Source organism: Gossypium raimondii, chromosome 13, assembly GCF_025698545.1.
Source record: "Gossypium raimondii isolate GPD5lz chromosome 13, ASM2569854v1, whole genome shotgun sequence".
Classification (NCBI taxonomy): Eukaryota; Viridiplantae; Streptophyta; class Magnoliopsida; order Malvales; family Malvaceae; genus Gossypium; species Gossypium raimondii.
Window position 1 is genome coordinate 13,159,300 of NC_068577.1, and position 72,089 is coordinate 13,231,388.

Genomic DNA, 72,089 nt, shown 5'->3' on the forward strand with positions numbered 1-72,089 from the left:
AGCCCCAATGTTTAGGACTAAACAGATCCCAATCAAATCTATATGTGACACATACAAAACATAATTAAACCAACCTTCAATCAACCATACAGGATTTGGCCAAAACAAGAAGTAAACTGGAATTTCAGATATGAGTTTCTAAGATCACTTACTCTTCTACCAATCAAAAAAAAGATGCAAACAACCTCAAAACTCACTGGAGATTTGAGGAGTTCAGATTTGGACCTTTGACAAAGAAAAATTCACAAAATTAGTACACTATATATTCGGTCATAGTCATCGAAATATCTAGCCATCACAGTGAAAAAGAAAAGAACAACAAAATCAGGCCAGATCTAAACCACTTTCACTTCTCGATTTCTAGATTTGAAATAATGAATCAACAGAAAATGGATGAATACTTTAGTCGGCTAAGACAGGATGCTGATTTTGGAACAAAAATAAAATAAAAGTGTGCAAAATTGGTATGAAAATGGCAAAAAAATCGGTAGCAAAAATTCAGCCAAAGAGATAGGAGAAGAGATTAGTAGAAAATAGAAAAACAAGAAGAGAAGATGAACAATAGCGCAGCGTAAAGGAGGAAGGAAAAGAAAAAAATAGAGAAAAAAGGAGAAACAGTAGAAGGAGACGACAATGAGGGAAACAAAATGAAAAAAACTAACAAAGGAGAAAATAACATTTATACCTAGGTTACTAGGTAGGGACAACACACTAAGATTTTTGGGCAAAAGTATAAAATTTTTATGGGAGATGGGAATCAAACTCGGGTCTCAAGAATAACTCACTAAGTCTTAACCATCTAGCCAATAACTCAATCTCGTTTAAAATCTTACAACATTTATTTTTAAAATAGGACGTGTCACTTACTAGGTTTTGGAGCAAAATTGTACAAAATAAAAATGATGTGAGGGAATAGATTCGGACTTGGATTTCACGAACAAATTCACTATCACTTAACCATTAGACCAGTAACTCATTTAATTATCAAACGTATAAAGATAACCTTAAAAATCAGGGCATAACCACTCTCGATTCACAAACTTGATTCTACTAACCCGATTTTTGAGATGTGACATCTAACACTATTTAATAGGGCAATTTCATAATTTCATAGTACCATACATACAATATTCATAGTTTCTAATATTTTATACCGACCATACATATATAATTTTCTCAATATCATTTATAATATTTAATCAACATGAACGCATAATTCCACCTACTTCTCATCAAAATGCGATAGTAGTTAAGCTTATCTCAATAGCTTTATAATTCATATTTCACCTTATATATACTTCAATTACTATCATCATGATCTTATAGGTTATGTTGAACCTTATACCAATTTTATTCATGAATAAAGACACTTGTTATTTCAAAATTATTATTTAATTTATTAACTTATCTTGACATCAATATAATTCATATCATAGCTTTATATCAAATCATATAGCCAAGCATTGCAGTTTAGCTTTCAATCTCCATTACATAAACTTAGCTTGTTCTTTAATCAACCTTAAAGGTCACGACTTGATATTTACACTACCATTTGTATTACAATCACAACATGAAACAAACATACTTTGAAATTTATAGCCATCATTAATTTAAAATATATAATCACCAATTAAAAACAAGGAATAAGACATTTCAAGTTAAAGTAAATTGGTTTCGCTATCTAACGTTCGATATTGCCTTCAACCCTTGACAATACGGTTTTTCTTCTTCTTCGTTCGATAATTCAACTATAAAGATGATATTAGTTCACATTCGATAAAGGTATAACCAACAACCAGCATAATTTTACACTTTTATAATTAAATCCTTTTTTAACCTTAACGTGTGAAATGCTTATATCTCATTATTTACTCGATTAAATCAAAATCTGAATTTATAGAGTTATCTCTCGTATTTTTTTGGCTTTTCTTATCCCAGTTAAACTCTATTTTTAGTTTCTAACTTAAACTCAGATTAGTGTAGGTTATTTTAATATTATTTGACCTACAAATTTAGTCTATAAATAAACCCTTTTTCCACCCTAGAATTATAACCCATTTCACATTCAAGTATTAACTTTTCCAAGCTTTCTGAGAATTTTGTGTTTACATTTTGAGGGTTATGTCGAGTTTCTGGGTTTAGATTTATCTTTATCTTTGTACTCTTCGTTTTTGTCATTTGAATGAAATTATCTTTGCCTGTGGTTTTTTATTTTCTTCAGAGGGGTTTTTTCACGTAAAATATTTGTGTTAATATAATCTTTTCGTTTGGGTGATATAATGTTTTTGGTTTGGATGAGGTACTCAAATGTTAATATGATAAAGTAAATGTATATGGTAAAAGGATATATTGAATGCCAATTAAGGCTTGGATATGTAAAACGGTCCCGTTTGAGCTATGTGAATTCTTAGGATACAAATGACATGTCATTAGGGATTATACGGTTTTGGGTGTTGGTCTTAAATGTCTTACCGATGGTTGAAGTCCTGCATTTGTTGCAGATTTAAGGCCTAAATGTATATGTTTGCTAGGTTTATAATGAATTTTAGGTAATTAATATTAAATGACATTATTGATCTGTATTGATTTTAATTATTCTATTTTATACGATAATGCTCCGTAATCCTAATCTGACAACGGATACGGGTTAGAGGTTTTACATTTAGTGGTATGAGAGCTACGATTTAGTTGATTCTCAGACTAAACATAACTAGTAAGGAGTACAAAATACATGTCATTATATAACCTGTGATAGTGTGATATCTTCTGACTTAAATTGAATCATGTTTTATATATATAGATAAAAGATGTCATCCAACCGAGCTGATTCGATGAGGTTGAAAGTAATGCTCAAGCCTTTGTTCAAGGAGTAACTAGTAGTGACCCCATAGCTGAGGGCCAGGAAAGTGAGGCGAAAGAATCCTTTTTCCATATGATGTTTGAGTGGTTTTCTGTATTTGTTACAATGAAACCTATGGTTGAACGACCTCCACCCCCTCCCATACCCCAATATGTTCTCTCTATTCCTCAAGGTTTAGAATAGATATGAGTGAGTAGACTTTTAGTAGAAAAAAATTGTAAGTATGGGGCAAAAGATGATCTAGAAAAATTTGAGTTTTGGTTAGAGAATATTATCAGAGTTTTTGATGAACTGTCTTCTGCTGATAATTTGAAATGTGCAATATCGTTGCTAAAAGATTCAACGTATCAGTGGTGGAATACTTTAATAACGGTGGTACCAAAATATCGTGTGAATTGGGATTTCTTTCAAACTGAATTTAAAAAGAAATACATCAGTCAGAGGTATCTTGAAAAGAAAAGGAAATAATTTTTAGTGTTGAAGCAAGGTCGTCGATCGGTAGCAGAATATGAAAGAGAATTTTGTAACTCAGCAAGTATGCTCGAGAATGTATACCAACAGAAGTTGTTATGTGCACTCAGTTTGAAGATGGTTTAAACGAAGACATCAAATTGTTAGTAGGGATTCTAGAATTGAAAGAATTTATGGTATTGGTAGATCGAGTGCATAAGGCTGAAGAACTTAGTAAAGCTAAAAGAAAGGCAAATTTTGAGGCTCGTGACACAGGTAAACGATCAATAGGAAAATCATTTTCATCTCTATTGAAGAAATTGAAAGAATTTCATAATTGTACATTAACTTCAATTGGAATTTTGGGAAAGGATCTAGGGAAGCAACATTCAAGTTTGAGACCCTAGTTTACTTTTGTAGCAAGTGTGGGGAGTGTTCGTAATAATAAACCTGAATATTAACAGTGTAATAGATGACATTTCAGAGAGTGTAGATTGAGAGATGGATCGTGCTTCAAATGTGGTTCATATGATCGTTTTCTTCGAAATTACCCTAAAAGGTCTAATAGAGACAAAGCTCAGAATACACGGTTGAGTAACACGACTTCAAGAGGGAGGCCAGCCAGAAATAGTGGTAATGCGAAAAATAGTCGAAGTGGAATGGAAGATTCTACAGTTAGATCTGGGGCTCGGGCACCAGCTAGGGCCTATGCAATTGAAGCTTGTGAAGACGCTTTGACACCTGATGTGATTATCGATACATTTTTTATCTTTGATACTAATGTTAATGCTTTGATTGACTCGGGGTCAACACACTCCTATATATGCACAACTTTATTATTGGATAAGAAAATACCTTTTGAGTCGACTGAATTTGTGATCAAATTAACGAATCCTTTAGGTCAGCATGTGTTAGTTGATAAAGTTTGTAGAAACTGTCCTCTGATAATTTGGATTACAACTTTCTGGTGGATTTGATGTTATTACCATTTGATGAATTTGATGTGATTTTTGGCATTGACTGGTTGACTTTTCATGATGCAGTTGTGAATTGACGAAAGCAAATTTTGTTGAAATGTCAGAATGGTGAAATAGTCTGAGTTGAATCAGATAAATGTGACAATTCAGTTAATATCATTTCAACTATGTCAACTCAGAAATATGTCAAGAAAGGTTGTGAAGCATATCTAGCTTATATACTTGATTTTGGGGCTTTAGAATTGAAATTAGAGTTAGTTCTAACTATTTATGAATTCTCGGATGTGTTTCAAGAAGAATTACCAGGGTTACTACCAGTCAGAGAGGTTGAGTTTGCTATTGAGTTAGTACCAGAAATTTCTCTAATATCGATAGCTTCGTATAAAATGGCATCTACAGAATTGAAAGAGTTGAAAGCACAGTTGTAGGAATTGATAGACAAAGGATTTATGCAGCCTAGTTTTTCTCCCCAAGGTACTCCTATATTGTTTGTTAAGAAAAAAGACGGGTCAATGCAGCTATGTATTGATTATCAATAGCTTAATAAGGCCACAATCAAAAACAAATATCCATTGACGTGTATTGATTATCAACAGCTTAATAAGGTGCAACAATGTTCTCAAAGATTGATATCCGTTCTGGATATTATTAGCTACGGGTTAAAGATTCTAATGTGCCAAAGACAGCTTTTATGACTAGGTATGGACATTATGAATTTTTAGCTATGCCATTTGGTTTAACCAATTCAGCTGTTGTGTTTATGGATTTGATGAACATAATATTTTGGCTGTATTTAGATAGATTTGTGGTTGTATTCATTGATGATATCCTGATCTATTCCCGAGACAAAATTGAGCATGCACAACAGTTAAGAGTAATATTGCAAACATTGCATGAGAAACAGTTATTTGCTAAATTTAGAAAATTAGAATTCTGGCTGCAAGAAGTTAGATTTTAGGACATGTTGTATCGGTGGGTGGTATTAGAGTGGATCCGAGTAGAATATCAACAATTATAAATTGGAGGCCTCCGAGAAATGTTTCAGAGATTAGAAGTTTCTTGGGTTCACCCGAATATTATCAGAGATTTGTTATAGGGTTTTTGGTGATTTCTGCAATGTTGATGAAGCTACTCTAGAAAGATGTTAAGTTTGAATGGTCTAAATAATGTCAGTAAAGTTTTGATCAGTTGAAAGTATTGTTGACTAAAGCTGCTCTGTTGATTCAGCCAGAGCCCGACAAGGAATTTGTGGTCTACAGTGATGCTTCACTCAATGGTTTAGGTTGCGTTTTGATACAAGAAGGCAAAGTGGTAGCTTATGCTTCCTGTTAATTGAAACCGCACAAGAAAAAATTACTTGACTCATGATTTAGAACTTGTAGCTATTGTGTTTGCTTCAAAGATCTGGAAGCACTATTTGTTCAGAGAAAAATGTCACATATTCACGGATCACAAAAGCTTGAAGTATTTGATGTCACAAAAAGAATTAATTTTGAGACAACGTAGATGGCTGGAGCTACTAAAAAGATTACGATTGGATCATTGATTATCATTCAGGAAAAGCTAATGTGGTTGCTGATGCTTTAACTAGAAAATATTTACTGGCTTTGCGAGATTTGAATACTCGTTTGAGGTTGATTGATGATGGTTTCATTGTAGCGGAATTAAAAGCTAAAATGACATTTCTGTAATAGATTTGTGAAGCTCAGAAAAGTGATTCTTAGTTGATTGCTAAATGAGAAAAGATTGAAAAGACATCTGATTCAGAATTCCATGTTAGTTCTGATGGTAATTTATATTTCTGAAATAGAATTTGTGTTCTAAGAAATTCTGATATTATACGGAAAATTTTACAAGAAGCTCACAATAGTAATTATTCGATACACCTTGGTAGTAACAAAATGTACGGTGATTTGAAACAAATGTATTGGTGGCTAGGTATGAAATGTGAAATTTTAGAGCTTGTATCAAAATGTTTGATTTTTTAGCAAGTTAAAGCCAAGCATCAAGTACCTTCTGGACTGTTATAGCCTGTTATGATATCAGAATGGAAATGGGAACAGGTTACAATGGATTTCATGTCAAGGTTACCCTTGTCTCCATGGAAGAAATATGTTATTTGGGTTATTGTGGATCATTTGGCTAAATCTGCACATTTCATTTTAGTACTTACGGATTATTCACTTGAGAAGTTGGCAGAACTATACGTTTCTGAGATTGTTAAACTACATAGTGTGTCAGTGTCTATTATTTAAGATAAAGATCCATGATTTACTTCTAAATTTTGAAGCAAATTAAATGAAGCTCTGGGTACTCGACTACATTTTAGTACAACATTCCATCCACAGGCTAATGGTTAGTCTGAGCGAGTGATACAGATACTTGAGGACATGCTCCGTTTTTTCATTTTAGAGTTTGAGGGTAGCTGGGGGAAATTTCTTCCGTTGGTTGAGTTTGCATATAATAATAGTTATCAAGCGAGTATTAAAATGGCGCCGTATTAAGCTTTGTATGGCCGAAAATGTATAACGCCATTATACTAGACTTAATTAAGTGAGAAAAGCTTTTTGACGTCAATTTGATCTGTGAAACTGAAGATAAAGTCAAAGTAATTCGTGATTGTTTGAAAGATGCTTTTGATCGTCAAAAATCATATACGAATTTGAAAAGAAAAGATATTGAATTTCAAATTGACGATAGAGTGTTCTTAAAAATATTACCTTGGAGAAAAGTTCTTCATTTTGGCCAAAAAGGAAAGCTTAGCCCACGATTCATCGAGTTATATGATAACATTGAGAGAATTTGGTCGATAGCTTACCATTTAGCTTTACCATCTGAGTTAGAGAAAATACAAAACGTGTTTCATGTATCAATCTTACGGAGGTATCGATCTAACCCTTCACACATGATATCTCTTATTGATGTTGAAATTCAGCCAGATATGTCATACAGTGAAGAATCGATTAGAATTGTAGCCCAGAAAGTTAAAAAATTAAGGAATAAACGTATAGCTTTGGTTAAATTTCTCTAGCAATGTCATGGGGTCGATGAAGCTACTTGGGAACCAGAAGAAGCTATGAAAGTGCAATACCCGAACCTATTTTCTGGTAAGATTTTCGGGGATGAAAATTCCTTTAGGAGGGAAAGTTGTAACAACCCATTTGTAGTAGTGTGGAAACAGTGGTTTCGGGACCACGATTCTGATGAGAGAATAAATATTTTATTATTTATTTAAATTCTATGGGGTTATATTAGAGTTGTATTGAAGTTTCGTTAAGAAATTTTGAAGTTTAAATGGTGAATTAGGTAAAAAGGACTAAGTTGAAAAAGGTACAAAAGTTAGATTCTACTAGTTAAAAGGATTAAATGGTTATTGAAAGGAAGATTAATAGACTTAGATGGTATTTATACCTTATGAAAAGTTAATGGACAATTAAGGGTTTATTTTTTCATTTTATAAACAAATAAACTAAAGGTAAACTGGTAATTAAATAAACAAATCTTAAACTAAACTAAGCAAATAGTGTCATCTTCCTAAAATTCTTCTCTTTCACCAAAATTGAAGAAATAAAACACCATTTTCATGGCTTTAAGGTTCGTCCAACATAGAAGCATTGCATGGTATGCATTTGAGCCCCGTTTTTATTAATTTTTATGTTTTGAAGTTCAATTTTAGCTTAAACCACTTAGCCCGGGGGTTAATTTGCATAATTGTTAGAGGTTGAGGGACTTTCCATAGTTGATTTTGAATATGTTTCGATGTTAGTTGATAGATTATTAATGTTGATGGTCAAAAGAACATGTTTTGCTGAGTGATTTTTTATGAATTTAGGATTAATGATTAATTTGTTGAAAATGTAAAATTCATTGGTTTTAATGTGAGTTGGTAATTATGGGCTATTCAATACCCCTAGGAGAACTGGTTAATATGGGTTTAGGTTAAAATGGTTAAATTTCAAGTTCGAGCTTAAGGAATAATTTGTGAAAAAGTTAAAATAGGAGGGGTAATTTTGTAATTGCATGATAATATGAATCATAGATTGAATTAAATACATGAGGTTATTTGAAGTACTTAATTGAATGAAATTATCTATTTAGATTAAGATAACAACAATTGGAGTTAAACCGGGGAAAGGCGAAAGCTTTGGATTAGTCTCCAACTCTACTTTTGGACTATAATTATCAATGTAAGTTCATATGAATTATAATCTTACTAAACATAGTTTGATTGATTATTTGTTATATTATGTTAGTTATAAATTGACTTAAAATATATATATATCGATAGTTTGAGAAATTGACGGATAAATGATCTCGTTTAAACCTTAAGAATTCTTAGGATACAAATGACATGTCATTAGGGATTATATGGTTTCAGGTGTTGGTATTGAATGTCTTACCGATGATTGAAGTCCTGCATTTGTTGCAGATTCTCCATAGCTCGTGTGAGCAGCATTGTGTAGCTAACATTCCGACCCACAGCTCGTGTGAGAACTATTGAAAAGGAAAGGTTGTGATTATATAGAAAGACACACTATGTGTGGGCATTCCTGAGTATCCAATGTAATTTTAGACGGTTCAATGGGTAAGTAAAGGTAAATGGCAAGGCATGTATTCAAATGGATAATTGTTCATAAAATTATGAAAGGTAAATTGATGAATGCAAATGAATTGAAGGGAACTAAATGATTATGTGATGAATGATACGTTCATGAAGAATCATTTGTGAAATGGTTGATTTTCTATATGTATTATGCATGAGCTTCCTAATTTTTTAGTTTGGTGGTGCTTATAGGATTGTACTAAGCTTATGAGGATGGTAAAGATGTTATGCATATTTTATAAATTGAGCTTAAGAATCGTAAGTTTTTGCTTGAGTTTATACGAGCTTACTAAGCATTAGTTCCTTACGTAGTTATTTTACTTTGTTTCATAGATTATCAGAAGCTCGATCGGTTGGAAGCTTGTTGGAGTTCTATCACACTATCCAGCAACCATTTAGGTGGTTTTTGAGTTATTTTGGCCAAGGTTATAAATGGCATGTATAGGACTTTATATAATGGTAGTTGTTGAATGAGTTAATGGTCAATTTGGTATGTATATGTCTTTGGTGTATATATTTTGTTTGTTGGACATATAGTGCTTGGCGAGCTTTTGTCATTTGGGTTACTTTTAAGTACTTTGTAATATATGGTCCTTTTGGTATGTTTTATGGTATGTGAATGGTTTGACAATTGATGTCATTAGGTAGCTAAATTGGTTATGATTTGTGCTTGAAATGTGGCATTATAGCCTTGTTTTGATTGAAGTTGTTTTGGTATAAATGTAGTGCATTTGAATGGCATATTGGTTAGGAGAAATAGGTTGATTGAATTGGTATGTTTATATGTGTTTGAAGTGTCTTTAAGTTTATTGAATGTATGCATAAATGGAGTAGATGATTGGGGAAGTTTTGGACTTAAAATGGCTTGTTTGTAGGGTCAAATTGTGAAACATATAGCCTAGGACACGGGCTATCACACGGCCTAACTACACGGCTGTATGGCACTTATTATTTCAAGTCGGTGGCTTACACGGTCTAGCACACGGCCTGCAACACGACCGTATGACACGGCCTGGTACACGATCTGCGACATGACCGGTTGATCCAACTCAGTAAGTTACACAATTTAAGACACGACTAAGACATGGACATGTGTCCCATCATTCGAATGCCACACGGTCTAGGCTATGTCACACGGCCGTGTGGCTCCTATTTTCAAAATTTTCAACTTTTTCCCAAATTTTTTGAATTGTTTTAAATTAGTTTCAAATTGATTCCAAACTATTTTTAGGGCCTCAAAGGCTCGATTTAAGGCCTAAATGTATATGTTAGCTGTAACACCCCAAACCCGGCCTAAACGTTATGGCCGAATCTAGCGATGCCACATGGAAAGGGATTTGAAGACAAGATTGTCGAGTTTAAAAACCGTTACAGTAAGTTAGCTTTTATTTAATTCGAAAAAGAAAACTAGTTGATTTGCTTTAAAACTTGTCTCTTAGCAGAAGCTTTTGTAACCAATTAATTTAGGGGAAATCGTTCCTATTTACGAAAAACCTTAGTTTTTAGAAAAAAAACGTGTTTTATGGAGTTGTAGTTTTAAAAAAAAATCCCTAAAAAAATAGTATAAAGTCCCAAATTTAAAGTCAACCAGTCCATAGTCCAGAAGATACATCAAAAACCCAAAATAAGTAACAAATTCTAGGCATTAATGGAAAACAATGTAAAATTTACATGTGGCCACTGTTGAGACCTCCGCTGCACCAACCCGTCAAGTCTGGGGATTACCTGTACAGATTAAACAGAGAAAGGGTGAGTTTTCGCAAACTCAGTGTGTAATCCCCACAGAAAACATACATACAAATAATCAAAAGAATTCAGTTAGATACAGTCTGGAGCCCGTGCCCATCGCAGAATCAATTTGGGCCTTAACCCATTCAGATACAGTCTTGGAAATACATTAGCACCTTGGCCCATATCAGATACAAAATGCAGATACACTAAATCAGAATCCTACCTACTAGCCTTTACACACCATCTCCGTCCAACTCTACACACCATGTGAGGATTAAATCAACCCACCCATCCCTACACACCATGTTGTACCAAAATGCAACACATAATCAGAAGGTTGCAGCTGAGCTGCCAGATAACAGGCTTAACAGCCTTTCAGACACTTCCTCCAAATATCATCAACTCACCCCGATGCAATGCAACATACAAAATATGTCATGCCATTATGCAATTAATAGTACATACATTTAGATATCATAAGCCATGCTCGGTATAAAAATCAAACAGACAGATCACACATATAGGGGTCTAAGTAAAGCTTACCGACCCTAAAGTAAATCCACAGTCGACTTGAGCGACCCGTGCAACCTTACAGAAATTTTCACAAAAATGGGCTTACATGCCCATGTGGTCCACTCAGCCCAAATTGTCCTTTGCCATGTGATCCATTTTTGATGTAACCCGTGCTAGTTAATTATTCATATATGTTTTCACTATTTACTTATATGTTCCTTCAAAGCTATCTACTTGCGTCACTGTTACTAAATTATTTATATCTTGAGCTGCAGAATTCTGAATTAAGATCCGCTTTATTTCTTTGAAAATAGACTCAAAATAATTTCTACCATAAAATTTTCAGAATTTTTAGTTTATCCAATAAGTACATTAAAATCTTCAAACTTACCCCTATTCTGCGATCTGACAGCTTCGCCCCTTCTTTGCTAAAAATTAATTATCTCTTAGTACAAAATTTGGATGATGTTTCCATTTATTTCTATTGAAAATTAACTCATTAATAATTTAAAAATGTAAATTTTAACCCCTAATTATTTTTCTCCAATTTTTGATGATTTTCCAAAGTCAGAACAGGGAAACCCAAATTCAATCTACCCTTGTCTCACAAAGTTAGTTATATCTCACGATTTACAATTCCATTACTTACACCATTTCTTCTATGAGAAACTAGGCTCAATAAGCTTTAATTCCATATTTTTTTATTCTCTAATTCGATTTCTACAATTTATGGCGATGTTTCAAATTTAGCCTACTGCTACTGTCCAAACAGCAAGCAATTTTGGCTTTTCTCTGAATCCTGTTTTTTTTTTGCATTTCAGGTACACACCTGGTTTTGTTTGATGCTAAAACAGTACCCGAGCACTCCAAAGCCTATAATCAAGACACTCAACATCAATTTAATGGATTTACAAACGAATTGACAACTAAGAACGAACAGAAACCCAACTTACCACCAAAGATAACCCTCGATTTTGACTATTGTTAAGATGAGAATACTGAATTCACCTGTCCGAGCCTCCCCCTATGCCCAAATCACAGAGAAAAACTATTACCACTTTAGCCGTTAAGAGATTCATGATAGAAACGAAGAGAAATACTTATTGAAACTAAGCGAGCACTAACCGCGTGCGAAAACGAAGGAAAATAAATTGATTAGGGAAAAATCAAGAAGAATAAAAGAAGAGAAAGATGGAAAAACTCAAAAAATTTTGGCAAGAGGAGAGGGAGAAGAATAGACAGCAGAATTTTTTTTGGAAAAGAGAGTCAAAATTCGGTTATGAGAAAAAATTAAATAAAATCCTGATAAACCCTAAAATCCCTTAATCTTCACCCCTAATTCCCACTACACATCCACTACTCAGAATCCCCCTATTACACAACTCTATCCCGAAATCTGAGCAAAAATAATAATACCCTTACCTACATAGGGACTCAAACACAAAACCTCCACCATAAAAACACACCATTTAACCACCAGACTAGCAGCCCATTCTAATGTAATTTATCCAACAATCAAATAAAAGCCTACTAAACAAGAGTAAGGCCTAATTCATTCAAAATACCAAAATTTGCCCAAGCGAAGGCTTGAACTTGAGACCTCCCAAACACTCCCAGAACACATAACCACTAAAGTTGACAGATATTTATGTCATATTTTCACAATAATGAAATTAGAAATTTAAGGATGTTACATTAGCTAGGTTTATAATGAATTTTAGGTAATTAATACTAAATAACATTATAGATCTGTATTGATGTTAATTGTTCTATTTTGTATGATAATGCTCTATAACCCTAATCTGACAACGGATACGAGTTAGGGTTGCTATATTTTCTGGCTTCATATTCATACTTTTATTTACATCGCTGGTTTAACTTAGCAAAAGATAACACCACGAGCAGTTATACAGGTTGTCAACTACCTTTGGCGAACTTATAGATACCACACCACTATGGAGGGTCCTTACCCTGATCCCTTTATTTCATATTTAACTCAATATCGGCTTACCAAAGCATACCAAAATTCAGCACCTTAGCCCGTGCGTAAATTTTCTTTAGAGGAAGAGCCATTTGCTAATAACCCCATATATGGCCCTTGAATATGAGGTCTGCCTGATAGTTAAGTACCTTTTTTTCCTTATGGACTCGTATTGGTAGGAAGGTCCCATAGGACTTTCCCTCTTCAAATTATTCGACACTTCTATAAACAGATGGTCCCCGATGAACTACCTCTTCCTTAGATTGTATAAAACGATTTCCCTTTTATAAGAAAAATCCTTAGTGGATTTCATAAAGCCAGATGACCCTATCACTCATCCTCCTCATTTGTTGGACCTTGGTGGACTTTCCACTTTTCTAGCGACCCCTTTATCGATGAACACTTAGAATTTAAACCTAAAAATTCGCTCTATTACTTCATAGTTGGCGATGGTTTATACATCAACCCTGGCAAGCTCTTATTGGTGGATACTTACTTACAAATAATGTGAAGGAAATGCCCCTTCCTTTCACATATGCCCTCGTTTATGATGCTTCTACCAGTTTTTCTTACTCTTGTATTTTGGCGAATCCTCTTATTATTATATTAGTTACATTTTCAAACGCGCCATGACCATCATGCTAGATTGCTCAACATGCGAGTCATACAGTGACTTCCCTTTTTATGCCTTGACAGGCTTCTCGGTTCACTATCTTGGTGGACTCTGTCATTGCCATAAGGTGTACATGTTTACCACTAGATCGTGCCATGGCCAACCATAGACTTTTGATTCCGAATAATCAGTAAACCCATTTTGAGGTGTCACCCTGTAGGACTAGTATTCCATTTACACGGTGTCGCCCCAAAGGACCTATATACTGTTTACTCAGTGTCGCCCTAAAAGACCAGTAGACAACCATTCCTTGATGTCACCGAACTCCTTCAAATCCCCTTTCAATCCGTCTATTCCTTTATTATGCCAATTTCCTATCTTCACTAACCCATCAAAGTAACGCCCTCCATACTCTGTATTTTATAAACAGACTTTCTACACATAATAATTCACATATTACTATAACATATGGTACGCCATATATCAATACGACAATACAAACCACATCTTGCATTCAAAGAACATACTCGCAATCATTCATATATTTCCATAGCATTATGCATGCATAGCTTACTCATTCATCATAATCATATACACCTATGAAATTCAGACTGAACTCACAATAGATACACAAGCAGAACATTCCAGAACAACAACAAACAAGCACTCAAAATGGACTACAGAATCTCACCTGCTATCCTTCATCCTCGCCAGCTTAGCTTGTCTGAATGCTAAAGCCTCCTTCGTCCCGACAGCTAATCATGACAACCAAATATATCAGTTAAATCGAAGGCATTCAAGTTTTAAATCCCCGAATCTAGTTTCATGCAAAATTTTTTGAAGATTTCATAAACCACTTAACTTTTCTTTCCTCAATTTCACGATTACATTAAGATTAAGAAACTTACTAGTTCACCGGATTTACTACATTCTAGACTTAAACCACACGATCACTACCCCATGCAAGACTCTCCTTAATTTTCTCTTCTTTGGACTAATCGAATAAGACAATACAAATAAGAAGAAAATATAAACAGAATTGAAAATAATTTCCTCTACTAAATATGGCTTCTCTCATATAAATAACCTTTCTCGTACGATCACTAAAACCCTAATTAAGTCATCCATAAATAATCATGTTGTCTCCCACCAAGGAACCAGTTGATTCCAACTTAATCGGACCAGGATCAAATCCTAAATATTTGCTATTTAGTCACCTAATTTTCTAGATTTCTCAATAGAGTTTGTCAATCCCCCAATTTCCTTCAATTTACTCCCAATTTTCCCCTAAATTTTGAACTTTATTGGAAATTGAGTGTGACAATTTAAACCAACTAATTCTATTGGGAACCCTTGTTCTTCTGTTAATTACACCCACATCCGCTCGTTAACATTCCTAAAGGATTTAGCTACTCATGAATCTTGGGACCATTTTTCTAAGAATTAATTTAATCATTCAAAAACATAACTTAAACTAAAATGAAAGGAAAATCGATATTTATTCGTTTGATAAACTGGATGTGCTCGGTTCCGTGAATTCCTTTAATAACTATAGAGATATCGATGTTGACAGGTAACAAGTGAAAGAAAAACATTAAAATACTTAATAACCAAGTCTTTCACTCAAATCAAATCCAAGTCGTAACAAGAAATAAAAACTGTTTTAAAAATAAAATTAAAACCTAATTAAAACCTAAGTCTAAAACTAAAATCTAAACTCTACCCTAACAACTTGCCTCCTTAGCTTAGCATAAGCTTTGCTATTTATAAGCAAAATTAGTTGCTCACTTAGGTCAATTATGAGCCTTAATTAAGTTAAATATGGATTGTACAGATGAAAATACCCTTAATTAATTTTTACCCTCCATTAAACATGTGTCGCGACATAGGCTTATGTGTCTCGTGATGTACAACTTCGAATACTAAATCTGGAACTTGTCCGGTTGTGTTGTGATCCCAGAAGCTCATGTTGCGACTCAGATTTCATTCTTATGCTTTTAGGTCTAAAAATAGGTGTCATGCACATTCTATTAACTCATTAAAACTACCTTAAGGCCCATATTGGCCCAAGAGGTTAATTAACGCAAAATTATGCATAAAAACACTTATTTTGCAATAAATTAAATCTAAGTTATTGAAACTGAAAATGCTATAAAATAACCTAAAGTGACCTAAAAACAAGCTTGCGAAGTGCCGAAAAGTACCTAATTTGCCACTACAAATTGTGGCAGGTCAGGCCTCTAGTAGGAAGTAGTTGCCTTCCTTCAACACCAACAAGTTGTTTTTATTTTCCTCCGATAAGACGTGGCATACGGCTTATGCCTTGGGGAAAAATCTCTTGATGTTTATTGATACTTACACCTTTTTCAGCACAATTAGAAGTCCACTCTTGGTACTAGTAGTTGTACTTCCTCTCAGAATAAGTTTAGGCTTCTTTTGTAGTAGAAGGTAGAGGATGACTTAATGTTCATGAACAATTACCTCTTTTCTATCCATAACATCTAACAAATCTTTATGTAACCAAACTCCTTTAACTTCCCTCACTAAAGCTCACCATCTCACTTAAGTTTGCAAACTAGAAATTATTCAGTATCAAAAATTGATTCATAATATACAAAATACAAAACTATAACTAATTTGATACTCCTAAATCCACAAACACAATAGTATAATTTTTAGTTGTATTAACCTTCATCTTTTTTCTAACTAAAGGCATTTATTCTTCCTCATCCCTAAAAAGACCAAGACCTATTAAAACAATCACTAGAGATATTCTCGCAGCATTAATTGTCTTACCTTTTTCAATAGTACCACCCTCAACATGTTCATCAACAGATTCAACGGCCTCAGTAGATTTCACCAAAAATAACCTCATACATTTTATGTTTATGAGAAGGTCTTTGGCACCTAATTTCTTTTAATGCATCAAGAATTGTTCCACCTAAGTCTTATATATTGTTCTTTGTCAATATTTCATCGATCTTCAGATTTCTCTCTTTCAACTAATAATTAAGTTGCACTATTAAAGTTTGATCTTCCAAATGAGGCTTCCTATTACATTACTTTAACAAGGAAACCATCCACTTAGTTTGAAAATGAAAACTTTGCTTCAATTTACTTTCTAAGAAAATATATTTTTTCTCGTACAAGTGCATGTTACTCTTTTTACCCTTCAAGAAATGATCCTCTTGATTATGAGGTGTAAAATAAGAAAACCCCTTGCAACCCTTAGTATTTAGAAACATCAATTTGTGCAAATTCCTAAAATAGCCAGGCAAGGGAAGTTCTCAATTTTCAACAATCTAAGAAAAATGCCATTAAGACCTTTATAACGTACTAAGCCAATTGCCTAGAAGCAATAAAGTCCACCTTAAAAACATGCATTGGCAAGTAAAACCCCCTACTATCATTGCATACATCACTTCAATGATGATAACATTTTAAGACCAAAATTCATACTAATAATTTGGCACTAGAACAACCCTCTCCCACAATACTTAGTCATTTCATCACGATTAGTGAATCTTGCCTTTAACCTCACTCTCAACCCTCCTAACTGATTGTTCGGGTACACTTTTTTTATAGAACATATATTTCTCACTTTTCAGCACAAAATAACCACAAGCATAATAGTGTAAAGTTGTAATAAATTAATATTATTTTTACAACGAAATACTTATTCATGCATTCCAATGATCATTTCTATAGAGATTGACTAATTAACTGTGAACTAGTTATACGGCTTACTAGTTAGACGATTACCAACTTATCCAATTTAAGTATTATTAATGCATTCAATATCAGTTTTATAAAAAATTTTAACCAAAAGTGTTTACTAAGTAATCTAACCTACAAACCTTCTTTACTGTTTAAACAAATGCAATTAACAAATCGATGGTCAATTGTTTAGCTAGTTACTAATTGAGCTAACACACATGCTTAGATTATCTTGATTGTCATTCCTAAATGAAACCTCCTCTTAGTATCATTCACATCTAAGAAATTCCACTTAGGAACTCCTATCAATCTTACTATTTGACACAATTAAATCGAGGTCTACATGGTAGAGTCTCCTCTTGGTCTCTTCTACCTAAATGTTCAACTAGGGTGCCAATTCTAGTCTATAAAGCTACTCAAATCAATCAAACAATCATCAAAATATGCATCTCAACTGCAATAAATAACTCGAATTACAATTTGTGGAGTTATGCCTCGTATTTTTTTGGCTTTTTTTCTCCCAATTAAACTCTATTTTTTAGTTTCCCACTTAAAATTTGATTAGGGTAGGTTAATTTATTATTTTCCCACTTAAACTCTGATTAGTGTAGGTTATTGTAATATTATTTGATCTACAAATTTAACCTATAAATATGATTTTTTTTCCACCTAAAAAAAATTTAACCTTATTAAAAATTTAACCTTATTGAAAAAAAGTTTTCCCTAATTTTTTTTCAAAAGCCCAAGCTTTCATTTGTAGACACCTAATGAAGTGTCTTCAACAAGACTATGGAAAAGCACAAATATGCACTCGCGAATCAGCAAAAAACACGTCAAAAGTGGCAAATGCAACTTCGTATTAGTAATCCATCTGCAAATAAACATGTGTCTCACCCAAATTAATTAGAGAAACCTTCTATCCTTCTTATCCCTTAGAATTGCTTTTCTCGACTCTCAATACCATTAAGTGAACTCCGTAATTATGTATTAATGGTGAGTTTGGATGGGCTTTGGGTTGCGGTGCAGTGTGTTTAATTTACTTTTTACACTAATCACAAATAAACACACCGCCCATCCAAATTCACCCTAAAAAATACAGGTCTTAAAACCTTTTATTTTACTTTTAAATTAGTTGTACTTGAATGATCTTCCTCCCTATATCTATATCACCCTTTTTTAACAGTTAAAAGTAATTTAAAAAAATGGAGAAAGTAAGGTTGGGTTTATTGATGTGTTAGATTGGTATTAACCTGAATTCTAATGATGAGAAATCCTTAGATATCACATCCAAAATTTCGACCAAGTGTATGTGCAAGTATTTGACATTCGTGATAACTCCTGTCATGATGGGTAAGAAGTCTTTGGCACGTAACTCATCCAAACATCGCGTTTACAGTCATAAAAATCTTTGCTACGTTGGTCCCATGAAAAGTTCTGTTTTTTACTAGCTGTCGGCTTCTTTAAAACCAGGCTTTTTTTGTCACATTATATATAGTGTTGGTTTATTTAATATATCAAAATATATTATACCAAGTCATATTAATCTTACATTTTTAATTTCTATTGATTTTTATTTATGGTTGGGAATGAATAGGTTGGGGTGATTCACCCAACTTGGTAGGCTTATATTTGTATTGATTGATTATGGATATAATTTTTATTTTAATCTGGATCAATTATAAACATATAAGAAGTAAAAAATTAAAAGTTGAACCGGATATACTAAATTTAAATTTATAGAAGAAGAAAAACATTGAGATGAGATTGCGACCTCGACCAACCAATAGAATGGTTCAAATCCAAGAGTAGGAGTTTGTGTCATTTTGGCAAATTGAAAGAAAATGACAAGGGTTTTAATGAACATGGGTAGGGAACCCTAGCAATGATTCCAACAGGACCCAATTGCAAAGAACGGTGGTCGCCTTGAAAAGGAATGGCAAACATCAAATAAGGACCGACAATGAAGGATTCGGGTTGTGTCATGTAGCAATGTGCAATTGTCTAGGGTCATACCAACAGACCACATGAAACAATGGTCCCAAGAAATAGACCACAGTAAAATTTTTCAAAGGCTTGGGCCGGGTTTTATTTTATTTTTTATTTTCTCGTGTTAAAAGTATGGAGATGCGAGGGTTATCCCCACACCACATGGGATACAAGTTGGGGTTCATAAAGTGGGTAACGTCATGCATCAACACCATGGATGTGAACCCTTGGCTGCAACTCTTGCAACAGATAACACGGGGTAGCCGTTTTCTTTGTATTTTTTTTTCTCTATACAAAAGTGAGTTGTTGAGGAATGTGGGGTATTTGAATATAGATTAAAAAGGGTGGTCATAGTTCATGGATTAGAGGTGGTGGCAACGTTTTCTGAGAAGCCAAGTTGGGGCAATTTGGCTGACGAGGGATGATTGTATTTTATCACTCATAGCAGTTGGGGATCATTTCTTGTTGAGTTTGGGATTCATCCCTCACCCTATCTATACAAAAAAGAAATTATATTATAACATGATAAATCGTATCAATTATATCTAGAAAAAAGTAAGATGAAAAACGGAATCACATATACAAACTTTTTGAATATCATTTTCTAGAGATAATTGTATAAACATGTTGAATCGTCAACGTCAACGGTTCACGTTTTAATTATTTCTATATATGGTAAAATATTACTCAAAAATGATAATTATTTGATAAATTGATACATACAAAATTGATTCTACCATGTATCCTTAAAGTAAATTTAAAAAATTATATTCATGCCGTCGACAAGTGCAACCACTTTCAAGACCAGCTACCCCTTAGCGCTCTCCCTCCCTCCTTTTCCAGCAGTGGGGGTGCTTAGAGGCTAGGGTTTTTAGTTGAGGCTGGGGTTTGGCCCATTTTAAGTATATTGGAGGGGGGTTGTATTTATATTTCTTTTCTAGTGAAATCTAAATGTTTGCAAGGAAGAAAATAACTGCATAGATCAAGTAGTAGGTTAAATCCGTATTCAACTTCTCTACCGATTTTAATTTGTGGGCTTAAGATTTTCATGGGTCCTAGGCGGAGACAATAGTGCCTTAATTGTTGAAAGTTTGGGATGAAGTGACAAAGTAGTAATTCAGATTCGGCCCGCAATATGTTCTTTAGGATGGGGAGCTTAAAAACCTATTAATGGACATTTTTCAGGCCCACTAATTTATTATATAAAACTTCAAAGATGGAATCAAAAACTTCTAACGCAAATTCCACCAAGCAAGTTTCTGAAACCCAAAAGTTAATGGAAGTAGGTAGAAATAAGGTTTTCCCGGTAGCACGTAAGTCCCCGCATGGCAATTCGTAAACTACTACTACATGCAATGTGATTAAACTAATATTTTAATTACTCTACTTTAAAAAATTACAAAATATTATTCAATTATTTAAAAATTTTCATTTAAATTATTAAACTATTTTAAATCATTAAATTATATTTTTTTAAGTCCAATTAGAGAGCCTCAAATGAGGCTCGATTGTAAAAAAGTACCCGTCAACAAATAAAAAAGCATACATTAAATCCAAATCGATCTGATGGTTTAAGTTTTAGTTCGCAAATTCATGACATTTAGAATTATTTCATGAAAAAATTAAATTGTAAACGAAAATGAGAAAGAAAATTTTGAATTGGTGCAAGCAGTACAAATAAAAAGAGACCATAAAATATCGATTTTAACAGCCCAATAACTTGGATAAAAATTTCTGAATAGTCATAAACTTATTAATAGTTCAGTGACTTTATTTACTTTTTTATAAATTGAATTAACATATATAATCAGGAAATTTTGGTTTCCACATTTAGCACTTCCACCATCATAAATAGATTGTATAATACAAACCAAATTAACAGATTTCAACCCTTAGTTTCCACAAAAATCACATCTATACAACATCTCCTAGTTTCCAGTCGATTTTTTTTTACTCAAATGTCCATTCACCAACTATTCAGCCTTAATTGATATATGCAAAGTTTGTGGCCAACATAACACTAATCTTACTTACCTCTTCCCACTTGGACCCGCAATCGTCTTTGAGCACCCGACTGCACCCTGATCGATTGACTTCCCACTAAAAAGTTGCAAAGATGGCGAACTACTTTTCCTCAGCTTCCCAGGAAATTCTTTACTCGAATTAACCTTCACGAAGAGATTTTTCTTCATGCGACTCTGGTTAAGCAATAGCATTGTACTACGTTGGGGTGGATGCAAAGCCCCTTGAACACAGTCTCCCACCTGTGCACAGCTCCAAGTCCTTGATGGTCCATCCTCCGAAAATGATCTAAGCCGTGAAATACTATTCCTAAGCCTAGAGAAGACTCGATTCTCTGGAGAATTTTGCTCTTCGAGCTTGGTACATACAGGACAAGGAGGGTCACTTATGCGAGCTTTCTGTGTTGTCTGCTCCAAACATTCAGCATGGAAAGTGTGTCCACATGAAAGAACCCCTGCAACAGGCATGTCATTACTTCTTACAATCCTACGAGCACTCCAAGGCGACCTCTGCGAGAGAAATCTCTCACACAAACCACATTTAAAACCATTAGATGGGACACATGATCGACCAAAAATCACAGATTCAAATGGCTCAGAAATATCTGCAACATCATTGCTGCTGCTAGCACTGCTCCAGCGATGGCCATCTCTTTGTGGCGTGGCCGTATCATCAGAAAGCCCTGCAACTGCAGAGTCCAACACTCCTGTGGTAGGAGTTTCCATGGGGAATGACAAAGGGTGAATGGCTTTGGACATAAAGCAATACCGACTTGAAATGTTGCGATGAGATGACAAGCATTGCTTGACCATGGGCTCAGACTCACTACTGTCTGAATAAGATGAAGTGGAGACCCCACTATCTGCATTTGTTGAAGTCCCCTGCAAAATTCCATCAACTAAACATAAATTCTAGGGAAAACCTTTTCAACTTAATACCAGTGTGAAGATGAGAATAAGGTACCTCAACAAGAGAAGCGAAGGGTGCCTGCCCGCCAACATGATCTAACATGGAAAAGAAGACAATAAGTTGTTTCAGACAAAGCTGATGGAAATGATTCAAGCTTTTTCAAGTATGTTTCCAAAATTAAATTTTTAAATTTCAAGAGCATTAAAAAAGTTTCTGAACATAACCTAGATACATTGGCAGAGAAATTACTTAAGAGGACTCTATGCAGAGCACCTAAATAGTATTGTGAATCAAATTGCCCTATAGGTTCATTTTAACATAGAATCTGGCCAAATAGGTGTCTAGGACTAAACTCAGAAAAGAAAGTCTAGTTCAATAATTCTAACTTCAACACAGACAAGATAAATCTACAGTAAATTAGAGTTATCAACAGGTACCCAACTGACTGACTGTTAGACACCAGGGTTATTTAACCTAAAAGCAAAAAGGCAATTGATAGAGTTACATAAATATAAAATAAACTAAAGCTTTCTCTTCCACATAATGATTTTTTAATTTGATGCATCCAAGGAAATATGACAGTTACAAACTTGTGTCTGCTACACTAGAGATATATACAAGTCAATAAAGGAACAACAAAATATATTATGGCAATTGAAGAGAGTCTTAACAGCTAAAGGTTGAAGGAAAGCCAAGACATAATAAAAGCCAGTCTTACAATATCAAAATGATACAATATTGGGTTTAACAGTTCTCCATCCTATGAGGAACATGGAGAAACGTACTATTGAGTTTCACTACAGTGACTTTTATCCTTTCTACACTAAGGTCACAGTCCCTAATACTCATGATAGCACAATGAAAGATCATGCAAATCAAATGCATGATAATCAATCAGAAGTCATGCCATGGCTATTGCAGGTGAATAGGCAGGAAATTCTGTTGCATTTTCTTTGATGTTCTTTCAATGCAAACTCTATTATTAGATGCCATCATTCCCAAAATGACAACATCTCAATAGAAAAGGGGGTCATATCGCACCGGGATCAGAACTATTACATAAGAATATCAAATGGAGCAAGAAGAAGATAACAATAATGAATATAACTAATTACAGAAACCTAGTAACCTAGCTAGAAATCAAACATTTCTGCTCTTGATCAAGAGGGACTGAGAGGAGTGCAGTTTGAGACATCAATCAGAAGGCCTTCTTGTCCTTGTCATAGGAAGACATATCATTTGAATGTTTGCATACAAGCGTACATCTTGACATGTGTATTTATTTATAAGCCTCTATTTCATCGTTTCATTTGAGAATTATAAGTTACAAAATGAGATTTAGCCAATTGCCCCATGACTATCAGACAAAACATGTCCAGCAAAGGAAATGGAAGTGCAGAAGTGAGAATAAAAAATAAGACAATGTCAATACAGCTTAACAATCAAAGTAACACTCTCAACTATCTTACCTCTTGCCATGGCAGTTTCATAATCATCAAGCGTGATTTCCTGTATTACTGGAGGTGTCCACTGTGGACCCTGAGAAAGGTCAGATGGACTACTTAAAAAGGGCGCAGCACCATCAGATGTAGAATATTGATGATTGTAAAGAAAGTTTCTCCTCATCCAGCCCCTACTTTCTTTGCTGTTTGGAGATGTAGAAGATTCATACAATTGACTCCCATCATGTGAACTGTATGACGGCCCATCGGGTTGAAAATGGAAATCCCATCTTGAAGGGGGTGGCGAGAAACTTGTATTAGTTTGCCAATAAGGCTCATGAGGGCCCATGGACCAGTCTCTACTGGCTGCATTTGACCCATGTGGCCTTGCAGCCACACAACACAGCGACCCCGTCTTAGCTATTTTTTGTAAACCTCACAAGTTCTAACTCAACAAGCTTTTGACTTTTACAAAGCTTTCCAACAAATAACTCAAAGAATCACAACATCCTCAACATATGTTTTGTTCCCCACAACCATTTCGACATTGAGACCCAATCTTCAATAAATATAAAAAATCACAAAACACACCTTCATCAGTAAAGCTAAAAAAATGTATTTCATTGTGCAAGCATGATAAATACCCTCAGCAGTTCCTTTTGAGAGTCACCACCATCAAAACAGAAACCTGGAAGGAAAAGGTCATATAAGCACAATTAGATGTAAAAATCATACATCTACACAACAATAAAAAACCAAAATATTTTGCAAAGAAATAAAAATAAATGAGAAAAAAAAGGGGGAAAAATCCCTCCAAGTTCATGATCAAGTGCACTTTCATTATATCATTTTTTCCAAAACATTCTCTAGTCAACTTTCTCACAGATACTCCTAAAATAGAAATGCCAGCAGTAAATTTTAATAATTTCATACAAATTAAGCAAAATTATTTTTTGACAAACTATAAAGAATTTTTTATATGTAAACTTGATATCGCCATAGAGCTAAGAATCAAACAGCCCAGAATGCAACAAATTTCATAAGTTTTGAACATCAGAAAATTGGGGGGGGGGGGGAGGAGAACTAAAATGGAAGCCGAGTATAAGTAACTAAAAACAGTAACAAACAAAAAAAAATCAAAAGGTAATTCAAATAGCTTTAAAGAACAGTTCAGAGAGACTTAAAGGAAGCTACGATTATGCAAAAAAGGAACAAAGACAGTGTAATAACTTACGATTTCAAGGAAACCGAAATGCAATCGTGAAGAAATGCGGAGGGATTTTGGAGAATGAAAACAAACCCTAATTTATTGGGGGAAGGGAGATTAATTTAATATCTTTTTATTTTCAAATTAGGACCTCTGTTCTTTGTGTATTTCTAAAACTAGTCCACATTTTCTTTTTCACTTTCCGGTTTAAAATTAATTTAATTTACTTTCCAAACTCAAAATATTAAAATTGCATTAATCAATTTCTTATTTATCCATGTCACCTCAACCCTTAAATAAAAAGATAATACATTTCAGTGTACTTAAATCCAAGTCCTCTCGTACCAAAAATAACGTCAATGTCAACTAAACTAAAACTCAATCGACTAATAATTTTTTTTAAAGATATTAATTTATTGATACAATATTTTAAAGAAGTTAAATGAGAATATTTTTGTTGATTAATATATTTTAATGGTGTTAATTGATTATATTAAAGCTCAACAATTGAATATAATAATAAGATATAGAGTGGTTGATTAATAACACCAAATTTATTAGAGTAAAATGATACCTACCTAATCATATTCTTTGCACCCGCTCGTAAGCATTATTAATTTAATGCCAATAATCAGACTCATGTTCAAAATGCTCCCCCATGTTTTTATCTGCCAACTTTGCCCCCCCAATATTTCTCATTTTCTTAATTTGCCCACTGCAAGACACGCATCCGAATACATGTTATTAATCGGTGAAAAAATATTTACTATCTACTTTTATTTTGAATTTAAATATTTTTTATAAATTTTTATATAAAAAGATACAAATATCTTTCTCATAATATTTTCTTTAAATGAAGTAATTTTTTAATTATTTTTCAATTAAATTAGTGTTTAATTAACTCATAACTCTAACACAATTACAAACTTAGATATAGTGTAAATTAATAGTCGATCATTTTCTTAAGTTAAGAAACGTTAATAGTGACAAACATTGGAATCTCGAACATGCAATTGATGGGTTTGAATTATATAAAAAAAAGCTTTGAATTTGGATTTTAAACATGTGATTGACTTGATGGTTAAGATATGTTTATCTAAGTTTAAGTCTTTGGGAGAATAAATTGTATATCTTTATTTAGATAATTCCCGTTATATGTAATGTGCGAGCGTGATTCAATTATTTTGTTAGGTTAGGATTTTATAATTTGCAATATTCTAAATGGCTCAAAATGGAAACAACAATAGTTAATCAATGTCATTCAATTTTTAGTACAAATGCGACATCAAACCTTTAAAATTAGGAATGGCAATGAAGTAGAGTGGAGCAAATTTACACAAATCCACCACTTGTTCCATAGCTAGCACATTGTGCCCCATGGCCTATTTTGCTCCACTATAAATGTATAATCTTAAAAATTACTACTACCTCTATAAATGTTAAATACATTCATTCTCACACGGCCTCGCTTCAATTTAAAATTTTATTAATCTTTTTAAAAGAAATTAAATATTTAAAAATAATTCTTCCCATAAAAAAACTTATGATTTTTCTATAACACATTTTTATATTTTTACTTGTTTAATAGATTATGGTAAAATGATTATTTCATAAAGTAAGACAAAATGAGGCAAACAATTATCATAACTGTTCCATACTTGCTCCTAAAATAAATCCATCTCACCTTGCATCTATTTTTCAAAGAAAAAGCCCATTCAATTCGAAACAAATCAGTTCAAAATTCACGTGAGATTCAAGTTTTGTCATCCTTATTTCAAAAGTTGATAAGCAATTTTTTGGGTTTAATTCTATTCTCAAACCCTCTACTTCTTTTACTTTTAAAATTTAACCTCCACTTTAAATCCCATAAATTTAGTACTCCACTTGTTTGATTAAAGAAAAATCTATATTTAATTGACAACACTTTTGATGCACCAGGCTTCTAATATTCAAAAGTTTAATTTAAAAATAAAAATTCAATTAATAAAGCGTAATCAAATTTAAAAGAAATCAATTAGCAGTATTATTAATACGACTTTAATTTTTTAAATCGGAAAAGTAGACAACCTAAATTTCTGAAATAAGAAGCAGATGGATAAATTTCAAAAGTTCAAAAAATATAAGGATTGGGGCAAAATTAGACCACTTAAAAGCAGGAATTTTTGTTGAGAGCTGCTGATAATTAGAAAGCATATATATATACATGTATATGCATGACTGATAGATAAAACTTGAGGCTTTAGTTGCAAGCAACTCCATAGACATGTGGAGTTATTAATGAGAAGGGAGCATTGTACAAAGAAGCCATGCTTAGTTCCAAACTTGAAAACCCTGATGAAGATATATATTTCCCGGTTTCTCTGGTAAGGTGACATCCATCCGCAACTGCCTGTTGCAATGGATCAACTAGTGTCTGCCACAACCTCAGACTTGTTCCATCTGCAATTACAACACTAATATTACAATGCATGGATGTTATTTTGGATTCTAATTGCATATACTGATGTCACTTCTTGTAGAAATCAACGAGTTAAACTTCGGGTTCGGATTAATACCTTCGGCAGCAACATGTTCGATAAACAGGAAAAGTCCTCCTGGTTTCAACACCCTTTTCACCTCTGAACAAAGTGATCAAAAGTTAAAAATTCATTGCAACATTCTAATTATTGTAGGTCAAATCAGAAGTTACCATTGAACTTCATTGGAGCATGATAAACTACCTGTAAGTGCCATGTTAACATCTTGGACAGAACATAATACAAGTGTACCAACAACTGCATCGACAGATGAATCATCTATTGGAATAGCCTCTGCAACCTGGATAAATGCAGCAGTCCCCAATTCAGAAAAAAATAAAGTTGAAAATGTACTTGTCATGGATAAGAAACCTATTAAACTCTGCCATTTATTATTTAGAGCTGCTACTAGGACTAAAAAAACTTACAGCTTCTATGAAATGAAAATTCTTCGACGGTAAACCGACTGCGGTGGCCGCTGCTCGAGCATACTTCTCCATCTTCTTGTTAGGATCCAAGCCAAAAACTTGGACCTCATTATCACCAGCATAGTACTCAAGGTTGGGACCTGTCCCAATCCCAATCTCCAGTACCCTTTTGGCCTTTCCCTTTAGTTTCTCAAAAAGTTGTGACTTGTAACCTGCAATCTTGAGATTTAACAAAAGAATAGGTAATTCAACCGTACATATGTATGTATATGAAAAAAAGGCATAAAATAGTTACTAACTTTGGCCTCATAAGGTTTCATGCTTGTGTCCATAACCGAGGCATAAAACTCTTCATACCAATCGGGCCTTGGAGGGTGAATCCTGTTGAGCAAATCCTGCACATCAAAATATTCTCTGTTAAAAGTTTTAAAAGACAATAAATAATCTACCAGTTATGAAGGTACCAAGTAATGATCAGAGTCTGAAGTGGAGGCATTGGATTTGGAAGGGGAACTTGGAAGAAAAGCTGCAGTGGCAGCTTCAATGAAATGTCTTCTTCCACAACAGGAACAGAAACTGGGGGCAAGGGATAACTGTTTGCTGGGAATAGCTGCAGCTGAGCGGCTCTTTTGGTTAGTTTTTAAGGAGGCGAGAGGTTGAAGCTGGAAACTAGGAGAATAACGGAGGCGAACCAGTTTCAACATCTTGAGTGTCAGTTGGATCTTTGTTTTATGAAGTTATAGGCTTATAGCTCTCCCCAACCTCATGACTCTTGAGATATTTTCCATTTTTTAGTTATTTTTTCTTCTTAAATTTAATTATCTTTACATCTTATTATTTTATTATCCTTTTAGTTCTTTAAGTCCTTATATATACCATAGATTATTGTAAACCCACGTGTAAATGAAAAAAATTTATATAACAAATATATTTATTTAAAGTTTGTAAGAATCAAATGATGTTTTGTTGAAATTATAATTTTAAATGTTTGAAATTTATTGTATTTTAAATTTTATTTTGTGTAAATTTAAATTGATTTATGATAAAATATTTAAAAAAAACTAAAAACACTCTCATACAATTAAAGTTTATCAGGAGTTTTATATTTCCATGTAAAGTTCATTTTACTTATTCTATTAAAATTACTTTTTATATATTAAAATTTATTCAAACTATGACACTGTTACAATTTGTCATTAAATTATTAATAATTTAAATAAAATATACCATACTTAATTAACTTATTCATGACTCGGTTCTACTTATAAAAATCCAATCATCTCCAAAATTCATATATTTTTAATTAAAAATTATCTTTTAATTTATATTTTCAAAAATAAAAGGTAAGAATTTTAATTTTATTTATGAAATTTAAAACTTCAATATCAACTTATTTAATAATTAATTTGAAAAGCAGTTTTAACTTCAAAATATTTGTTTAAGGATGTTTAGTACTAGAAAAATGATTTTGGTTTTAAAATTGCTTTTTAAAAGGGTTAATCTACACTGAACTTGAATTTGACAATTCATACCTGTTTGGTATCTAAATTTTCTTTTGTCAATTCATACCAATTTGATATTTTTTAGGTACTTGATTAACGTTGTTAAAATACGCTAATATGATTCGACATGGCACTTACGACCAATAACATAATAATACATGATAGTCACACATTTTGGCATGTGGTAAAAAATATTTTTTTTACAAATTTTAAATTTTTTATTTTTTTGTCACGTGTCAAAATATGAGAATGCCACGTGTCATCATGCTATTAATCGTTAGTATCATGTTAACGTATTTAACGATGTTAGTAAAGTATCTAAAAAAGTATTTAGTTGACTGGCGGTTTCCAAATTTAGGAATCAATTAGGTCTAAAAAATTTTTAAATACTAAATAAGTGCTAGTAATCAAGTTTAGATAGCTCTCTATTATTCCTTTTAAAAATTCTTTCTGGTTCACTTGGACAAACTTTTTCTATATATAAATCACTAAGACTGTTTTTAAGTTGCAATGACAAAGTTATGGATTTAGTCTACATATTTTATTTTGGTCATTTTAGTCTTTATATTTTTGAATTAGTCAATTTAGTCTATGTACGTTTCAGATTTTAAAATTTTAATCTGGCTCTAGTAATAGTAGTTCAACCCGCTTGGTTAAATTCAATTAATAGTCTTATATTATGCATATAATTAAAAATTTAATCTATATTCTACAATTGGATCATTTTAAGTCTCTCTCTTTATATATAAATATATTAATTTTAATTTTCAGGCTTGACGTAAATGATAATTTGTTAAACTATTAATTATATTTTTAATGAGTAATATATAAAATAATAAATTTATATGATATTACATATATGAAAATATGCCCGTCGTTTCGGATTTTAGAAATAATGAAGGTAATGAATTGAATAATTATTGTTTGCTAAGGAATTTTAAAATTTTAAAAATATAATAACTACAAAGAATCAAAATTTTAAAATTTCGTTAACTCACAAACTCATTGTTATAGAGGTCGTGGATTACAACTGTTAAAAAGCAGATTATTCATTTAAAGTTGGCAAAAATTCTTTTAAGAATTTAGATAAAAATATTAGAGTTTAAAATTTTATTAGATAAAATAATTACATCATTTAAAATGTGGATCGAACTTGAATCCCAACATTTAATGTTCTAGTTTAATTTGTTTTTTAAGATCATAATATATTATATTATTTATATACATCATATAATTTATAACACATAAAATTAATTGATTAAAATTTTATTAGTCCCTATATTTGTATAGAATTTAAGATTTGATATTTATACTTTAAAAGTTAAAAATTCAATCATCATACTATTTCAATTTAAAATTTTTAGTCGAATCATAAGTCTTTGGTAGTTTTTGACAAATTTTATCAATTTAACATATTTATTTTTTTGTCAATTATATGCCACGTCAAATGAAGATAGTCAAGTCAAATTTTTAAATTGACAAATTTTGACAGAAAATACTAATGATTTAAGTGAACTAAGATTTTTAAATAAAAGTAAGACTTATTTAACTTTTTAAGTACATGGACTAGAATCCCAAATTTTGTCAAAGTACAAATATTAACAACATATTTTAACCAAATTAAATCTATAGCAATATATAAAAATATAATGTAAACATATTAAAATAATTTTATATATAATTTCCATAAGTGAAAAAATATAAAAGTATTAAATATTAAAATAAAATAATATAAATATTTTTAAAAAATTTAAAAATAAGATGGGTTGGCCTAAAATGGACTTAGGTTAGTCATTTATAAATATGGGTTGGACAAAATTTTAGATTTGAGTCAGACCGAGCTTGAGCAATCATAGAGTGTACTAATATCATGTTTAAGTTTGACCCGAACTCGACTCTACCCAATTCATGAACACCTCTAATTATAAGGGGACTGCTAAACATGGTTTGTTGAACAGAGCCAGATTAGTCAGTCGAACAAGTTGGACCGGGATCAATCGAGGTACCAATCTAAAGAAAGGCTTTAGAGCACTTGAGTCGTGAACTGGGCTAAAAAAATCAGTTGAATCAGTAATTAAATCAATTTTTAATATTTTTATTTCTATAATATTTTTAATTATTTATTTAATCGAACCGTCTAGACTAATTTAATCAACTAACCAGTAACCTAATTAATTCGACCATCAATTTGATTTTGGATACTAAGAAATATCATTATAACTATTTTTGTATATGTGTTTTCCTTTAATAAATCCCATTAATTGTGGATCACATGCTCTAGATGTAGGTAATTAATATCCTTTTATGTGGGTAATTCTTGTGTATATAAACACTCGCAAATGAAATGGCAGAAAATCCCCACCTAATTCTTTATTTATTCCTTCTCACTTTCTTCATTTCTTAACATCTCTTTGATAAAAACTAGTAAGGTAGTTTTTGGAAAACTATTTAGTAATTAAATTTGAGTGTAATAACTTATAAATACCAAATGATCATAAGTTTAGATAACTATTATAATTGATAGGTCCTACAAAATTGGATGTAATTGGAGTACACCAATTACACTTTCTCATTCTTAGGGGAGGGTGAGAATTGAAATAATTACTCAAATAATTACACCCAAATTTAATTACCTTATAGCTTTCCAAACACTTATACATGATGTCACACCCCAAGTCTGGTGGATCTGAGATTGAGACGTGTAGCAGTAAAATTTTCTATTTGGCAAATTATAATCCACCCATATGTTTTCCTTTGGCGAATAAGAGTAAGCGTATAGTAATTTTCGTGTAAGTAAATGAAATTTTAATTTGGGTTATTTCAAAGAAAAAGATTTTGTTAAGAAAAAAGGTAATTATTGCATGAGTTACTGCCAAATATTTATAATACGCCTAGCTTGTCTGAGTACTGTACTTGTTAAGTTTGTACAGTGATCTGGTAGGAAGTCAAATAGGAATGGTTAGTCAAATAGGAAGTCAAGTAATATTTATTCAGGATCCTCATTTATGTTTTTCTCGGAATCTATAGGCCACTAAAAAGGACAAATTATGAATTCAAGTGACACTTGTTAAATTCCTCTAAAGTGCAAGCTGGTTTATATATATGTGTGTGTGTAGAAGGTTCGTGGGGAAGTTTTCTTCTTCTTTCAATATTGGTCTCTGATTCTTTTTATTTCGTTCAAAAGTCATCTTTCCTCATTAGACTAGAAGCTAAAAATTTTGGGAATAATCAGAGGATGTTCTATCTTCTGGTAAGTCTAACAATTTTGCATGTTAAGAGTAAGGGTACTATGATATATATATATATATATATGCAACAAGTTATGATTAAGAGGTCTTGCATGGGGGTTATCTGTAGATGAGATGTTAGTAATCTGTCTGTAAATGAGTTTTAATAGTGAATCCATGTTCTTTTAAGTAGTTTATGCTACGAGTTCGTGAAAGACGTTCAAAATTGAGGATTTTGACCTTCAGCAAGGTAAGTCTCTAATATCATCATACAAGTCCATTTTTATAGATTGTTTGTAATTGATGTTCCTAAAAACAACGTGTGAATATTTGAATATTTTTTTAAAATAGTTATGAAATCTTAGTTTAGTTTACAGGTGAGTCTAATAAGTAATGAGTTGTATGTATGGGTGTACATGATTCTGTGAAGCAACTCTGTATGTGTACCTTGTGTATTTGAGAAGTATACTATGATATGTGATCGTGTCAATGTGTGTAAAGCGTGTACTAAGTATGATTTGGTTAAGAAAATGAGTTTAGCATATCTGAGTGGGTACTTATGTTAGATTTGAGGTGTGAGTAATAAGGTTGGGGAAATAGGGTGTAGCTCAGTGTTGGAAAGTCATGTGATGTGAGTTTTGACACCACAGTGGTAATCGATGAAGTCTATCGGGACAGTAAACATGAATTATGTTTTGTAAATTCTAAAGAAAGTACATGGCCATGACATATTTCTGAAAAAGGGGCAAATGAGCTGCAATTATTGATTGAGATTTCCTACATGTACCAGGGCGATGATGGGAAAATCTTACGCGATGTGAGTTTAGGCAAATTCATATCACAAACACGACAATTTAGGGGGTGCTTGGGTGGTATTCTATTTAGCCTTTGTAGTGTATTATGGTTTGGCCTTCGTGGCATTTTGTTAGCCTTTGAGGTACTCTATTAGCCTTTGTGGCATATTCCATATGATGCCTTTGTGGCATATCTCTGTCTGGTCCTTGTGGTGTATTCTGACAAATCTATGATAATGATATGATTTGTTTGAAATTATTTGGCGTGGAAAGTTTTGTGGTGAAATTGAATAAGTTTTAAAGGAAGTTTCTTGAAAAGAAGTATAAATCAGTATGTTTAATGAGGGTATCTGCTGTGGTTATCTACCAAGTTTATTATAAGGGCATATTCGATGTAAGGGTTTGTCAGTTTGAGCTATCCGTGTTATTAAGGTGGAAATATGAGTTATCTAGTATTTATTATTTGTGAATAGTATGATGGCTTGTTTTGAGACTTGAAGGAATTTGAGTTGTTCGCTAATTTGAAGGTCTTGTGCTCTGTAACAAAGACGTGTGAATTTTTTTTGAATGATTTGAAGTGGTTCTCATCAGTGTGAGTATGTATTTGGTTGAGATAGAATATAGTTCAATTAAGGTTTGATTTAGCAAGACCAGTAAGTGGTATCCACTAAGGATAATGTCTACGGTTAACTATTTAAAATTGTCTGAAGAGAAAAGGAAAAGGTTGTATCGTCTGTTAAGATCTAGAGATAGCCAAGCAGTTAGACGAATGATGATACGTTAAGAATTATGAGTGGTGTATAAGTATGTGATCATTTAATTGACAATGTGAATGTATTTTCCAAAGATAGATATGAGGAAATCCAAATATTCAAGATGAAGAGTTCAGCATGATAAGTTAAAAAGGTATGTTGTGTCCAATCTCACTAAGTTCCTTTGAACTCACTAAATGTTATGTTTATATTTCAGGTGTTGTTGTTTAAGTGTGTCCGCTAAGAGGGATAAGTCAGGAGTACGTCAGAGAAGTAGCGAACAGGGAAAATTTTGCATACAGTGCGCTTGTTTGGACAAGTGGTGTATCGTAGTATTACACCATATGAGTTTGTTTTAATAAACTTATGTATTGCAATAAATTTTTATAGATATAATGTTTGATGTTTGAATATATTTTCTTGTTTAATAATGAATAATGGTAAGCGTTAAGGAAAAATTTTCTTGAGTCAAAATATAAGAATCTTGTTTAATAATTTTGTTAAGTGAATTATGTAAAAATACGAAGATCTAGACATGGAGAATCGGGTCAGGTTGAGGGCATTACACATGATTTAACTTTAGAAAACTATTTTTATACAAGTTATAACAATTATGTTATAAGCATAAACATGTATGAATGTTTGAGATAGTTCTGACTAAAAACTTTTTAAAATTATATTATAAATCTTAAAAATTATATAATAAAAATAATTTATGTGCATTTTATAATGTTAAAATAGAAATTTTATATTATTTAAATCCTAAAATTCAAAATTTAAGGCCAAAAATATATTATAAAAATAATTTACATGTTATAATATACTTATTTATAAAAAACCGTATGATCAAAAGGTATGGACATAACTTATTTACGTGTTCATGTTATATATTATAAAAATAATAATATACTTTTTTGACAAAAACTAATAATATAATTATTTATAAAAAGTTATATTTTCCCATAACTTATAAAAAATAACTTTATAAAGTTATGACAAAAAATATATTATTCATAAGTATTGTAAAAATTATCGATATTTTATAAAACCTTTTTTATAAAGACTATATATTATAAATTTTATATTATTTTAACTCAATTTACGTATTATAAAAAAGTTATAACTTAGCATTAGTCTTTCTCCAAATTAAGTTTATATAAGTTCTTATAATAAAAACTACAAACTATTTGCACCATGAACCTAAATATTATGTGATAAATGCTAATTATGGAAATACAAAAGGTTCTCTCGCACCATATCATGGGGTGCGATACCATTTAAGAGAATGAAGCCTGACAAAAGCACCAGAGAAGGCTCGCAAACTCTTTAATTTGATACCTTCAAAGGTTTGTAATGTCATTAGGAGGACATTTGTTGTTTTAAAAAAGAATTTTCATATTAACATCACTTTAGTATAGTATAAAAAAAAAACAAAGTTAGATAGTACTAACATGTTGCATACTTCATAACTTCATTCATAGGTGGAATTAGGATAATTCATACTTTGAAATGTAGATGGAAGAATGAGTTCTTGATAATATTAATTATACATATTGAATTCGGATGATAAAGAACTCGTTAGAGACCAACAAATGATGATAAGGAGTATATGTTAAATGTTAAAGAGGAATAGCCAAACAAATATGAAACATTAGAGCAATTAGATAAAATTGTATATGATTTTTATTTTTCTTGTTATTTTTATTAGTATTAGTATTAGAGACTACTTTATTAAACGAACATATTACGTATGATGATTTGGTTTTAATTTTTGTTACTCGTTTAGAATTTTTTTATTGTCTTGATAGTTTTTTATAGTAATTAATATTTTTTAAAAGATAAACTATGTAACTATGTAATTATAATTTGTACTATCAAGCATGACATGAGAAATTAAGATGTAATTACACTCTATCATCAAACACATCTAGAGAATTATAATTCTTTATAATTACAAAAAGTGTACTTGCTACCCTAGTAATTACAGATTAGATGATATTCTTAGCACAACATTCACCATAAAAGCTCATACAAAGTATAAAAGAGATGAAAGGAAATATTATCGGCCAAAAATTTGTATACATAAATTTTGAGTATAAATAAGATCTAAAAGTTGAAATAAATAAATATTTTTATAAAATTAGGTTAGAATCTCTAAATAAATCTTTTTTTATTTTTCTCTTCAATGTAACTACAATCCAATGGTCGTATAAATTTGATCATGGATTGAAGTGCTTTGTTTCAAGTATCGTGAATGCCTTTGAAAATGAGATTTGACCACCTTTTATAAATGTTTTACCATCTCCTTGAGTCCTGTGGCGCCCCAAATCTAACCGAGACAGTCCAATCTGAATCCGGAACGTCACATTAGTCACTTATGTGACCATACCGCAAACCACCATTTACACCATAGCATAATTAAGCATAGTTATCAATTAACAGTTATGAATAACATACAAACCCAAGTCTTATGCTTATCTAGCAAAAATCATCAAAATAACAATCAGGGGTAAAATCATCATTTAACACACAACATGCGAATCATTCGTAATTCAACAAATTAATCATACATTTAGCTTTTTTAGAGTATCATATGAAACCATATTTGAAAGAATCAACCAATAGGTAAAACTCATTTTATTTTTAAAATAAAGGTTTAAGGACTAAATTGTAAATTTAGCAAAATAACTAGAAAATCTTTTTGCAAAATTAAAAGTAGGATCATGAAATTAGGCATATAAAACTTATTGATGATAATTTTGAAGGCATTTCATAGCAATTAAGAACTCTAATAGTAATACATAAAAATCAAGACTTAATTGCAAAGATAACATAACATGACAAAAACATATCGTGAGTCACGTCGTGACAACGCGAATGACACATTGCGACATGCTCTGGTAAAGACATCATGTCTCGAAAACATGAAAATAAATGTCTCAACGTCGACCCCTCATCACGATGTCATACCAACATCATCGCGACGTTGTTTGCAAATTCTGCAAAAACAACCTAGCAACTTGTACTTACCATTTCGACTCAGACAAACATACCATATCATGTTTTTATGCCAGTTTCTCACTTCAAACACATCATATAGCATACAAAGATCATTCAAAACATGCTCAATTATTCTATAATATACCATATCCAAATTACACACTCTAAGTAATTAGCTATGATAACATGCATTCCTAAATTCATATCTCAATTACACATGTCAAATTTGCATTTCATGCATTTTTAAGAGCAATATAGGTTCATTTCATACCAAATGGTCATTTTAAACTTCTCCAAACATTTAGCAAACCATTTAAGCATCTACAACAATATCTCACCAAGAGACATGAACACTATTCATCATACATCTCAACCAAAACCATACATTGTTCAACCATCAATCACAAACTTCAATCACACATGTAGGGGTGTTCATTCGGTTAACCGACCGATTAACCGACCCGAAATAACATTAACCGAATTAACCGACCTTTCAAAATCTTTAACCGTTAACCGAACCGAAATTTTTTTCAAAAAAATTAACCGAATCGAAATTTTTGGTTAATTGATTGATTAACCGAATTAACCGAAAATTATATGTTTTTTATTTTTGGTTAAAATTAACCAATTAACCGAATTACCCGAATTACCCGAATTAACCGAATTACCCGAATTGACCAAATTAAAAAAATTGAATCACTACATAATGAAATTATTTTTAGACTTTTAGAATTTAGTTTTAGTCTTAGTTTTAAATTTTTTTATTTATTAAATTATTTGTAATTTAATTTTATGATTGGGTTGGGTTGGGTAATTAGGTTGGGTTGAATACTTGGGTTTAGATTGGGTTTAGGTGAATAGTGGGCCTATTTATATATTATAATTTTATTTATTAATTTTTTGTTAATCAGAAAAAATTGATTAACAAACAGGTTTGAACGAATTAATGTTAACCAAAAATCAAAAAATAATTAACCGACCCCCGACCGAAAAAATTCGGTTAACCGACCGATTAACCGAATTCGGTCAATTAACCAAATTTTTTCGGTTTTACCCGAATTTTGCACACCCCTACACACTTGAAACCAAACATAAAAGTCTTTTAAACAGTCCATAAAATTCCATTTACAACCAAAAACAAAGTCAAGCCTAATCACCTCAAATATGGTCTCACATTACCTTTCTTTTGTAGTTGAAAACACATCACATACTCAAAATAGTTTGCCTTGCTTTGGATCACTTGGTTCACACACTCCTCCTCCTCGTTAAAGATATTCTTTGCAAAATATATTAATACGAGTGTGAGCTTATTCAAGCTCAATGAGTGCTCATGAAAGCCACAAAATAAACACATAATCCATGGTTAAGAGAAAGCATACTTTATCAATCATTCATGGCATTGCATTAAACATAACTTATAGCATTTCACGTTGATATATTGGCAATTTGTGACTATGAAACATGTATGGAAACATAATGCATTAGATAATCGAATCTCCAAACACTCCACATGAGTCTAAGAGTATATCAGATTCCCATATAAGTGTAGCATAAAGCTAACACTCTTCAAACACACCAAACAGTCCCGATTAAAAAAGCCAAGCTCATCATTTTCTTATCTCTCCAAACTAGTCCCAGGGCCTCAACACTCAAACATAAACAAATGGCGGTGAGTAGTCATAATCCTATGGCATGCTAATGATATCCAATGGTTCCAAGAGATCACAATTCCAACATATCCACTTATACACACATTTACTTATTATTTTATGCACACTTTCACTTGTCAATAACACTTATTCACATAATTTTCACAAACACTTTTAATGCACTCTCAAGTGTTATCACAATTGTTCAAAGAGCCATATTCACTTTAAATCACTTAGGTGTGTGTAAAACCAACAAGTAACTTATCATTCACTTTCATATACACATAGCACATGCTTAAATATCTCACATGTATCATATATCACAATATACAAACATCACATGTAATATAACATAGATCGAGTAAGAATCTTATACTCAGAACATAGAATAGGTGTTTAGGCTAACCTAAGCAGTGAGTTGTGCTTAGAAGCAGCGATTCTAAATACTCACCTATTCATTTTCACTCGTATACCGAAAGCTCAAATTAGCTTTTCTTTGCCCTTCGCTTTGCTCTTAGAGGCTTCTGATGGATCCGACAGTTTGCTTACTTATTAAACACAACATAAACTCATCACTAACAACCTTAATTACATTCAAACAACAACAAAATCATAGATCTATGCTTTTCCTTTCTTCATACTGAAAACTTAACTAGTTAATCGAGATAAGTGATTTTATTACTCAATTTTTATTTCTAATCCCTAAACATGTTTTTAAACATCCTAAACATCATATTATTATAGATCTAAGCCATCAAAAGCACCTAATTCTTCATATCTAACCTTTTCAGGAAATTGAGCTTACACGAACAATCAAATAGGAAAACTCTCAATTTCTTAAAATTCTTTAATGATCTATCAAATTGAGATGAAAAAAACCTTCTAATCAGTTCAAAACAAGTTGAAAATAAATTTAAAGTGGTCATTTAACTTAATATTTTGAGTTTCACCATTTTCAAGCCAAATTTCCATTTAAAAGCTTTAGATCTATGTACTTCTCAATATAATTGATTAAAATTTTAATTGTAAAACAACAAACTTAGATTTATCATAGAAATCAGAATGTTACCTCAATTGAAGAAAAACAACGAGTTGATACTCTAATTTGATGAAAAATGTTTGAGAATAGGTGAAGAAATTGATGAAGAAAAGAGGAATTTTATTTAAAATTGAAAGGAATTTTGGTGTTTGGAAAGCAAGAAAATGAGTAGGGATTAGTTAATTTGGGAGAAGAAAAAAAGCTCTGATTTAATTTTAGGGAATTTTTCAAATGGAAATCTCATGGGGGAAAAGAGATGTGGGTGGTATTTAAATAGGTAAGGGAGAAAAACATAATTTTTAATTTTGGGGATTTTACTTTTAAGACACTTTTTGTTTTTACCGTTTTTCAAATCAGTCCTTTCATTTAAATTAAGACGTATTTTCTTAATTATTTTCAAATCCAATTTTGTTTTTGAAATCCATTTTAAGAAAATTATTTCTCGAATGCTTAATTTTAATTTTTCGACTCTAAATTTTATACCCGGTTATTATTTTAATATTTTATTTATTAATCATTATGAAACTAACTTTAGGATCCGAATCGGATTCTTGGTTTCCTAATCCGATGCTACTAGACCGATTCTTGGTATGTAACAAGTCCCCCACACATGTCCCTAGTTGTCACACCCTGAAAATCTGGTTAGAAAAATTAGGTAACTTAATTGTGGGCTCGAGTAAGATATCGGATTTAGTGTCGTAGAAATTAAAAGTTAATGAAATAAAATAAAAATAAGATAAGCAATTAATTAGGTAATAATAATAGTAATAATTTAAAAATAAATAATAATTGAGTTAATAAAAATATATTAGTAAGGATTAAATTGGAACAATTATTAAATTCGGGGTCTAGTGTGTAAATTAAGAGATTTAATAGAAATGGGAGCTATTAGAACAAGGGAGGAAATAGGAGGGGGCTTGGGGTAAATATCCCAAATTTTAAAATTTGGTTGGCTATATAAAACCACCCACTATCCCTTCCCTCCACACTTTCAACCATTTCAAAAGTAAGTTAGATTTGAAAAATTAAGAGTTTTCTCTCAAATTCCCTTCATCCTTTTGATTTTCCTAGGTTCCAAACATATTTTTCCTTCTTAATTTTAAAAGAAATCCACTTTTTATTCTCCAATTTTCTATTAGCACTTAGCTCGTTTTTGCTCAAAATTACTTCCATTTTGTGGATATATTCAAATTAAAGGTAAACATTTTGATTTCTTATGGCTTAAACATTTAATATGTGATTTTAATTCGTGTTTTCATGGATCTAAGCAAGAAATCATAGGATCTATGGTTTCAAAGCTTGATTTTGCATAAAATGGTTAATCTCGTATTAGAAGGCTAAGTGATGATTTTAAAATGTTTTTCAACTCAGTTTGACATAAATAAGAGGTTTATAAACTAGATTCAATAAGTCTTTAAAGAATTTTTCATGAATCAAATTGTTTTTCTTTCATAAGATTGAAAATGTATGTGATTTTTTCAGAAAATTTTGATTTGTGAAATTGAGTAAAATTAAAGGCTTAGATCCGTAATTAGGTACTAGATCAGATGTTAAGAAGTGAAAATCGAGCATTTAATTGAGTTTTATTGAAGTAAATAGGAGGTTCAAGTCATGCCAGGTGAGCTCGCCAGATTAGGAAAGAGTGGTGAGCTGTTGATAGTTGTTAGATGGTTATATTAATTGTGAATGATAGTAATATTTATATTCTCATGTTATGCAAAGCCACTCAACATGAAGGTGCATCTACAAGCAAGGACAAGGACAAAAAGGTGGTAGGGCTTGACGGGAACTGTGAACCACAAATGAGTATTTTTGGCATATCACACTTAAATACGAGTTCACGTGCTAAGGGAGACCAGGTAGGCATTCTAACCCCTTAATTACATGTGTGAGCCTTGTTATATTTTTTTATGTGAGCCTTATTTGTGACTTACGAGACTATTTAAATTGTATGCGAACCTTATTATCTTAGTGTATGCGAGTTTATGTTCAGTGCGAGCCTATATATGCAAGCTTATGTACGCGAACCCTCATGTGCCACCATATATATATGAGTGTATATGCAAGCCTATAGTTATGAGCCACATGTACAAGCCTTAAGTTAGGTGCGAACCCATATCTTGTATGTGAACCAAGTTATATTACATGCGATACTTAATATCGTGTGAGCCTATATATATGTGAAAACCCATATGTTAATGCGATGCTATGTGTAATGTGAGCCTTGCAGTATTGCGAGCTCTGCCAAAGTGAACATTTCTATTGCGAGTTGTACCATGTGAGCTTTGCTACTAAGTGCGAGCCCTACATTATGTTTATTGTGAATATGTGAAAAATGATATGTTGGCATCATGAACATTTGAAACCATTGGATATTATTGGCAGGCCATAGGATTGTGAGTACATGTTAAGGCTTTGCGGCCCAGAGATAGCATTGGAGAGATAAGAGAATGTCGAGCATAACTTCATTCATCATAGGTAGTATGGTGTGTTTTGGAAGTGTAAGCATTCGTGCTACACTTATCGAAGGTTGCGTACGACTCTTTGAGTAATTTGGAGTGTTTTGGAGATCTGCTTATCCAATCCATATATAATATGATTATATTTCACATTCACAATTTGCCAATATATCACTATATTGTGTGTAAATATAACATATTATGCAAATTGTTTCAGCATGATTATTTTCTTGCATGAATGGTGTGTTTATTTGTGCTATAAGTTTGAGCACTCACTAAGCTGAATAAGCTTACACTCCTTTCGTATACCTTGCAGATAAGTAACTAGCGAGACATGTGGTGAATTGTGGCAACTTAGTGATCCATCAGAAGGCAAATCCTTCCTAGTATGTGACATATTTTCAAAACCTAGAGTGGAAGGCAATGTGGGATTGTCCTATAGGATTAGAATTAGACTTAGACATTTAAATAAAATTTTATGGGTTCTAAATAGACATTATAGACTGTTTAATTTTGGATTTTGGACTTTATAATTGTTTTTTTGAATGATGCTTGATTAGATGAAGCTATATGATGAATGCTTAATTGATTTGTTAAATTATTGCACTAATATACTTATGTAGCCAAGGTGATCACTGAGTATTAAGGTACGCCTTTAAAATATGGTTTAATTGAGAAAAAGAGTTAGCTTAGAATTCATGTAACAAATATAATAACAAGAGAATAGAACCTACAAACCAATTAGGAGTAGTGCAAGAGTGGGGGTCTCGCTAGTGTTAAAGGAGTCACAATAGGGTTAGGACTTCACCACATGTAGAGTTTGCCAAGTGAGGGGTTCGCCAACTTAAAGGAGGTTCGCCAAAACTTAGTTTCCATTAGTAAGTTAGTTCTCTGAAATAAGTAGGTCCACCAAAAACCATGTGAGTTCACCACTTAGGAGCTTGCTAGTAGGGATCGCCACGTTGGGATAGGTTCGCCAACCAATAAGGAGTTTGCTAACTATTAGGTTTGCCAGTGTGATGGGTATGCCGGGTTAGTAAGTTCGCCAAAATAAGGGTGTCTACTAGTGTGGGTCTATTCGCTAGAGAGTTTAGGTTCGCCAAACATTAGGGTGTTCGCCATAGGCAATGGGTACTGGTTCACTAGATTTGGGGGTTCACCAGTCTAAGGGGTCATAAAAAATTTGTGAGCTAAGTCATCAGTTAGGATGCAAACCAAGGGGGTTCACGGGGCCAGTCATGACCTGTATTCGGCAGGTTGTTGCGAGCTGATAGGTTTTTAGTAGGTGGCTTAAACTTGAAATTATTGTGCTATGTTTTTATGATGTGTTTAGAAAAGAATGTAACTAGGTTTGTTTTTAATATGATTTATGTTGCAAGTGTGTAATGCATGGTCGGTTAGTGTGTGTCGAGATGTTTTAACAGAGATTCACTTCGATGGATAATGTGACGTTCAAAATTCGGGTTAGACCGTCCCGGATAGGTTTAGGGCACCAAACCAGTAGGCGAATCTCATACCATAGGCGTGTCCTCATTGGATGAACCTCACACCAATCAGACCTTAGACATCAGTTAGCATCATGGAGAACTTTTGCTAAGCCATGTTTGGTAGGAGCACGTGGCACCTTGGTCACATTGATTACTTAGTTTTCATAAGATGTTGCGTCTCTGACCTAGAAGGTCACATCACCGCCACTGTAAAGAGACACGATGTGAATCTATCGCCATTGAACTCAAGACGCATGGAATCCATTGTCTCTCATATATAATCCCACTTATATCACCAGAGAGATAATTGAACACACATTTTTACACTTAAAACCTTCTTTTACGATTACTTGCACTCTTACTTTCTAAATTTCCTACACCATCACGGTATACAATAGCTCTCCGACCCAAAATAGGATGACTCATCATCATCACCACGAACTACTCATTTTTGATTTCATTTGTAAAAAGATTTGTGTGGTGAGTGTGGACAGCAATGGCCAATCCAAATTACAGTGTTCCACCAACCAATGAACATAACCCCTATGACGACCAACAAAACCCCAGAGAGGCGTTGTATACACAAATCTCGAGTCGAAAGTTGACTTGAAAATTTGGAGTCAAATTTTATTTGTAACTTTGAAAAAAAAGTTACAATCATTGGAAATTTCTTGAATACAAAGCAAACTACCTTGATGTTTCTCTTTAGTTTGAGCTTCGATCCAAGGGTCGTCTAAATTGGTCTTGGAAAGATGCAAATTACTTTAAGGGTCATGCTGACTGGCTCTTGAAACAAGTTTAATCCTCCTTTCTACAGTTGATTTGGATCGAAAGGTGGCTTTCTTCATAAACAACTTTTAGCTTCTTCTCCATGGTTGAACTAGATCGGAAGGCGACTTTCGTTTAAAACTGTGATGCATTTGTAAACCAGCTAAAAATTAAAAAAGGGCAAGTGAACCTATCAATTAATAGTATAGATACGATGAGTAAAGATATAATTTCCACAAGGACTAAAAGTACTAGTAATTACTATCTTTCTATTATTTAATCGAAAATTTGGAGAGATTGATTAAAACTAAAATTAACTCAATTAATTAACTAAAGAACACGATAAATAATGGATTAGGAAAACAAATGATTAACAACCAAAAAGTGAAACAATACCCAAGAAAGAATCCACTTAGATTTCATCTGTCATTATCAATCTGAATTAAACAATTTCTTCACTTAGTATTTTGATGTGTAGAAATCCCTATATTATGGTAATATCTCTTTCGAGAGTAAGAGAAGCTGACTCTAGGTTGATTAATTTGAATTTCTTTCTAATTAAAACCCTTATTATCACATGAACTCATTCTATGGATCCCCGTATTAGATTTGACTCTAATCCGGTAGGTTTAGGTCGCCCTATTTCTAGAATTGCATGCAACTCCACTCAATTATGCTAGATCTACTCTTAAACAGGGACTTTTCCTCCTTTGATTTAAGGACATCAAACATGGATTAATAGTCTAGAAATATTAAATCAAGAATTAAGCACACATAATTGATAACAAGATTTAAGTATTTATTGCGTAAAATAGAAATCAAAAGACAAAATTCATCATAGGGTTCATCTCCCCAAAATATTTAGAAAATTAGTTCATAATCACAAATAAAAACATCTCAAAGACAGTATAACCACTGGAAATAAAGAAATTCATAATAAAATTCAAAGAAATAAAAAGGAGATATTCAATCTTTATGGAAATATGCTTCAAAGTCAGCTTGAATGGTGTTTTCTGAGTCGTTTTCTTATGTATTCTCTGACAGTTCCCTCCCTTCTTCTTATATTTGGTATATATAGGTCTTAGAATGCCCGAAAAATCTAAAACTTATGTTTTTCCACATTTTCGGAGTGTAGTTTGCGGTTTCCACACGGTCTGGCACATGGTCATATGATAGACTGTGTGGCTCACACGGCCGTGTACCCAGCCTGTATGGGAGGGTGCAGCCCGTGTAGCCCTTGTACCTTACTCTAATATTTCGATTTTTGCTCCTTTTGCTCCCGAATTCTCTCCTAATTATAAAACCATGAATTTAAAGGATTAGGAGCATAAATTCACCATTTTACATCAAAATAATCATCCAAAAACATATGAAGAATGAGATTATAACATGTTACTTTTAGCACTTATCGATTATCCCCACACTTAAGCGTTTGCTTGTCCTCAAGCAAAATCCTCAACCCACATTCAAGTTAAATTTTCTCAATTTTTCATTTTTATCAATATTGTTTCAAGATAATTCGCAAACAATCATGCATTGTAAATTCAACCGAATGGATACTAAAGATTCAAGCAGTCCAAGCTAAAATTTTTTAAGCACTAAACGTAGGTGTCTCCCTTTATCTAAATAATTACCTTAAATTCAAAATCAACAAGAATTGACATCCTCACTAAAGATTCACTCAAAGCACTCAAAGTATTTAAGGTTCAAGTCATATGCACTCAATAGTCGAACAAGAAATGCCATTACCATAGGCTTGCTTTAAAATCAAATCTCCACCTCTATAAAATGAGATGACACATTAATCAAGAGGTCTTTAAAAGGTTGTAACTGGGCTTAGGTTAAGGGTATAGAAAGGGCCAGAAAGTTTTTTATAATCGAGATCGAATTAATAAGTTACCAAACTTGAAAAACAACCAGTTACTGAATTAAGAGAAATTACAAACTAACTATTCAAGCTCAATCAATTTTTTTTTCATTTTCATTTTGTTTTCTCTCTATTTTTTAGAACAAGAATAGAATTCAACAATTCAAAAAAAGAAGAAAGAAACATAGCTAGGCAACTAACCAAATCAAATCTCGACAAAAAGGGAGTCAGTAAAAAGGATAATTTTATAGCATAGATATGGGTTACGAGTTAACATTAACGGGTTAGAAAAAAAATGTGTTAGGATCAACGGAGTTTACTAAAGGTTAATTAAATAGGTAAGCTTTTTACAGGTCAAGTGGGTTAAATCCTAAGTGTCTCTATCATCTTAGTATATTAAATTAATAATGTGGTCTCGACATGTATAATTGAAGCAAGTTTTAGAATAACAAATCAAGTTTAGACACTTGCAAAAAAAAAATGAGCATGAAAAATATATGCTCTATAGGCTCAAAAGCTCACAAAAAATATGACTTTGATTTCAGACTTGTAATTTTGAAAATTTGAAGATAATAATTCAATTCAAGGAGGCAACCTAAAATAATAATTTCTGAAGAACAACTTATCATGCTTGACTCTCTTGTGTCTTAAAGTATAAATCAACCAATGCATAAAAATCCACATATTAATCCAAAACAACATCAATAAAAATTCCAATTAAAAAAATCACTCTAATGGAGGGTATGAGAAAATTACTTAAACACAACAAATATTTTAGGGATTTTATCACAAATAAACAAACAACCTCCCTACACTTAAGATGTACATTTTTCTCAATGTACAAACAAATATAAGCATAGAATAAGCACAATATCAAGAGAAGGAGAAAACTGAAAATGCCCTGAATTTGGATGAAATTGCCAGAACTGAAAATGCCCTGAATTTGGATCAAATTGCCAGAATAGTGAAAATCGACATTGTGGGAAAATCTAAATGTAGTGCATGTTTTTTAGAAAACTAATAAGAAGATAAATAAAAATAAATAAGAAGATAAAGTGATTACAAACTCGAATAAAAAAACAATCAAAATAATAAAAATAACAAAATAGTTCAAAATAAAAATAAAATAAAGAAGTCTCACAAATAAAAATAAAAGTATAAATGAAAATAAAAATAAAAATAAAAATAAAAATAAATAAAGCAAATCAAATGAAATTAGATCAATGTTCGTCGTCGTGAGAGGCATCGAGATCGTGCAATGCATAATTAGAATGGGAGATATGAAAGTACTGGCGTATCTGATGCAAAGCTGTGTCGATGCTATCAAACCACTCAAAGCACTGCTGCTTAAAACGGTCAAACCACTCAGAATCAGAATGGGAGATATGAAAGTACTAGCGTATCTGATGCAAAGCTGTGTCGATGCTATCAAACCACTCAAACCACCGCTGCTTAAAACGGTCAAACACTCAGAAAGATCCTCGAGTGTAACAACATGAGCTGTGGTAGAGTGATTTGGCGAAGGAGAACGAGGTAGGTCCGCATGGCGAGGAATATTATCATCTAGAAACTCCTCGTGCTCATCCTAAGGATCGAAATGAGACAATATATATCGATGAGAACCCACTCTATGCTGTCGCTCAATCATCCTCATGTGACTCATAATTGATAATCCTTGCGGGATCATCTATCCAACCAGTGTAAAGGAGGATGTCTACTCTAGAGTATCAAGAAGGCCAAAATACCTTGCTAGGCAAGTCACGTAAGGGCCCAAACAGAAAGGACCCTTCCTACTACAGTCGGACTGGTGGCGAAGAGATAGGGCGATGAAGTCTACAAGATCGAATGGGCGTTGCATCTCCATGCTCAAAAGAAAGTAGGCATCATAAGTACCGACGACCCTGGTGCTCTCCCTCCGACCGATTAAAGTGTGCGCCAAAATGGTATGGATGTAGCGTAGTGCCGGAGGTAGAGAAGTTGCCTTTGATTGACTTGGGTTGTATGGTGTTGTAGTCACGGAAATATTAGTCCAACAGAGAGAAGGTGACTGATGAATGTGGCGGCATAATGTGGGGAACTCATCGGTACTCATGAACTCCTCAGAATAGAGTCCAAGGCTAGCTCCAAATCCAAGGATGCTCAGATAACGCATCATACCACCAAGTCTAAAGGAAATAGTGCACGACTCAATCCACTGCGACATAACTCACTGTAGAGAGAATGTCGAACAGAACTCCTGTGTGAGTTCTTAATAAGTAGGCTCGATGATGGTGAAAAATCAGTCCCATTGAGTTGTATCAATCAGTGCTCGCACTCTATCAGCTAAGTGGACTACCTGCAATGCCTCCCAGTCTATGCAACAACCTAAACCCAAGGGTCGGTGCCTACTGTGATGATATTGGTCCTTGTGAGGACTCGGTGGAAACTGTAGACATGGATGGCATGTGACTGAGGTAGGGCCCAAAAATGAGGTCACTCCCAGTGTCTTCTGCTTTTTTGAATCGGGAATAACAACTTTAGATTTACCTCTCATGTTTTTCATGGTGCCTAAAATAAAAGATAATAGCTAGAATCAGAGAACCAGAAGAATTAGCATCACCAATATTTAACCTAGCAAATAAACCAATCTGCATGTAGCATAAAATGATTCAACACACAATTCAGCTCAAGACAACACCGAATCACGTAATTATTATAACCTAAAATCTACTCCTAATATCAACTAAAACTAATAGTAATTAGGCATAATAATTTAACTGAACTAAGTTAACAACTAAGATACCAAACAGTAATAATAGTAAATAGCATAATAAACATATAACTAATAATAATGACAAAAACTAAATCTAATACTAAAAAAAGTAATCGAAAACAAATAAAAAATAAGATTAATAAATAAATAAAATAATAATAAGAAATAAAATAAATAATAAATAATAAAAATAAGAAATAAACCAAACAGTGGTAGGGGAATGCGACGGTGGTGATGGAGGCACGTACGGCGGCGGTCAACGAATATAGGTGAAACGGTCGGTAATGATGTGGTAAAGGATCGGTGGAGAAGGAAGGCAAAGGCACGATAAATAGTGGATGTAGAGGGGGAAAAAGTGAAGGAAAGGGACGGAGGTTTGAACTGATGTCGTGCTCGATGGTTAGAGGTAATGGTGGTGGTGCATAGGTGTAGTGGTCGAAACAGTGAAGGGTAAAGGGATTTGGGTCAACGAAGAGTAGAGGAGAAAGGGGAAAGGAGAAGGGGGGCTAGTGTGCAAGGTTTGGCCAATGAAAATGTAGCAACGAAGGGAGCGATGGTGCATGGTGATCGGACCGGCGAAAGTGATATGTGATTGGTGAAGTGGATGGGTTGAAGGAGATCAAAGGGGGAAGGGGATGGGAATCGGCTGAATTGGCGTGAATAAAAGTGAAAAAAAGAAAAACAATTAGGGTTTTTAGATTTTTTTTGGGACACGATCGTGTATAGGCCTGTGTTGGCCCACATGACCATGTCTCGTGCCTAAGTAATCCCTCTCAGGCCGTGTGCTACTTTGAAAGTTTTAAAAAATTAAGTTTCAAGACTCACACGGTTGTGTCGCCAGGCCGTGTAGTCAGTCTTAGCCTGTGTGATGCTTCGAAATTCAAAAAAAAATTTACCCAGTAGCCACACGGCCTAGGACACGTCTGTCTGTCCAGGTTGTGTGTGCCAGGCCGTGTGCGATCACCCTTCGCTTCTCCCATGACCGTGTGCATGACCATTTGGGTCACACGATCTCACACATGCTTGTGAGATAGGCCGCGTGTCTCACACGACCATATCTCTAGCCCGAGTAACTCTTTGTAGCCATGTGGGACAAATTAAAATTGAAAAAAATTAGCTCCAATATCCACACGGCCTAGGACACGTCCGTGTGTCCAGGTCTTGTGTTCCACATGCCCGTGTGTCCAAGCAGTGCATTCCACATGGCCGTGTCTCCAGGCCTTATGGACCACTCCAGACCGTGTGACCCATTTTTTGTATTTTTTTAAAAATTTTTAAATAATAAATATAAAATTGAATGTAATTAATTTTAACTTTTTTTTGAAGTTTTTCTTTCAATTTTTTTTAAGAAAGTAAAAAAAAGAAATATCACAAAAAAAGACATTCGGGTTGTCTCTCGAGAAGTATTTATTTAGAGTTTAAGATCAACTTCCCTTTTTAAACTCACGATTAAGGTAGATCTTGAAACTGAATCTCTTCTCTCTCGATATCAATTTTACCACTGAAATAAGGTTTGAGACGAGTTCTATTTACCTTGAATGTGCTGAATTCAGAATGTGTTACCTCAATTGTACCTTATGGAAAAATGATTTTTACCACAAATAGATTGGACCCTCTTGACTTAAACTCTGAAGGAAAAATTTGTGGATCTGATTTGTTAATAGTACTTTTTTCCCCAAATTTGAATTACATCATGGTGTTGTTTTGTTACTTCCTTTTTCTTTCTCGGTTTCTCATCAACCTTCATTCACCATTCATCTAGTTCGTCGAGCTACACCATTCGCTCTTCATTTGTCCCTTGAGTTTTATCACTTTGAATGAAATATGGCTCCAACATGTTTTCATGAGGAATATCCTGCAAAGAACGTTGAGCCACATGATTACTAACATTAACAGAACAATTAGTATCATCTCGCTCACTACGGACTCTCACAAAATCACATGCTTGAAGAGTAATCTTTTCATCACCTACACAAAGCACAAGTTCACCAGTACCTACATAAATAACAGTTCTAACAGTGACTAAAAGGGTCGACCCAAGATCATAGGTACCTCAATATCCTTATCCATGTCCAATACAAAAAAAATCAATAGGGAATATAAATTTATCGAGTTTCACAAGTACATCTTCAATAATACCCCTAGGATATCTAATTTATCTATTCGCTAATTGAATACTCATCCTAATGGGTTTGGCTTCCCCAAGACCAAGTTTTTTGAACATCTTATAAGGCATGACATTTATACTAGCCTCCAAATTTGCTAAAGCTTTTTCAATATTTAAACTACCAATGAGACAAGGAATAGTAAAACTCCCGAGATCTTTAAGTTTTTTGGGTAGTTTGTTTTGGAGAATGACCAAGCAAACTGCATTGAGCTCCACAGTCGACAAGTCGTCTAACTTTCTTTTATTTGTCAATAGCTCCTTTAAAAATTTTACATACTTTGGCATCTGCGAAAGGGTTTCAACAAACTGTAAGTTAATGTGCACTTTTTTTAAGAGTTTAAGAAATTTACTATATTGTTCTTTTATGTGGTATCTCTTCAATGCTACTGGATATAGAACTCGTGGTTTGTAGTCTTTGATTATCGGCTTATGTTCTTTCTTACTTTCCTCAACCTCACACTTTTCACAACAACTTTTAGCTTCGGTTTCTATTCAAGCTCTACTAACCCTTCCACTCTTTGAACAGTGGTTGCGTGGACTTGCTTCTTTGAGTTAGTTTCAGTGTTGCTAGGTAAACTATCTTGTGATATTTTCGAAACAAGTTTGGCAAGCTGTCTAATTTGATTTTCAATCCCATGAATCGATGCTTGTTAATTTTTCAATGTTGTCTCAGTGTTTGAGATCAAGTTTCTTACACTGAAATAAATTTAGCCAACATCTTCTCAAAGTTCAGTTTCTTCTCTTACTGATAAGGTTGCTGAAAACTTGAAGGGGGTTGTGACCTTTGATTTCCTTGACCACCCCAAGAGAAATTTGGATGGTTCCTCCAACTTGCATTATAGTTATTGTTATAGGGGTTATTTTGAGGTTTATAATTGTTACCCCTAAAGTTGAATTGCTCATGCTCCATGCTAGGACCGAAAGGCAAACATTCTAGATTGATCATCCCCTTTCCATTCCCATCATATTGCCCTAACGGATTCACCTTCTTAGAAAATTCAAACCATCAATTTTCTTACCAAGAGCTTCAACCTAATTTCCTAACATATAACTGCATCAATATTAAAAACACCAGCTACTTTAATTGGTTCCGTTCTCATGACTTGCCATTGATATTTATTTCGTTTCATATCCTCAATAAAATCTTGAGATGCCTCGGGTGTTTTATTATTCAGTGTTCCACCAGTTGCTACATCAATTAGTTGCCTAGTCAAGGGATTCAAACCGTTGTAGAAGGTTTGAACTTGCAACCACAAAAGTAATCCATGATGAGGACACCTTTTCAAAAGATCCTTAAATCTCTCCCATGCATCATATGATCCCAAGTCGTGATAGAACCTAATGGCAATAAATTCAACCACTATTTTGCCTTGTTCCTTAAAGAAAATGGGAACAACTGTAAGTATATGGCTTCATTAGTAACATCATTGATCTTGAAAGTGTCGCAAATCTTTAGAAAGTTAACCAAATAAGTATTCGGATCTTTGTCTTGCAAATTATCAAACTGAACATATTGTTGTACCATTTGAATTGTGTTCAGCTTCAGCTCAAAATTGTTTGCATTATTGGTAGGTCCCACAATACTCGATTCAACCCCAATCAGAGTGGGCTTAGCATAATCATACATAGTTCAAAGGGCTGGACGTGTAGGAGGTAGCTGATTATTTTGATTATCAATTTGAGCAAAAGAAGAGATGTCGTTCCTCAACTAAGCTATTTTAGCTGGTGGGAAGTACTTCAATAGAAATTTCTCGATCATCTGATCCCAAGTCGTGATAGAACCTCGTGGCAATAAATTCAACCACTATTTTGCCTTGTTCCTTAAAGAAAATGGGAACAACTGTAAGTATATGGCTTCATTAGTAACATCATTGATCTTGAAAGTGTCGCAAATCTTTAGAAAGTTAACCAAATAAGTATTCAGATCTTTGTCTTGCAAACTATCAAACTGAACATATTGTTGTACCATTTGAATTGTGTTCAGCTTCAGCTCAAAATTGTTTGCATTATTGGTAGGTCCCACAATACTCGATTCAACCCCAATCAGAGTGGGCTTAGCATAATCATACATAGTTCAAAGGGCTGGACGTGTAGGAGGTAGCTGATTATTTTGATTATCACCCATCTCCATAGTAATATCCTTTTCCTCTTGATCATCTATTATATTCTGTTGACTTTGCCTTACTTTTTTAACCTCTCTACGATTTCTGCGAGTAGTCTTTTCAATCTCACTGTCAAAAAGTAATGGATCCAACTGTTTTCATCTAATTATAAACCAAAAGAACCTGTTAGAATCAAACAAACAAAAAAATTTAGAACGTAAAAATTAAATTAAAAACAAAAAATAAAAAATGACTAAATTAATATAAATAAAAATTTCCTAATATTTTAGTCCCTGACAACGGCGCTAAAAACTTGATTGCAGTCGTAAACCAACTAAAAATTCAACAAAGGAAAGTGCACCTATCAATTAATAGTATAGCTACGGTGAGCAAAGATATCGTTCCAACGAGGACTAAAAGTACTAGTAATTACAGTCTTTCTATTATTTAACCGACAAATTGAAAAGATTGATTAAAACTAAAATTAACTAAATTAATTAACTAAAGAACACGACATAGAATACGACAAAGAATGAATCAGGAAAACAAACGATTAGCAACCAAGAAGCGAAACAATACCCAGGAAAGAATCCACTTAGATTTCATCTGTCATTATCAATCTGAATTAAACAGTTTCTTCATTTAGTATCTTGATTTGTAGAAATCCTTAAATTATGCTAATATCTTTTTCGAAATTTTCTTCTAATTAAAACCCCTATTATCGCATTAACTCAATCTATAGATCCCCTTATTAGATTTGACTCTAATCCGGTAGATTTATGTCGTCCTATTTCTAGGATTGCATGCAACTCCACTCAATTATGCTAGATCTACTCTTAAACAGCGATTTTTCCTCCTTTGATTTAGCACATCAAATATGGATTAATAGTCCAAAAATATTAAACCAAGAATTAAGCACACATAATTAAGAACAAAATTCAAGTATTTGTTACGTAAAATAGAAAATAAAAGATAGAATTCATCATATAGTTCATCTTCCCTAGGTATTTAGGAAATTAGTTCATAATCGCAAATAAAATCATCTCAAAGATAGTATAACCATAAGAAATAAAGAAATTCATAATAAACTTCAAAGAAATCAAAAGGAGATCTTCAATCTGGATGGAAATTTGCTTTAGAGTCGGCTTCAATGGTGTTTTTCGTGTTGTTTTCTTGAGTATTCTCTGACGGCTCCCTCCCCCCTTCTTATATTTGATATATATAGGTATTAGAATGCCCGAAAAACCTAAAAATTATATTTTTTCTGCGTTTCCAGAGTGTAGCTTACGGTTTCCACACGGTCCGGCACATTACCTTGTGGCTCACATGGCCGTGTGCCCATCCTGTGTGGTAGGGTCCAGCCCTTGTGGCCTATATACCTTGCTTCAATATTTCTATTTTCGCTCATTTTTCATTCTTTTTGCTCCCAAATGCTCTCATAAGTATAGAAATGTGAATTTAAAGGATTAGGAGCATAAAATTCACCATTTTACATCAGATAATCATCCAAAAACACATTAGGAACGAGATTAAAACATGTTACTTTTAGCACTTATCAAACTGATGTGGCGTTCTTCAAAATATCTTCAAGTTCTTCGACTTGTGTATATGTAGAATGGCTTAGGGTAACCCCTTTTTATAGTGCCTAGAAACTTGATTAAAAGAGAATTATAATAGAATTTAATTGCTTCATTTAATTGTTATACAAGTATTTAAAATATTTTATTTATTATTTATCTTTTATTAATTTAATTAATTAGAGATAAAATAATCATTGAATATTATCACTCATTTATTTTTATTTTAATTAGTGATAATATGAATTTTATTATTTATTTCTTGATTAATTTGAATTAATAAGAGAAAAAATAATTGTGATACATATATGATGTCACCATTTTCAACCGTGGTAACTTTGGTGTTACTCACAGTAATTTTGATTTGACATGTGGCCCTTTTTAATTGGTTCAAAAATTTTCCTCATCTACATACATAGCTAGCAATGGCCAAACAAACACAACACAAACTACCCAAAAGTGTTTGCATGCACAACCTAACCCTTACCAACAATACTACCAGTATCCCCTACCATGGTATTACAATTACTACCTCAAGGTCATACTTATGCCCCTCACCCAATCAAAGCTCCTAGAACCTTTAGTTAGGATCCCAACAGTTTATCGAGATGCAAGAGAAAATGAAGGCACTCGAAGAATAGTTGTCTTCCCAGAAAAGGAGAATAAGAAACAATAGAAGTTTATCCAAGAATAGTTAGAAATGAAGAGACAAATGGATATAAGGAATGGAAGGAATGAAAAGATCATCGAAGAGTTGAGAGCACCTACATAAGCTTAATGGAAAAATCCCTAGGAATAGAAGGATGAAACAACACACTCTACCCACAGACAACAACGTGGTACCAAGAGTGGAACTGATCCTGAGGATGACAGTAGTAGTTAAAGTTGGCGATTGAATTAAGATATATTTAAGGAGAAAATACAATGATTAAAGAGAGAAAATAAAATAGTTAAAGAAAGAAAATACAAGACTATAAGAAATCTAAATCATCTGACTTACCTAGAAAGAATACCAATGGGCCTTTGGCTGCTGAGATACTCCGCCACCATGGTGCCCCAACATTCAAATTCCCCAAGATGCTCTATGATGGACGTGGAGATCCCAAGGATCATTTGGCCTGTTATACCAATCATATGAATATTTTAGGTTCTTCAGATGAAGTAAAGTGTAAAGCATTTTCAATGAAATTGGAAGGCTTGGCACATGCTTGGTATTTAGCACTTCTACATCACTCTACTTCTAATTTTGAACAATTAGCAGATTTTCTCATGATGAGGTTTTTAGACAACAAGACTCTTCAGTAGTCACCAGCATACTTGGTTTCAATTAAACAACAAGAAGATGCTCATGTTTACCATCTTGTATTAAATGAGTTAGTTGGGACAATGGGCAAATAAATACCCTAGTCAAAGTTTACGATCTTGAACTTCATGCTTATGTGTTGAGGTCCTATATTACGATACTTTTTTCCTGACGTACAAGACATATATTCAGAAATTCTTTCACCATACGTTGAATTCAACACCCTTGGGCGTCAAGGTAGTCATCCAAAAAGAAAAATATATTCTATTAAATAACTTTTGATGATCCCTACTTTCAAATTTAATTATAATTTGTAATATATTCAAGTAAAAATGATAAAAATTTGAAATATTAATAAATAATAAAATGACTATATATAATAGAATTAGTTAAAATTCTATATTGTTCAAACTATGCCCATTGTAAGAGTGAGAAAAGTTAAGTCGATCAATTGAAAAATATCAATTAAATTTTCAAATTTAAAATTAAATAGTTCAAGTTGTTCAAGTCAATTGGAATAAATAGTTTGAGTTAAATGATTTAACTCGGATTTGAAATATTTATCTTGAGTTATTCAAATGATACTAATAATTTAGCATAATTTTGAGCAAGTCAACAATCGAAAGCTATTTGTGACCCGATAAAGCTTATTCTCTATTTTTTTCAGTAGTTAGAAAACTTGTACATGATTTTGAATAATTGGATAATCCAACTAGTATAAATTTTCTATTTTAGCCAAAGCAGGAGGTTTTTTTTCTAATTTTTAATTTTAGGAAAATTCTCAATTTTTTTAAATGTTAGTAGTTAGAAGTAATTTGCTTATTAGGATAGCTAAACAAATAATAATATTATGATTACAGTGGGAAATTTAAGTGGACTTTCAATGTAAAACCCCTCACCTATCGCAGCATACGGTATGAGTGAGAGATGTTACCAGAGCATATACATAACAAAAATTTCAGAGTTATTTAATATTTTGAACTTTAAACATTTTTATAAAACTGTAAAACCAATTTGAGATCTTTAGAAGTATTTGAAAGTTATTTAGAATCATTTTAAGGGTGGTTGGAAGTGTTTTGAGTAAAAAATAAGTACCGATGGATTCAAAACTCACAAACAATGTAGTGGGATTATCCAAAGGTGTCGATTTCGGTACCCCACCTTACGTACCAATACATATAGTTCATGTATCATCACTTAGGTCGATTACTATAGCCTTTTAGCTATTGACTTACTGTGTACTGATACCCATAATAAAAGTATCGAATCGTAGATTCTTAAGGCTAAAAATCAATTCCGAATCTCTTAAAAACATATCCAAACACTTTCATATAATTCAAAACAATCTCATAACCTTATAAAACACATTTCAAACCCATTTTGGCTTAATATTACACATCATAATCATATTCAAACTAAATATTAAAACCAAGCTCAATTAATAGTACAACAAGGGTTCAGAAAGAAATACAAATCAAAATTACAAGTACAAATTCTAAACTTTGTCTTTGTATACATTCTAACATTCAAACATAAGTACAATAAAATTAAATGCACTACAACCTCAAGTTCAAATGGCGATTTGATGCTCCCAAGCTAAAGTCATACTCTTTTTATCAAATCCAAAACCCATGCGTTTAAAATAACTAATGCATGAGCTCGATGAGCCCAGTAAGTATGTAAGGATAGACCTACTTATCTTATCCCGTTAATAATGTCGAGCCCCTTAGAAATATTTGTTTCAAAATTCACTCTTGCCATATTTTAATGCCACTAATTGCTTCACTTATTATTATCAAATTACAATGGCTCAACTTATAGATTAATGGTTTGTTAATCAATCACACAATGAAGTTTAGATAAGTATCCCCAATGGAGAGCTTAAATGAAATTTAAGCAAGTGTATTTCTTTAACCGTGATTTCTTATCACAATTACACATGAGTTTCTCTTATAACCCTTTTGTTCTATACATATAAACAAACTTTATATTTTCATTTCTTTCATTAAGAACATACTGAAAGTAGAAATTTAAATCTCTTATCATCATTGTAAGGTCATTATATAAAGCTTGGTTCATATTTGTACCCTTTTTATTGATGATCATTTATTCATTTAACATAATAAACTTATAAAAATTTATATTCATGAGCAATCTTCATTATTAATATTTTAATTCATTTCGGCCTTAGTAAATTCTAGTAAAATGAGTCAAATACACGGAGCTCCATCTAGAACACACTAGAGAGCATCGAAGTGCTAAGCCTGAAGGGATCAGAGATTGCACATGAAGACAAGGCCCAAAGGCAAAATAGGGTGCAAATAATAGGTTCAAAGCCTAAAGGCATCAGAACTCCTTATAGAACTCAGAAACAACTCCAAACAAAACTCCATATTTAATTCCTATTGGCATTCCAATCATATGCTAAGCATTTCACTAAGTCCACTAGGACATATTATAACCAAAGTGACTTATCTCATTTAAGGCCATTAACATATTTATTATACAGATAGAGGTAGATTCAGAGTTTACAAAATTCAAAGAATATTTCGATATTTCTTTGTCTATTTTCACATATAGACACAATAGGTGCTTTCACATATACACATAAAAGAGTTATCTACTTTAGTAGTAGTCACAAAACTATTTATTTTTCAATCCGAAATAATTAAAAATCAAGATATCTTGGATGGTTTAGAAACTAGACTTCTTGACCTTTCACCATAAACATTTTAGAATTTTTCCAAGAGTGAATTAATACAAATTTTTTTCAAAGTTGTTGTTGTTCTTTGCGTGATAGTTTTGGCATTTCTTCACTTAAAATATTTATCTTTTAATACAGAATTTGTATGGTATTACCATTTATTTCATTAGAAACTAAGTTCAGTTAGATTTTTTTACATATAAATCTCATCTTGTAATTCATTTTATACAGTTTTTAACAAATTTTCAAAGTCGAAACAAGGGTGCTGCCAATAGTTTCAACCTTTCCTCACTAAAATATATTTTTCTCATAATATATAACTTGGATGCAAGTTTTGTTCATTCCATTAAAAACTAGACTCACTAAGATTTCCAACAATATGTCACTCAACTTTTAATTCAATTTCTACAACTTTTGGTGAATTTTTAAATTTACTTTACTACTGTCGTCCCCAAACTATTTTAGTAAGATTGTTCACAACCAAATAGCTCAAGAGATACATTAAATACATTTTACTCATGAATATTAAATTTCATATTTACTCACATATACAAAATTATATTTACTAGTTATTCCATGTCAACCAAACTTTTATATCACATTATTAGTTCAAACAAAGCTTATGATTAAGGCTTATTAAATCACCATTTTCAAGCCATTTATTTCTAACACTTTAATTCATGGAACTCATATATTTTCATTACATAAATCTTATGATTTACATTATTTTCATATTAATCAAATATATTCATTATTTTTGTAAACATGTTAGTGTAGGAAAAGTAAGAGTATCCAAAGGTACTTACCTTTTGGATACGTATTACAAATAATCAACCTTCCAACACTTGAATCCAACCTCAACTAAGCTTGAAACTCCATTTCTCAACATTTCTTCATTTTCCATACACAAAAATATAACCAATATTAACACAAGAGCTTTCCAAGCTTTCACATGGAAACCAATACCAAATAACAAGCTAGGAGGGTTAGAAAACAATATTTCTTACCTCATTGATGTTTTCTCTCTCTAGCTTCCATTTTCTCTCTCAAACACTCATGAAAACCCTCGCTAAAAATGATGGTTTTAAAGGTGGAAATGATTTTAGGAAGTGATATCTTAAGTGATGCTAGCTAGGGGTGAGCGCTCGAGCAAACCGAATGAAAAGATTTCGAGTTAATCGAGTTGATGAATCCTATTTTATTATCTTAACTCGATTTGAAATTTTCTTGAATCGAGTCGAGTGAGATGAAATTCGAATCGGATATATTTGCTCGAATTAAATTAAAAAATGATTTTGGTGTTTTTTATTTTTATGTAATTTTAAAAAAAATATTTTTCTTTAAAATTTTTAAAAATGATCATACAAAGAAAAATTAAAGTGAACAAATAAAAGCAACTGATGAAAAAAAAAAGAGGATTTTGAGTTTTTGTGGTAAAGGAGGAGAAATAAAAGATTTTTGGAGATTTTGATTTTTGAGAGTAGGGGGAGGGAAAGTAAAACTTTTTGGAGGTAAGGAGATAAAAAATTTGTGGGGCGGATTTTATTTTTGGGGTAAAAGGGGAGGGAAAGTAAAAAAAATTGATGAGAAAGGAAAAGAAAAAAATTGAAGAGAAGAGTTAGTGGGGCAGAAACCGGGGGGGTTGTTGGGGTGGGGGTTAGAAGTGGGGTAGTTTAATATTCGGTTTATTCAAATTATTTGAGTTATTTACATTTGAAAACTTAACTCGATTCGAACTCAAAATTTGAAAAAAAAATGAGTTGACTCGATTAATTCGATTTGAATAATTCAAAATTCAAAATTTTTTGAGTCAAATCGAATTTTTCTCACCCCTAATTCTCGTAAAATTTTAAAGTGGGTGATGAGATTTAAGGTTGGTTTGAGAAGAAAAACAAGAAAAGATGAAAGGAAGAAGAGAGCTCCAAAAGGAAGGGGTAGCTGGCTAAAATCACTAGTATACTTTTTTTTATTATCTAGCAAAATAAACGAAAAAGGGGAAAATTTGTAGGTAAGTCCATTTGACACCAAGGCAAAGAAATAGAATGTAATGGGCGAGTAAGTTTACCCCTTTTTTTATTATTATTTGCATTTGTTGTATATCCTCCATTAGCAAAATCATTTGATATTTGTGCTAAGATGAGAAGAGGATAAGCATATGCAATGCAAAAAAGGAGAAAAAAGAACCCTTAAAAAGAATTTGAGTTTTTAATTTAATTTGATTTACAAAAATTATATTGAATCAGAAATTGAAAGAAGGGAAAGTTAAAGAGAAGAGAGGAGGGAAAAATCTTTAGCGGAGACAATTTGATGAATAGGAGAGGAGGGTTAGTGGGTTTTTATAAAATAAATTATACGAAAGAGACTTATGGAGATGATGACTAACATTTCTACAATCAACAACTTAGGAGACGCGAGAAAGCATCTCCATAGGTAATCCAGAGAGACGCAGCCTAGTGTCTCCATTAGTTACTTCCAAAGATAAAAGGAAAATGCCTATATATTTCACAACAAACAATAGATTCAATAACTTACTTATACTGATGTATTTACGTACTTTCCCTTAATAGAATATTGAGGGAACCTCCCTTTGCTTGACACGTTGAACAAGAGGTTTGAGGGAAAAAAAACTTATTTACATTGGTATAAGTCAATCTTGATAAGGGGAAAATGTTGTGCAAGTATTGATAAGGGATGAAATGAATATCATCAGTGAATTTATGTTGCAGTTTGAATCAAGTTAAATAATAAAGAATCGATTCAAACAATAATGAATCAATTTAAAACAAAAAAAATCAATTCAAAGAAGCAAAGAATCGATTTAAAACAGCAATCATGAATCGATTCAAAGAAGCAAATAATGATTTAAAACAACAATAATGAATCAATTTAAAGAAGCAAATAATCAATTTAAAACAACAAACAATCGATTCAAAGAAGAAAAAAATCAATTTAAAACAACAAATTTAGTAACAAACTTATTCATTAGTTGCATACGTACATATGAAATACTTATATCATAAATTCATTCATGCAATGTGTAACAGCCCGTTTCTCAGTGGTGTTGGAAACAGTGATTTTGGGACCACAATTTCAACTTGTCAGTCTATGAATAATAATTAATTAATATTTAGGTTGTTATTAGTGTCGTGTTAATTTTTAGTTAAGAAATTTTAATGTTTAGATAGTTAATTAATTAAAAAGGACTAAAGCGTAATAATTACAAAAGTTAATTTCTATTAACTACAGAGATAAGTGTCTATGGAAATAAAATTTGAGGGACTCAAGTGGAGATTGTACCTTAATGTTGGTTAGTGAGATGATTCATGCATGTTACAATTGATAAACTAAGTTAGTATTAAGGTTAAAAGAGTAATTTAATTAATATTGAAATAAAACAAAAGATGATAAAATATCATCTCCTTGTGTTCATCCACTAAAAATTGAAACCAAGAAACTCCAATAAAAGAGCTTTATATTCAAAAAAAACACAAGCTAGTGCATATAAAGAACAAGTTGATAACCGAGGAAAAGAGAAGGTTGTAGAATAGTCCCTGAACTTTTGTCATTACTACAGTTTAGCCTTAGTAAGTTCGTTTGGTTTAGTTTAATTTAATTCTAAAAATATATATATTGAATGTGGAATTGGTTGCTACGTGGCTAAGGTTAATTAGTATACATTGAATTGTTAATTGTTGGAACATTGTTTAGCTATGAAAATTTCTTGTGCCAAATGAATGTAGGATAGAGTATAATTGGTATGCCAATACGTTATAATGTGCATTGTACGTGATGGATATGTGATGGAGTGATGATTTCTGATTTATGATTTTACACTGAATATACCAAGATTCAACATTTGTTGTGAACTGTCTAGTTATATTATAGTTATATTAGCGTGTTACTGGGGGCGGATGTAAAGCCTTCAGGCTTGGAACTTGGTGCCCAAAAATGTTTCTAGAGGGATGATAACCTTCGGGATAGGCACTTGGTGCCAAGGCGTGTTCTCAAATGGATTAGCTCGTTGGAGCGTTTGGCGTGTTTTGGGTGGATAAATGTGTACTCATATCCATATATCATTCATTGAGAAAAATTATTCTACTGTTATATGATTTATTATTGAGTTGTCAGTAAATCAATGATGAACACCTGTTAGTATTATGGCTTTGGATTGAATGAATTCGCTTGATTATATTCAAATGTAACATGTATTCGTTTGTGTTTAATTCACTTGTTACGGATTGTGGTTGACAGGAAATGCTGACTATTAATTTTGCTAATTAAGTTTTCATGTTATTTCAGTAAGTCATATTGTTTAATCGCTAAACTTACTAAGCATTATAAAAGTTTACTCATGTTATTCTTCTTATTTTATTGTAGAGAGCGTCTCATGGAAATCGGGCGATTGGATCAAGTTAAAGAAATCACACATCTAGATATCTTTTGGTAGTTGTTGAATGCTTACTTTTGGCTTATATTGCATGTAATAGGTGAATTTGTATATGTTTTGATGATGTATTTATGTGGTGCTGGTTAGATTGATGAAATGATGTTTATGTTTTGTTTAGCTTATAAGCGATCTTGTTTTAGACCCTAATGTGTATATAGTATTGTTGTGCTAACTGATCACTTGATATAAGTTTGCAAAATGTTGAGTTATGGTACATGAGAACGTGATTGTATGAAAAGGGAAATGGTAAGTTTTGACATGAGTCAATGTATGTTATTTTGAGATTGTATACAAATCATTTGGTATAAACTTGTGAATTGAGAGCCTAGCCTTGGTTTTGGATTGTTTCGATGTTTGAATTGTGGTGTCAATGAGGGCACATTGGTTAATTGGTAGGCCGTCGAGACCTCCAAAAATAAATCCTACTAAAAAAGAAATAAAAACAAACTTTTGTAGAATGGTGAGCAAGGTCAAATCCACAAGAAGTGGGATTAGACTAATTCCTAGAAAATAAATTAGAAAATAAAGTTGAAGGGGGGGTTTAAAGTTCAAACTAGAATAAAAAAACTACTAGAAAATAATGTAGTCAAAATAGTAAGATTTAGGAAAATTCAAGGTTTGATAAATATCCAGCCAAGGGAAATCGCAGTTTTTTAATTCATGAATTGATCATTGATTTTACAAATGACTTTCTAAACTCTTTGAATAAATTGGTTATAGCTACTCGGGACGCTCTAATAGCCTAATCACTCCTTAGATTCTTGGTAATCAAAGAGACACTTGAATAATTACTTCTCTTGTTGATAAACAGTCCCGCGGAGACGCTCCTAAGATTTAACTTACCAACAGCCTTATCATTTGCAGGACCCAATTCTAGCCAAGCATCTCACATCAACGCGGATAATTTAAACTAGATTCTACACCTTCATAAACTGAGTTATTCACCACACGGATTAAAACCTTCCCACAATTACGGATGAGACGATCCTAATTGGTTCTATATTAATTTGAAAAATTGGAGAGTTCACAAATCAATAATAATATGAAGAACGGTAGATATAAAAATATTTAAAAATCTAAAAAACATGAAGAATGACAATCTCACAATTCAATGAATCAAAGACCTTGATAAAACCCTTGACTAGAATGAAGAAGTTAAAAATCCATGAAGAGAAATAGAATAACAGAAGAAAATATGAAAGTCTTGTACATGTTTTTCATGCCCCCCAAAGCCTCCTTAAATACCCTCCAAGATCTCCTAGATAAGAGTTCAAAATAAATTTTTAAAATTTAAAATCCTAATCGATCCCTGAAAATAAGGCTTTGAAGATTTCTTCCATAAAGATAGGGGCTTGTTGAAAACTGCAGAACAATCATGCAGCTTTGCTTCTCTGAGCATAAATTGTGGGCATGCCCTATTCTTTGACTTTTTCTGCCCGTCTTCTTAGTCCATAAAATACCCAAACTTCATTTTGTCTATAAAAACTTCCATATGGCTTCCAAATGATTCCAACTCTCTTTTTATCCAACAAAATACAAAATTCAACTAAAACATGAGTTTACAAGCATATTAAGTCATCAAAACATATGGGAAACTTCTTAAAATATATGCAAAATTACACTCTAAAAAATTCCCCCACATTTAAACAAGGTTTGCCCTCAAAAGCGCAATGGTTCAAAGTCTTAAATCCTAGTAGTCTAGTCAAAAAAATGAAATAACAAACAAGTCATTCATAGAAGATGTCCTTACAAACCAACACAAATGAACAATCATCTCATCAATTTTTCGAAATCAAAATGAAGTAAGATTTGACACACTCATTATGGATTCCCTCATTAACGCTCAAAAGTGTTTATGGTATTGTCAACCCTCGAGCCATAACATAAAAATGTTTACCATCAGCTTGCAAATATATCACATCTCCACCACTAGAGTTAGAATCGGATGCAAAGATCAAAGGGTCTTTGTTAGGTTGTAACAATGCTTGGGTCGAGGTATGAAAAGAAGAGACTTTTTGGGCTTACTGATCAAAGAAATACATATACTCTTTACCTAAAATTTGAAGTTTTTGACTCAAGTAATAAGGAAGTAACCGATGGGAGAGACAACTAATTAAACCGAGAACCTCACCATAATATATATTTTTTTGTTTTTATCTTCTTCTTTTTTTGCTTTTTCTTTTTTTTTGTTTTTTTCTTTATTTTTTATTTTTGTGTGTGTGAGAAAGTAGAAAAGGATCTCAGGATATTTGTAGCAATTATTATTCATTATTCTCTCTCTCTCTCTCTCTCTCTCTCTCACTCACAAAAGGTAGCTTCAGTTCGATGCATTTCAAGTAAAGAGACCAATGTAAATCCTTTGATACGGGTACGAATACAGGAAATCAACAAAAAATGGTCAAATTGGCTTATAATGCGGCTAATTTCCAAAGAAAGGTTAAAGCTCAAATTGTCTTCTATTGGTTAACACCAAGGTTGGCTTTTTAAGCTCAAAATGGTTATCCTAAAATTCCCTTTTCATTTCAATACATTCCAAATTCCAAGATGTGGTCTCAATATGAATAACAATGCAAGTTCTAGAAACATCTAATTATGTTTGACAATCACTAAATGAAAAAAATGAAGCATAAAATTATGCATGCTTATTTACTCAAATAACTCACAAAAATGGTTAAGTTTTTTTGTCAAATGTTATGTCACTTCTCATTCAATTAATCAACAAAGAAAATTATTCACCGGTTAGTTGGAAAAACTCAACCATTCCCAAACTCCAATCCTATCATTTTTCTCAACTTGATTCAAAGGACAGATATCATCAACTAAGTAAGAACCAAAGCAAACTTTTTTTTCAAAACTTGAGCTCAACAAAATAGGTAACATGAAGCATATTAGAATAAAATAAAAACAAAACTAAATATTATTCCTAAATGCACAATCAAATACTCCCCCACACATAGACCATACATTTTCTGCGATGTAAAAAATAAAATGGATGCACATGGATTAAGTGGTTATGAGAGGTAAGGAAAAGAAACTCCCTTAAGGTCCATAAGTATTGATTCATGGAAAATCTAGTTCCCTTAATTTTGTGCAATGTGAGATTTTACGTGAGAGTGGTCTTGGCACAAGGTAGAGTTTGCTAGTCTTTCTGCTGGGTTTTGAATGACTTGACGAACTGGATGCGAGAGGGTTTGCTTTACGATTGTTTGCAAAATTGTTGGTGTGGATTTCGTAAGGGATGGAGGTTCAAAGTTACAAGTTGCTCGTGTGGGAGGATTTTGGGTAAAGTTGCTTGAGCGGCTAGGATTCTTTTTATTAGTAAGGTTTGCTCTGTTTTTCTCTTTTTAAGAAAAAAATGAAACAAATAAGTGAAAAGGCGTTGGGGATTTGCTTCTTTTTTTTTTTGCAAAAGAAGTTTAGGAATAAGTCATGGGCACGCCTTATTCTAGAGTTTATTCTGTGAAAAAAATGGTTACTTCCTGATGTTTACCAACAATAAGGGGTGGGCATGCCTTATCCTTGATTCACCCAAATCTCTCATCCCTCTCAATCTTACCTAAAAAGAAATCAAACTTGAAAAATATATGAACTTAACAAGAAATCCCATGGGTTGCCTTCCATGAAGCGCCTTTCTTTAACGTCTATTGGCTAGATGTGACTCCCTGTTAACTCCTTGTATTTTAGACATTCCAGGTGGATCAGATCTAACTCATTAGTTTGAAAACCTTCATAAAAAGGCTTTAAACGATGACCATTGACCTTGAAAATTTTATTGGTGTCTAGTCTTTGAATTTCTATTGCACCATAAGAAAACACGTTAATGATAACAAAAGGCCCTATCCATCTACAACATAATTTTCTAGGAAATAATCTCAAACGATATTTATAAAGCACCATTTTTTTCCAAGATAGAATTTTTTCCTAGAAATCATTTGATCATGAAAGACCTTTCTCTTCTCTTTATAGATGGATGCATTTTCATATACGTACTTCAAGTGATCAAGAAGAGGCTTCAGATAAAGTTTTGGTGCCTCAATTTTTGTTAATCCTTCAATTTTATAAATCTTATTGAGGGTCACTCTCGAGCTATCTTCGTTAGTCATTTCAGAGACTTCCTGCACCAAAGGGTCAATGACATCTAAAGCAAATAAAGAACATACGTCACTAGGATATTTCATGGCATCATAAATGTTAAATTTGATAACTTCCCCCATCAAACTCCATAGTGAGAGTACCATCATGCACATTAATTATTATTTTTGATGTTTTCAAAAATTGCCTTCCTAACAAATTCAAGTTAGAATTAGAAGAGTCTTCTTCTTCCATGTCAATGACATAGAAATCTGCAGGAAAAACCATTCCATTTACTTGACCCAAAAAATCTTCCAAAACACCAGTTGGATACACATTTGATCGATCAGCAAGTTCGATAATTATTCTAGCTTCTTTTAAAAGACCCATTCTATTAGCAGAATAAGTAGAATTAGTCATAACATACCCAGATCCCTGCATTTTTTAGGGAGCTTCTTTTGGAGAAATGCAGATACATTTTCTCCCATTCCTACCTATTCATTATGGTTGAGTTTCTTCTTATTGGTGCACAACTCCTTGAGAAATTTTACATAGCGAGGTACCTGTTTAATAGCATCAAGTAATGGGATGTTTACATCCACTTTGCGAAAAGTCTCAAATATTTTCTTTTCTTGTGTATTTTTCTTGGTTTTGGTTAATCTTTGAGGGAAAGGAGGTGGTGTCACCAATGTCTTTGGCATTTCATCGGAGGAATTTGTATGTGTTACTTCTTTTTCAATGCATTTCTTCAAGATTTGGTTGCGCGCTTTCGTTTAATGTAATTCTTTACCACTTCTCAAAGTAATCACATTTACATTTTGCTTTGGGTTGAAAATAGTCTGCGAAGGTAGCTTACCTTGAGGTTCCAATTGGCTGGGAGATGAGGCAAGTTGACATACCTGATTTTCCAGATTTTTTATGCTTCCTTGGTATCTTGTTGGAATTGTTTTGTTCTAGTTTCATCAATGGACATACGTATCTCTGATGATGAATGTTGATGAGACGACTCATGAGACAGTCCATGTCAAACTTGTAGGGGATTATATGGCTTTGTCCCATAGCTAAAATTCGGGTGATCCTTCCCCCTCGGATTAAAGGAGTTTGAGAAAGGATCATACTTTCTTTGAGGTGGGCCATAAAATCCACCAACCATATTGGTGGTCTCGGTTGCATACTCTTCAAATGTTGGACACATATCCATTGGGTGTCCATTTCTCGTGTAAATACCACAAGCTTTCACTTTTTTTTACGTTACCCATCGACATTTGCTGCACAAGTGAGGTAAGATTAAAAATTTGAATTTGAAGAATAGAGATAATTACCTCGTTCACTCGTCTAAATGTGGTGTCTTGTTGCGAGCTAACTTGTTGTGAATTAGCGGCCATGACATTGATCAACTCTCTAGCATCTCTAGGAGTTTTGTTAACAATTTCTCCACCACTTGTTGTATCCATCATCTTCCTTTCCATCGGTAACAACCCCTCATAAAAGTATTGAATGAGAAGTTGTTCAAAGATCCCATGTTGAGGGTAACTCGCACGCAACTGTTTAAATCTTTCCCAATAACCGTGGAGTGTCTCAGTGTCTCTTTGTTTGATGCCACAAATCTCTCCCCGTATATTAGCAGTTGTTGCGTGTAAATATGTAATGCAAATGTGCAAGTGTACACATCAAATCAAGTAATATAATGATGAGTGAGTATTGTCTCCATAGGGATTAGAAACTGATTACAATTGGTAAAGTGTTACTGTAGATTTAACTAATTAAACTATGCAAAAGAAACATAGTATAAATTGATGAAGGGAATTAATGAATGAACTAATAATATCAATTATAATTAAAAAATGACAAAGCAATCTAAATTTCATCAATTCACAAAGAATAAGTGGAGAATATTTCTATTGTTGAATGATAAAGGTTGGAATTACTCAAGGAATATTTTCATAACATAATAATTCCAAGGCAAAATTTTGACTAACTACTGTCCAGAGAATTACTACTCCAGCCTACTTCTTCCAAAAGTCAGACTTTAGTTATTATACTAAGTCTGTGTGTGTCAACAAGACCCATGAATGATAACCACACTAACGTTCTTCACATGTACAAATTGCACTTCTATGTCTAGGGTGTTGCAATTATTCTTTCGAATACTCGACTGTATCAATCGATTAATAATCTGATGTATTTAATCCTTTCAGATTCAAATTCATCTAAGAACATAACATATAGTCAACTATGTCTAGATTTTGCATGCATGCATTCAAAATAAGCATAAATCAATTGAAACAATAATTTTAATCAAAATCATATCATGGGCATTACAGATAATTCAATATTCACCCAAATAATTCCAACCCGAAGATAAGTAGCTCATGGGTTGGGCAATGAAATCCAAAATTAAATCATTCATCAACATTCTTCAAGTTTTACGAATCACAGAAATTGAAACCAAGAAAATTAGAACAAAGGTAGAACTACAGGAGGCTTTCGTTTCACTTCAGCTTCTTTTCAATATTTTACGCAAAGCTCAGGGAATATTTCTCTTCTCCTTCTTCACATATATGATCTCCTCTTTTTAGCTGCTACCCTCTTCTTTTTTACTAAATTTTCCATGCAATTTCTCCTCAAGATTCTATTACAGAGAGAGAAACCACTCTCTTTCTTTTCTTTTCTCTTTACAATCCATGTGTCCTTCTTATCTTCTCTCTCCTCCTTTTATAGGGTAGATATGTCTCTCTCAGCACACATATTTTGCTCCTCTTTTTAGGGTGATTTATCTGGTACACGTACAACTGGTTGAGAGTGACGTGGATTGAATGTTGCATCATCTTCCTGGAATTTCCATGACATTTATGTTGGCAATCTATCCCACTATTTCTCATGGCAATGTTTCACCTCCTTCGTTCCATTTTCCCTCTTCTTACCTCTTTCCGGCAATTAAAAGTAACATAAATTTACATTTAAAACACAATTTAAGATTTAGTATGTAATACTCTAATAATAAGTCTAAAATGCAAGCATATTTTCTTAATTACAAGCAAATACTTCAATTTAGAGGCCTGAAATATAATTCTTTTCAAGAGTTATCAGTGGCTCATGAGGTGGTAAAATGTTTGTCAAGGAAAAGCCTTGCCATGAATTAATTGATCTAGAAGGCAAGTAGAATAACCAATCTTTTGCGTGGTCGGCTAATGAAAATTGGAAGGCACGTAGTTTGATTTGATCTTCGATGATGCCTTGCAGTCTCATGCTCAAACAAAAAATGTGGAACTCCTTCAAATGTTTGTGAGGATATTCATTCTCAAGTCTGCGAAACGTCGGGAGTAAAAGGATAAGCCCAGACTTGAGTGCAAACGGCACCTCTGGATCGCGATAATCAAAGTACAATGGTTGTTGCGCAACATTTAGTGCGTTCAATTGTCGCAAATTTTGCTCGGCCATGACTTCTTCTTCTTCAGAATTTCTAGCTGAATGAATTGATTCTTCTTCTTCTTCTTCTTCTATAGTTTGCAAGAGAGGAGTTGAGGACGAAGAAACTTGTTTGTGATACTTAGCCTCTTTTCTTAATCGTTTTACAATTTTCTCAATTTCAAAATCAAGTTCAAGTTCACCTGCACGTAAAGAACAGGACATAAAAGTAACAATATAAATATAAATTAATCTAATTGAAACCAACACCATCAATGACACAAAAATTTGGTAGGCTGTTGAGACCTCCAAAAATAAATCCTGTTAAAAAAACAATAACAAACTTTTGTGGAGTGGTAAGCAAGGTTGAATCCACAGGAAGTGAGATTAGACTAATTCCTAGAAAATAAATGAGAAAATAAAGTTGAGGAGGGATTTAGATTTCAAACTAGAATAAAAACTAATAGCAAATAATGTAGTCGAAATAGTATGATTTAGGAAAATTCAAGGTTTGATAAATATTCAGCCAAGGGAAATCGCAGTTATTAATTCATGAATTGATCATTGATTTTGCAAATGATTTTCTAAACTCTTTGAATAAATTGGTTATAACTACTTGAGATGCTTTAATAGCCTAATCACTCCTTAGATTCTCAGTAATCAAAGAGACACTCGAATGATTACTTCTCTTGTTGATAAATAGTCCTGCAGAGACACTCCTAGGATTTAACATGCCAACAGCCTTATCATTTACATGACCCAATTCTAGCCAAGTATCTCACACCAATGCGGATAATTTAAACTAGATTCTACACCTTCATAAACTAAGTTATTCACCACACGGATTAAAACCTTCCCACAATTACGGATGAGACGATCCTAATTGGTTCTATATTAATTTGAAAAATTGAAGAGTGGTCAGTTCATGCAATTCACAAATCAATAATAATATAAAAAACAGAAGATGTAAAAATATTCAAAAATCTAAAAAAAAAATGAACGATAATCTCACAATTCAATGAATCAAAAACCTTGTTAGAAACCTTAACTAGAATGAAG

At 32.7% G+C, this 72,089-nt stretch overlaps 2 protein-coding genes and 1 pseudogene across 3 annotated transcripts; 1 reads left to right on the forward strand and 2 right to left on the reverse strand.

Annotated features, from left to right (window-relative positions):
* Positions 1-21,235: 21,235 nt before the first annotated feature.
* LOC105783298 (uncharacterized) lies at positions 21,236-25,134 on the reverse strand. Of its 2 annotated transcripts, XM_052626689.1 has the most exons (5): positions 25,039-25,104; positions 24,449-24,492; positions 23,832-24,363; positions 22,417-22,457; positions 21,236-22,334 (listed from the first exon to the last, which is right to left on the reverse strand). In XM_052626689.1, exons 3-5 carry the CDS (start codon positions 24,151-24,153, stop codon positions 21,462-21,464), a joined length of 1,236 nt encoding a protein of 411 aa, XP_052482649.1. In that variant the 5' UTR covers positions 24,154-24,363; positions 24,449-24,492; positions 25,039-25,104; the 3' UTR covers positions 21,236-21,461. The 2 variants fall into 2 exon arrangements, with proteins under 2 accessions (XP_052482649.1, XP_012464126.1); XM_012608672.2 differs by having other exon boundaries at positions 23,832-24,492; positions 25,039-25,134.
* A 2,014-nt stretch (positions 25,135-27,148) lies between these two features.
* LOC105784460 (uncharacterized) lies at positions 27,149-28,732 on the reverse strand. Its single transcript, XM_012610347.2, has 6 exons — positions 28,420-28,732; positions 28,255-28,350; positions 27,956-28,174; positions 27,732-27,828; positions 27,567-27,629; positions 27,149-27,450 (listed from the first exon to the last, which is right to left on the reverse strand). Exons 1-6 carry the CDS (start codon positions 28,657-28,659, stop codon positions 27,251-27,253), a joined length of 915 nt encoding a protein of 304 aa, XP_012465801.1. The 5' UTR covers positions 28,660-28,732; the 3' UTR covers positions 27,149-27,250.
* Positions 28,733-52,678: 23,946 nt separating this feature from the next.
* LOC128036432 (small nucleolar RNA R71) lies at positions 52,679-52,767 on the forward strand (annotated as a pseudogene).
* The last annotated feature ends 19,322 nt before the right edge of the window (positions 52,768-72,089 follow it).

Excerpts from the sequence above, each read along its gene's own strand:
- LOC105783298 (XM_012608672.2), bottom strand. The coding sequence starts at position 24,153 with ATGGGCCCTCATGAGCCTTATTGGCAAACTAATACAAGTTTCTCGCCA. Across the intron at positions 22,458-23,831 it reads TGAAACTGCCATGGCAAGAG|ATCATGTTGGCGGGCAGGCA; the intron begins GTAAGATAGTTG and ends TTTCCATGTTAG. Across the intron at positions 22,335-22,416 it reads CCTTCGCTTCTCTTGTTGAG|GGGACTTCAACAAATGCAGA; the intron begins GTACCTTATTCT and ends GGAATTTTGCAG.
- LOC105784460 (XM_012610347.2), bottom strand. The coding sequence starts at position 28,659 with ATGTTGAAACTGGTTCGCCTCCGTTATTCTCCTAGTTTCCAGCTTCAA. Across the intron at positions 28,351-28,419 it reads CAGACTCTGATCATTACTTG|GATTTGCTCAACAGGATTCA; the intron begins GTACCTTCATAA and ends TTTGATGTGCAG. Across the intron at positions 27,451-27,566 it reads CGAACATGTTGCTGCCGAAG|ATGGAACAAGTCTGAGGTTG; the intron begins GTATTAATCCGA and ends TTGTAATTGCAG.